Source organism: Fopius arisanus, unplaced genomic scaffold (genome assembly GCF_000806365.1).
Source record: "Fopius arisanus strain USDA-PBARC FA_bdor unplaced genomic scaffold, ASM80636v1 scaffold00013, whole genome shotgun sequence".
Lineage (NCBI taxonomy): Eukaryota > Metazoa > Arthropoda > Insecta > Hymenoptera > Braconidae > Fopius > Fopius arisanus.
In genome coordinates, this window is record NW_011887752.1 from 1,165,918 (window position 1) to 1,238,006 (window position 72,089).

A 72,089-nucleotide genomic window follows, 5' to 3' on the forward strand; every position below is an offset into this window, starting at 1 on the left:
GAATGAAAAATGTAAACGGTTGGATAGTTTCTGTGATATTTTCAAAAAACTTTTCAGAAACAATCATAGATATTTCAGAAACTACTCGACCGATCGGGCTGAAATTCAGCACAGATGAAGCCCATATTAGAACCTATGAACTGACCAAATTTCAGATTTTTGGGAATTAATTTACCCAATTATACTCCTTCTTTTGTAAAAATTGACCCTCAGCTGACCATAATCACATACACACACGGTCTACAAACGTGGTATTTTTACGTTTCAGATCATTCTACGTCATTTCCAGGCAAAATTAGAGAATCGAAAAATCGAACGATTGCAATGCTTCCGTTCGGAAGTAAAAACAATAGAAACCTAAAAAAATAAGTAGGACATTATTGTCTTCTATATTACTCAGGCAGTTTTTCTCCTGGTACGTCTGGGGTAGATCTTACCTTCTCGTGAGCCACCTTTGGCCTTGCTTGCTGTTTATATCAGTCTTTTCGGTGCATTAATTTTTGTAGCTTGCTCGTCAGCAAGTTGATTCTGATAACTTGGACGTGTTACGATCGTTGCATGACCTGGTGTTCGGGGTTTTCGAGACGTTCAAGGCTTACAATAATCCCAGCTCATCTCAGGTCGATTCGAATTTCACAGACTCTAGAAGATAAAAATTGTCTACATATTTTGTAAGGGTTAAGTCGTGTTTTCTGTACACTTCGTTTTTGTTTCCTCTATATCTAACAAATCGCCCACTTAATTAAAAAAATTTCACTGGTCCATCTTGCCCCACCCGCCCCTGAATAATAACAAGCAGTTGGCCGTTCCTGACGTTAGAAGACATATGATTGTGACTTTACATGTTATTTATGTTTTTTTTATTTTATTTTGCCATCAATTTCATTGATGGTTGGGTTGCGAATAGACATGAAAATTCAAATTTTTTCATATTTTTCTTCGAACGCGTACATCTTCTTGGTGCATCTAAATAGGGCACAATGTAGGGAACATTTTGAAAAACAGAAAAATTAAATCAGTTGAGTTGTTTTTCATCAATCAGAGAGGGCGTAGAACGCATTTCTTTGAAAAACCTGCAAATTGAAATATCTCGAAAACTTAACGGGAATATATATATATATATAGGTTCTGATTGATTCATATACAATACATTTCAAAGGAATAGAAAATGTAAACGGTTGGATTTCTGAGATATTTGCAAAAAACTTTTCCGACACACTGATATTTAAAAAACTGCTCAACCGCTCGGGCTGAAATCTAGCACAGATCAGGACCAATGGACCAATGATCGACCATTCGATTTGCCAATAGGACCATTGCTCAACCAATACTAAAACCCTACTTGAGAAAGAGGGAAGTGTAGTATGGTTTTTTTCTGTTTTAATATTTTCATTGTATTTTCTCTTACTCTGGAAGCTCGATGCTTGGTTTGTATGAAAATATGTGATTAATGATCAATAACTCTGAATTCCCCCATTTTCACATTTTAAATTTTTGGATCAACACGACACTCAGCTTTTTCTAGCGTGATCATTATCCTTTCTAGAGGGACCATTAATTACATATTTTCATACAGAAAATCAAATATCGGATTTTGAAAATGGAAGAACACACGATAAAAATATTGAAACTGGGAAAAAATATAAAAAATATAAAAATATATAATATATTGTTATAAAATATATAATATATTGTTTTCCCGTGATGAAAAAGATATCAAAATTCATGGAAAAAATCAACCTTTTTTGAGAATTAAAACGAAAGTGTTGGACAGGCCGAAAATTTCTGCTTTCTTCAATTTAAAAACTGAAAATAGTCATTTTAGAAATGATGTATATTCTTGCAGTTTTTTTCAATAAGAATATAGTTAAAAATTGAAATTAGCAAAAAAAAAACTTCATTTGGTCAATTTTTCGGGGAGTTATGAATTTGTTAACAAAAAATTTGAAAAAAACCGTGAATGCTTTTCCCATTACCTACTACTCCTAACAAAATCAGGGAAATCCAAATTTTGAAATTTTCTTCTTGTTTTTTTTGCAAAATGCTCCATATATAAGGTCTCCAATGAATAGTTTTGACATTCCTTTTTAATTTTTCTGAATTAATTAAAACTATCATGAAACAAGAAGGGGACACCAGATCATATTATGATGCTCTGGGCTTCATACCAATCGCTTTCCGTCTACCAATTCTGGGGACCAAATATAAAAAATTACTAATTTTATGTCTTGATGAGAACATATTATTTAATGTAACCGCAGATTTCAAGGTAATATCAGTCAACTTGTTAAAATTTGAGCGACAAAAAATTACACTGGTCTCAGTCTTCAGGATAAAAAAATGTCAATGTTGATTTGATATCGACGTTTTTTGGTTAATGTTTAGAGTTTTGAAATTAATGGCTATGCCACACCTATTTCACAGTACTTTATTCAATAGTCCAAGTTTCTTATAATAATTTACATTTTTTTGTGATTGTTCATTCACCTTGACACTCTCATTACCCTAAATAAAAGTAAATGCGCTTATAAAAATATTCAAGCACTCAATATCGTAGAGACAACGATAACAGTAATCAAAACGGAGACGTTTCATCTTCTCTCTTCAAAGTATTACAAATCGTACCTGAAACTAATAATTTCGATACTTTTGCTTTCATGTTATATAAATTTGTAATACTATATAATAAAATTTTTAACAGTTCTTTGTCCTCGAAACTAGTTCTTTCGATCGAACGACAAAACAAGGAATAATATAGAAACAGACAAACATGAATCAAATTATCACATATAAGTAATACGATTTCCTTTAGCGAAAGGTTTTTGTTCTTCAACCCAAATATTTTATCTCTAATTGTAACATATATACAATGATCAATCTTTTCACAGAGATGTTTCGAATTTATCATAGTATTTAACCTAAAGTTGTTAAGACGTTTGAACTCATTTCATGAATATTGTTATCGTGGCTGTCAATCTCGGATGACTCCCTCGGAAAAATGAGACACACAGCAAGAAAGCTGGAGTACTTAAAGGCTATTTCTCTAATAGATAATGAAAAAAAATCGGTCATAATTGATCAATTGATTTGTACGTGCGTTTGTTTTCTCAATCCCGAAAAAGTCACCGAAGCGGAAAATCCGTCTGCTATAATGATTTATACACAACGGCTTCTTAAAAGGCACGGGCAGAGAGTTCAGGTATAGAGGGAGATAACAAAAGCATTCCACCTTGTACGAAAGTACCTGTCGACCCTAGTCTCGGCCGCACCTGCCACTGTTTACGGCAGCAATGCTGTTTCCCAACCCTCATCATTACCTTTATTCTTTTTCTTTCCTTCCACTTCACTTATTTACCTGTTTATCCTTCATTTCCTTTTGTGTCCGCCAGAAAAATGTAAAATTCCAAAAAGAACCAGAACAACATTTCACAGACAAAAAAAAATTAGGGGAGCGTGGGGTAATACGGACAGTTTTTAAGGAATGTCAGAAGTGAAACATGGCTGTTGCCACAATTTCATAATATATGTGACAGCATCTAAATAGTATTAGGATAAAGAAGAAAAGGTGTAAAATAGGTCTTCTAATTTTTTATCCAACGGAGTTCAGCAGTGGAGTGGGAAATAGGAATAGCTAAATATATTTTTGTATCGCTCTTAAATTCAAAGAGCTTTGTGAAAAACTGAGCTCGGAGTCCAATTCATTTATCCTCCTTCAACATTCCACTACTGAATTGAATGTTCTCGTGTTACAAAGAAAAATTGAAGAAAGAGAAGTGTCCATTTTACCCCTTCTGTTTATATAATCCTAACCACCCTTATGTTTCTTCAAAAAAATTGGCACTAATTTCATCTCATGAGCTGCGTCATAATATGCACACCCATTATCATTAAGATTCCCATAATAATAAAAAGATTCCTCTACAATATATCACTGGTTTACTAAAGTACCGATAATTGCACTTTTTTGACAAGTAAAAATGTCACTCAGACGCATCAATCTGAAATTGTTTTAAACCTGTCGCTAGTACCGGAAATATTTCCAAGAATTCACTCACGCGATGATGTAAAAAAATATCCGTTATTTTGAAATGAAATAACCTCACAAAGAGGGTCATCTCCTTCGAATAATGAAGCCTGACGACCCACGATGATGGATGACTGGTCAATGGTCCACCTCTTCCCACTGCCGAATCATCCCTGTGAATCCGAGGTTTGGATTTAATCGAGGGTCAGTCCATTTACAATTCTTTTTGCCGTGTTATGACCATCATTTACCGACGCATGATGTCGGCAATGGTGAAACCTTGCCTAGCAGGCGCTGGTCTTGACGGTGGTGGTTGAGGCGTTGGGACTTGTGATGATCGTGCCTCTTCCTCGCCCTTGATCCTTTCCCTCTCACGCTGCCTTTCGAGCTCGCGCTCACACTCTCGTTCTCTTTGTCGCTCAAGCTCCCTCTCGCACTCCCGTTCTCGTTCCTGCAACTCTAGAAGCATTCTGGAGGGCCCTGGTGATCCCAATCGCCGCCTGTATGAAGTTAGGATGGGTGGAGGTGGCGCCAGGTTTGGTGGCGCTGAATTTTGTGGTGCAGTCATGGCATTGCTACTCGTTACAGTTTCCGGTTTCACTTGCAGAAGATCCCGCCGGATTTGTAGTTGCGGTCGGGAGGGGAGATTCTGGGAAGTGCCAGGATATGCTGTAGATGAGGAAGAATTTCTGGGGGCTGACGTGGTGGCGGATGTTGACGGACCTACGTCGGGACAGTCCTCTTCAGGGCTGTCGTCGTCCCGTAATGCCTCTTCGAGTGCCTCCGGAGGTACGTCGCCGACTGCGTGAGTCAGCGCATGCCTTCTCAAGTCGCAATTTCGCCGGAAGACTTTTCCGCAGGATGTGCACTCGTAAGGCTTGTGATCAGTGTGGGTTAGCAAGTGCGTCTTCAAATTGCTGCGCTGATTGAAGCTCCTCGAGCAGACCGGGCACTTGTGCGGTGACTCCTCCATATGAAGGATCTTGTGGACGGCTAAGGTTCGGCTTTGGCAGAAACCTTTGCCGCACTCGCCGCACTTGAATGGTTTTTCTTTACTGTGGATATACCTGTAAAAAAAACGTTGGGGATCAGTTATAACCGGGTGCTATCCGTGGATAGCAATGAGCCGTAACTTACCGATGATCTCGAAGGTGATCTTGTCGGCGAAATGCTTTCCCGCAGATATCGCATGAGTATGGCCGCTCATCCGTGTGCGTCCTCTCGTGGATGAGGAGATTGTACGATTTCGTGAACTGTCGATTGCAGAATTTACAAATGAATTGTTTCTTCGGACGAGAGGCTCTGCCGGGAGCCCGTAGCAGTCTTCTGTCCAAGTGTTGGTGAGTCAGCGGCCCACCTGGTGGGTAAAGCGCAGATGAGCCCGGAAAAGGTCCGGTGAAGACTGGATATCCTGGAGGTGGTTCTAAAAGCGGTGGCGGGGGAAGAAGGAGTGCTCTAGCTGCAGCTAGCTCCTTACGCTTGTCCGCCATCATTGCCATGATTTCATAGCTTGATGTCGTCTTTCTTGATGAGGATTCTGAGGCATCATGGTCTTGATTCGAAGAAGATGAAGATGAGGGACCTGTCAGGTGTGCGTGCATCTCGCCGGGGTACGGGGCCAGGTGAAGACGTGATGGAACGACCGGGACGAACGCCGAGGACTCTCGGTGGTGAGGGTGCCCCAGACCCGCGACGAATCCATGGTGATGGTGATGATATGCCGCTAGAGTTGACGGGTCAAAAGTCCGCGGCGAGGGTAGCCCAGTGCTGCTCGTCGAACAGGATGATGTTGACGACCTCGATGTCAACAACTCGCGCGTGGACCTTGTGCTCTCCTCCGTCGTCGACGCTGAAGTCACCACCAGATCGGTGGGCATTCTGATAATTTTTAATTATTACTCAGCGTCTGAAAAATCATAAGAAACATTTTATCCATTCGCAGAGTATTCTGTGCACGTCATAATCGGTCATAAATTTTATATGATTCTCATTAATTTCTTTATTATTTCTTCTTATGCTATTCGTGCTTTATGGTCACTGTATTCTCACGCTTAACTCCTTCATATTGTATGAGGATAATTGTACTTGTTACTCTGCCAATTCCGGAACTTTTCATTCGTAATTATTTGAACAGAAATTTATCCGCTTATTCTGGTACAAGAAAAAGGAGCAAAACAATTGCGAGGTTTCGATCAACTTCCGGTTTTGGTCATTTTGTTGCAAGAATGAGGCCCGTGCGTATGTGCCCTCTATCGGTAGTGATTACACATCACAATGATGCAGGCTAGTGAAAACATATGAGTGGCCATTCCACGAATCTAAGACTGGTTATCTCGAGCCACACACCTGCCAACATGGCTTCCGCGAGACCATCATGGCTGGTTCGATCGGCCATATTGGATCACAAAGGTAGTCGCCATGCAGCTTATCAACTCTTATCAATAACTTCATCCTCAAAACATCATATCAAAAATAAAAATACGGCTTTCATTCAGAACAGAGTAAGCTGAGAAAGATCTTTACCTTTTGTTAAAAATAGATCGGCAACCCGGGGCGATCAGTCTTTTATCCAGTCTCGCATGTCGAGGCCAATGTTCTATCTCTCTCTGATGTTCGCTGGACCACGCAGCCTCACACTAAGTAAAATCTCATCTTTCTCCAGTGATCATCACTCATAATACAACCAAGAACTCAAAATATAAAGAAAAAAATTGAAAACCGATTTTTAATTATTTATTCACTCCACTTCATCTCCACATAAATTAAAACCACGAGCGCACGTGATGAATGTCAGCGCTCCACGTCTCAAACTTTATGTTTCATTCTTTAATGCCACTCATCACAATATCAACAACATTTTGAAAACAGTAGTTGGATTGATAACACCTAGCTTAAGCGCGTTATAATGCTGGTTTTGCGTGGCTGATGGTGGTGCGCGGTTTACTGCGTGTTGGACGCCGTCAGGTAGGCTTCCACCCGTTCTCCACACAACCACACACTAGTCAGTTCCTTACAATTTTCACCAACACATCAGCATATAACCCGACCTGCACACACAGGAGGGTGAATGCCTGTGTAGCACAGCGGTTAGTCGACTCTTTCCGTTTGGCTGCCGCTAGTAGCGCTGCCGCTGCTGGATGCTGACTGCGTTTTGCCTCATGCGCGCTCACTTCCGCGCATTCCGCATCATGCTTGCCTGACAGAGACAAGTGGCCAGGTACACTGTCCTAAAAAAAACACAGTGTGGGGGTACGCGGAGTGCACCTGAAGTAGGAGAGGGAGAGAGAGGGAGAGTTCACCTGAATGCATGAAGCTGAGAGGAAGGAGACGGAGAGAATGAGAGATGGAAGATGGCAGGCGGCGATTGGGATAATGTTGGAAGGAGATGGCGAGATGTCGCCTAGTGGGATCTCACGTGGAGAGAGGGCCAGAATCATGTTGTTGTCGCTTGCGAGGACCACAGGTTGATCGTAGGAGGTGGTTTGGACCCGGGCATGGTATGAAGTCCAGGGATGTAGCGAGTATCAGGCCCCCATTGAAATCATTTGGAATGGGGCCCGTTGTCCGTTGATTGCAACTCCAATCATCGATGTGGCTGTAATTGCGGGAACAATCGTTTTATTCCTTTGGTGGGTGGAGCGGCCCGCACAGGGTTGAAGTTGGATTCAATGAAGAGTTATACGGGGGGCTCCCATGGGTTGCCAACCAGGCCTGCCGAGTGGATCGGTCGCCGATGGTGGACTATAACAGTAGAGACATGGAAGAGCCAGGATTTAGCCTGCAGCCAGAGGCATTCCTGGCTGCTCTTGAGAGATCGGAGGGGCCCCCTTGGCGGCACTCGACGACGCCCAGGCTCCCATACTGGGGATAAAAAAATACTTCGGCTCACTTCTTATGTCCCCTCGTGAGACATTACTACTGTCCTTCATTTCTTTTCGTTTGGAGGATTTTTTCTTTCTCTTTCTCTTTCTCCTTTGCATCAGGCCACGATGGGACTTCCAGGCTTTGGAAACACCTGTGCTCAGAACACGTATTCAAGTGGAAAATTGAGTGAATATTATTTTTTTCTCGTTAAAGTTTTGATGTGTGGGGAGGAACCGGTGGGGGAATTACTTTTTATTCCTCAGAAGTGCTGCATTATTAGTAGATAAAAAATTTTTCATGCTCCATTTGTGGGCCTTTCAGGAATATATGACAGAGGATTGTCTGGATTGTACGGTCTTCATGCTCTGATATCCAGATGTAAAGCAATGAAGTTTGCGGGAAATGTCGGATGCGTAGGGCGATTATGCAAATGCTCAGGGCAGGATAAAGTTTATTGCTCCTTTAGGTTTTCTGCAATCTGCTTCGAAACAACGTAGATTACTCTTCAATCCGTGGTTTAGGAATTGTTGAGGGATAATTTTGCGTATGGCCGAGTGGGAGTGTGAAATTTTAGCCGATCTTCTTCGACACATAAAACTATTTGGGAGTATTTAGTGTCGGAGTAGCATTCCAGAGCACATGGTTACTAAAGTGGCTATCTTCTTTCCTTTGAGTAGTCAGTACCGACACGAAGAAGATGAAGAAGGAGTCTTGACTTGAAAAGAAAATAAAAAAAAGGAGTATTGAAAAAGAAAATGAGAAGGCATCGTCTGATGCCCGAGAGCCTAAGTGTATATGCGAAGAGGTTGGCTGGCGTGCCTCTGCTGTCGTTTTGTTCACTGAACTAGTTCCCTCCCGTCTCACTCCACCGTCATTCCATCGCTTCTAACCCCCACAGGCTCATGGGTAAAATACGTATTGGTCAGAGGAAATCGGAGGAATCCAACGAACAAAGCATAGTCCCGTAGTTTTTGTTCAAGTTGGGCCACCTCGAGAAACTTTTTTTTTATTTTATCTCATGTTATTTAAAATTTTTTTGCAGGGTACAGGCATACCGACACGACACGTAATGAGAACGCAGCATCAATCCTCGGCTATCTCGGGGATATCGCAGAAGATGAGAGGTACAGGTAAGTCCCGGTTAAGTGCAACGAAGATCGAACTATCGAGAGGAGGATAAATACTGCTGCAGAGGCAGGATGAAGAGGCAACCGATCGGCACTTGAAGGATATCGGTGGTCAGCTATTGCAGGGACGCTGCCTCCGTTGGATGACCCGGAATGAATTCTTCGGAATGGATTATGCAGTCTAGGGTTTTATTATCCATTATGAGACATTGAGGTAAGTAACGGATAAGGAAGATAGGTATATGAGTAAGGTACCTGAATTCGTGAATAACATTTTTAATGAACAATAAATTTACGTACAAAAATGTTGTGTTTCATTTTTCCTGCATATGTAACGAAAAAAAGATGGGATGTCAAATTAGTTTTTTTTTAAGTGGTCGAGTAATGAAACATTCTTTCGTCTCGTTCACTCGCACTATTAGTGCGTGGAGTTTACGAAGGGAGATGAGGCATTTTTTTTTCTGCATAATTAGGTTGCGCCGCGGTCGCTCTAATAACACGTAGGGGTCCACTGAGTTCCTTTCCAACACACCAGCCGCTTCGGGCTGTAATTTAAATCGCAAAGAGCCCTGAAACGCTCGCTATCTTCTCCTTCTTACCTCTCCCTTTCTCCTTTCTGGGCTTTTTCGAACTTATTTTCCTTTTGGACCTTTTTTTCTTTGCCTTCCTTTCCCCATCACCGTGGACGGCCCCTCGACGTACACGAGAGCGAGATGAGAAAACATTCACACACGTCAAAGAGAGGGAAGTTACTTTTCATGCAGGGGGGTTATTTGAAGGGGACAAATGGGGGCTAAGTGAAACATTAAAATTCTTGGAAGGGAAAAAAAATATCATTAGCGCACAGGTTGGAAGAAGAGTGATGGAATAGGTTTCATTCTGTTTTATTCTAAAACACAGGAAATGTTTCAGGTAAACAATATCGCTTTGTTTACCAAATATTATTTTTCTTCGTCGTTATCTCAGGTGTTTGAAGATTGTTTTATCACACTTTACTTAATTATTTTATCATACGTCACCACATTTTCTTAATTATTTTTTTCTCCACTAAAGGGCATCTACCGCATAAACACAACGTTTTACCTCTAGGTTCTACAACAACAACGTTTCTTAACAAATTCTTTAAAAAATGAAAATGTAAGCGCTGGTTCTGTTTTTTGGATTTTTTTTCTCTCCTCGGTTTTGTTATCAAAACCGCATTATGAACGCGTTATAAAGTGAGCACACTGACCTCATATTTACATTAATTCACCTTTTTCATCTATTGTGAATTATTGTGGTCTTACGGTTTGAGTGGTTTACTTTACAAAAATTTTTTGGTTTTATGTTTTTACTGTCTTCAAATAATTGTTCGTGAGTCGATAATAAAGAGTCAGTGCTGACCGATGGTTGCCAGTACCAAAGGGAATTAATCTTACCGATAAGGACTACGATCGATAAACATTCTGATACACATGAAAAATGTCGATACAAAAAACCTAGTGGTGTTTTCCAAAAGAATTTCCATTAAATTTTTGATGGAAGTTTATATAAATTTTACTGAAGTTTTATTAGAATTGTAATTCTTAGGGGAGAAATTCGATTGGCGATTATGCAATTTTATCGTATAAGAGAGATATCCGATAGAAAACAGTCAACAGATTTATTTCCCACAGATATCTCATGATAATGTTGCAGATAAATTCAATAAATTCACATAAAATTTATAAAAATTGAAAAATCATGCCCTTAAATTTTCAAAGATAAAATCCTAAGAGGATATTAGGTAAACACATCAACTTCTATAGGTTTCTTTTCCTATAAAATGTTCATTCACACATGCGAGTCTTGTTGCATCATTTTTATAGCATTCTGATAGAACAATTAAAAATTTGAGAGAAATTCTTAAACAAAGCACAAAGATTTTTCATGGATTTTTTCCAGCGTGCAATTATTTGAAATTCCAATTGTTACGTTCCAGTTGAATTACTAGTCATGTTGAAACAATTTCCTGGGATCGATAATTCGTATTATGAAATTAAAAATGTACCATAGCTGAATTTTCCGTCGAATCTTGAAAAAATCATCAGCCAATTATTAAATGATGAACAAATGGGGTTGCTATCATACAATGACGCCATTGGCAGCTGTTATAATCTGGTATTAGTCTTGATTATTATCTTACATTTTGAGCGATTTTTGCATATCCGTTTAATTTCATGATTATCTCTTTCAAAATTTACATTCCATCTTTGTATTTTTATTAAATCATTCTTGTGGCTAAATGTGCCAGAACACATAAGATATTCGTTTTTATCACTAAAAGTGAAAATTTGAAAATTTATCGAATTAACACATCCATAAAACGTCGGATGTTTCATGCCAATAAAAAAGCCTATCACCGGCGAGAATTTCAATATAAATTTTCAAATATTTCCCTCTACATTTCACCCCGACGAAATTACAATCCAATAACTCTAAAACTTTGTTAATATCCCTAAATATTTCTTCCATAGCTCCATAAAATACATAAAATCCATATAATTCTCTGTTCTAAATCTCCACATGAAACTGAAAAAGTCGACGCACAATTCCCCCATTTACATCACGAATAACAAAATCAAAACACTCTCCATTCATCCGATAATTTCCTCCAATTTTCCTATCCCTAATTGTTCCATTACATCGTAATAATTATGCGATAATAAACCTATGAATAAACAACAACTATTGCTCCATTCGCTCGCTTATTAATCCACACATCACTCGGCGTCAACAAAATAATCATCTTGAATACTCGCTGTTAGAATTTCTCTATACAATATAATATATATAATGTATAATATCGATTTATGTTTTACTGCAATATTTTTAATCGATTATAACAACAATAATGACTCTAAAGCATTGGCAATTGTGCACGTGGCTAAATAAATACATAACGTACATATTATTTTTATAATAATCGATGGTAAGGGGCCGACAAATGAATATAAATAGTTCAAAACAGAATAGGGTCAAGCACAGGATATTTAGATAATCTTGTTATGTCGAGAAATAATGAGTTGGATGATTGGTTATTCTGGTGGACAATAGTCCATCTAGATAATCTAGTTTCGATTGATATTTTGTAACTTATGTTAGTGAGGATGCACAATCTGGGACGGCGGGAATTTAATTTGTTGATTTCTGTAGCGAACAGATAATGGCTATCTGAAAATTTTCAGAAGGAAATTTCCAGAAGGAAATTTCCAGAAGGAAATTTTCAGAAGTATATCGAAGTGTACAAGAAATAAGCCATTTTCTAACTTTTCTCACATTAAAGAGCCATTGGAGATATCTTCTCATTTTTCAATTATTTGTATTAAATTTTACGAAACGTTTAATAACATTGACGTGGAAAAAATCTACCATTTTCAAGTTTTACAATTATTTAATGTTTCACGAAGTTTCATCGTGGTAGAAGAATTTTCCTACATTTACAGTGAACTTTTGCAAAAATTCACAAAATTTTACCAAAAATTTCGAAAAATAGGGGCACGACTATGAACATCTGTGAGTCATTGAAATCCACAGAAAACATAAGAAAATTTGAAGATATCGGCTATAACTCTTTAAGACTCGCATATAATATTGATCGGACGTAATCTTTGGTTTGAATTTTATCTTGTTAGTGTAAAATATTTATAAATTTGGATTTCAAATTCTGTTGCGCAAACTACTTCAATGGTTATATAAAAATAATGATAAAAAAAGAGGAAAAATTGTTGACGGATGACACATTGAGGTATCGATTCCAAGGGATTTATCAAGCTTACAGAAAAATCATTAATAATACGCGATCCTTATGCAAAAAGTACCAACCATTGGAGTTGTTGCCGTCAAACAATTTGACACTAAAATTTAGAAATATTTTGCACTGGCAAAGTGAAACTGAAATAAAAAATTAGGCACGATAAATAGTTCCCCGTGAGGAAAAAATTAATTTTTTGAAATGCATGAAATTCTGAATAAACACATTCGAGGATGGGCTGAGACAAGAATAGTATATTTCCAGCCTGTTAGGGTGGGGTTTTTTTACTTATGTTTGCCGAAGGCGAGAACTGGCCAACCACACTAGTAAAAAATCCGATCCCAAAAACCCGTATATTATTTAGTATTTTAAGTTCGTAATGATTTTCAAGTTTTCGAGTTTGGGAAGTATATAGTACCAGACGAGAAATCGTGAGAGCCAGTACGGAAATAGTATTTTTCACGCCTAAGATGGAAAAAGTGACTCAGAATCACTTTTTTCGCTGTGGATATGATGCTATTTTATGTCATTGTGGCCGAAAACGCGTCTTACCGACTGCCACCACATAAAAGATTATACTGAAAGAACCATTCCATCTCTTCGCTACAGATTTCTATTTTATTATTTTTTTTTTTTCGATTAACTTCCGTTTTCGGAATCGGCTGATGTGGGCATCTCCGAATTTTTTTTATTTTTATTTTACATTCGATGAGCATTGAACATTGCGTTACTCTTGGGCGATTTGTTGGCAAACGCGTCAGCCGACCTTTATCCAACGGTCGATCGAGTACTCAAGCGCTGCTAACCACCTAAAGGAATTTATTGTTTATTAAGATCAATGGGGCTTTACACTGGATGACCTTGAGTGCATGGGAAAATAAATGAGAGCATTGGTTATAAATAATCAAGTAACGAAGTGATAAAGCAAGATAAGCCTCATTTGATAGTTTGTGAGATGATCATTAATGCAAGAAACTATGGGAAATTCCAGGCCAATTGAGGAAATCGTGTGATCTCGTATTCTTCAGTGTTTTTTTGGCATTCACAAAATATATAAGCCTTTTCAAATAAATCATTTTGGTTTTCGTCTCTAGCTCTTATGGTTCTAGAGTTATGGTGACTGGTAATTTTGAATGTTTTTACGATTTGGATTTGATTTACATAATCATATCTTTCGAGTAAACTATTTCCCTCGAGCAACTCAGCAGCACAAATTAATCGTCATGATGTGTTCTTTCGGAATAATTCGTGCAAAGAAATTTTTAAGTTGAAAAAATATTTTTTTTCGGAATGGAGAATGTTAAAAATTTAGAATTTTCCGGATATGCCCATTTCTTTCGAATGAAGAAAATAGACTATATTCGACCACCTATAATGATGATTTTGAGCCATTGGGCATCATGGGAACGTCATTAACAAGGTGATTAAGTGAGGTTCAAGACGACATTCTGCAATTAAATTGTAGAAAGATTTATTATTTTTTGTACATATGCTATGTGAGTGAACAATTAACTTGAGACTGTGAAGATGGATGAATTTGGAGCCCCCGATTCTTTTTCCACTTTCAATTTTTGGAGTTCTCAATCATGCAAAGTCAATTGGTCGGATCATGCATAGAAGTTTCTTCGTTCTAAGGATTAACTTTGCATTGGCCAAACGATCCTGGAGTTGAATCTTAGTGTCTTCATATTCAGCTTTAGACGAGTATTTTATCTCAAAATTCTGTAACATTCTTGACGTTTGACACCATTCAGCGTATTGTACTCGGGTTGTAATTTGTTATTCCGCTTGCTTTTGGAGACTTGCTCAAACAAGCGTACGTTTTATAGTACTAGTCGACCGTACGGACTCGTCCCGTGCGATATCTCAAAATAATGAAGCTCAATGTGTACTCGACGTAGTTTTCCCATATTTCTTGTGGTATAGACGTGGTATATACATGGTATATACATGGTATATACGAGGTATGCACATGATAGTTATGTGGTATATACACTGGTAAAGGACCGAAACGGTTTAGGATAAGGAAATAGTATTTTTCACGTCTAGGATGGAAGAAGTGAATTACTTTTTTTTGCCGTAGCTATGATGCTATTTTATGTCATTGTATCCGAAAACGCGTTTTTATTGGAGCGAAGCGAGGTTAGAAGCGCGTTTTACCGGGCGCAATGACATAAAAATGTTTATGTCGCTTCGCTCGGATAAAAACGCGTTTTCGACCACAATGACATAAAATAACATCATAGCCAGGGTAAAAAAAGTGATTCTGACTCATGCGCATTATAATTCCCGTCTTCGGCAAGGCATTCGTCAGATTCACTTTTTCCGTCCTAGACGTGAAAAATACTATTACTCGTCCTAACCTGAATACGAAGAAGTTACAATTCAGCACCAGGAATGCTTGGCTACTGCAAAGATAATCCCTTGGTCGAACAAATGTGGATACAGCATCACACAGTTTGACGGTATTATTCACACCAAAACTTTTTCCGAACTTCACTATTATTACTGAATTCACAATCTACCCAGTCTCAAATTAATTGTTAATATAAAAATAATAGATTTTTTTCCAACTTCATAGCCGACTTTGTCATTGAATCACTCTATTGATGACTTGCCCATAATATCCCTTATAGACGTTCGAGCACACTCAATTTTGCTCAATCGAAAAAAATGGGGATATTCGGAAAATTATGAATTTTCAAGTTTCTCCATCCCAGAAAAAAATATTTTTCCGTACTGGTTCTCATGATTTCTCGTCTGGGAATTGGCACTACATACTTCCCATACTCGAAAAATTTGAAAATCACTACGGAAATATATTATCCCGACTGTTGGGATTTTTGCAGAAATTAATTAAAAAAGTAGACATCATAACGATCAATTTTTGCTGTTGAGTTGCTCAGAAGTAATAGTTCACTCGAAAGATATGATGTTTTGAATGGAATCCAATTTGTAAAAATTCGAAATTTCAGATGGCCATAGCTATAATGGCCAGAACAGAAGAGTAAAAAGCAAAATGACTATTTTGAAAAGGCCTATACCAAGAAAAAAAAATTCTTTTGTCAAAAATATTTGTAGGAACCACAAGAAAATATATTTCGCATTAATAAGTACAGCTTATCGCTTCGCCCCTGTAATCAAGTAATTCAATTGGATATTGTTAATTTTCTCTCGATTTTTGTTGCTGAAGTCTTTGCAATGTGTTTAGAAGTTTTATTGATACACATCCCTCGGAAGACCCCTGGGGAATCCGAAAAACTGGGTATTGATCGTACACAACTTTCCACGCTATTACTCGAACACATTTCTGGACTTTTCAAACTTCCCCTGGCCTGGGAAATATTGAAAACTTTTAACATTGAAATATGGAGAAACGTGTATTCTAGGTCATTTCAACCATGCGTCTATATTTTGGTGTTAAAAAAATCAATGGAGTTGTGAATCAAGGCAATTTCCAGAGGTTATTTTCTAGGAAAAAGGAGAATGTCATCGGTGATTCCAGTAATGAACGAGTGGACAATTGCTCTTTTATTCCATATAGTATAGTTATTTTTGCAAATAAACTAGTAATACGCTTCCGAAATTTAGAAACTTATATCAACATTTATAGTTATGGTAATTATCTCCTGATAGTGATACTAGTAATGATGATAGTCTCCTGATAGAGGTACTAAGATCTAAGGTAGACTTTGAGAATTTTTTTACATATTTGTACTTTTGCACTTCTTGAATTACATTGGATGGATATATCACAACAAATGTGGAACTTAAATGTGACTGATTAGACTAATTCCATTTGGCAGCAAAAAAAGATAATTTATCCAGAAGCGAATATCTCACTTATTACTACCAACAATAGAGGTACTAATAACTCATTGTTGGTAGTAATGTAATAATGATGGTTATAATCCTCATTCATAAAAAATGCAGTTCCCCATTTGTTAACTATTACTTCCAAACCTCTTTTCCACAAAATGATGGATTCTACGTTCTTTCAAAAAGGTCTTTAGCTATTTTTTTTAGTAATTTGTTCCGTCGTCTTGAAGGGAGCATGGGGGACAGGCGCAGTTGAATGGAATGACCTCAATAGAATGAAAAAAAAAGAGGCAAGAATAATCTGACAAAGTACAAACCGTTTCTTTTCCATTTCGCTGTCACTAGCGAAAGTGTAGCTGCGTTGAGTGGGATCAGGTGGTTGTAGTTCAAACGCGTGTTTTCGTCCTCCAGAATTGGGCGCGGATCCATGAACTCTGAATCCATGAAGACAAGCAACACCAAATGCTTTTTCAGCATTGGCATCATCGTAAAAATAGAGAGCTGCATCTTTGAGGACACAATAGCGCCTTGACCAACCCGTCGGCGATGATGTTTTCCTAGCGCGATCCTGCTGTTTACTCAGATAACCAAAGCAATCGGGTCGCTGAATAGCGTTGGCCGGCATCTGCTGCATTCTCAACGATGCGTCCAGCCACGTATCAGCCTGATATGTATTAATAAATCATTCACACATGGTTTAATACTATTATCGAAAATAAATAGAACTCTAGACTGACATTATTGTCGCGAAATTTCTACTAATCCCGCTTTCTCTAGGATAACTAGCATTTAGGGCGCCCTTTGCCCACCTCGAATTATCATATAGGGGTACATACAAGAAATGTATTCGATTAAAAAAATCTATAACAGTATATTCAATATAGTCTTCATGTATGATTTTTCGTACCATAGGCAAGCCTCCAACTGTCAAAATGAAATTGTACCTGCACGATATACAATTCGTGATCTTATTTAAATTTGGTGTTCATTTTACCCCACCCTTCCATAATGCAAATAACTAACTGATGAATTGAGTTGAATTTTGAAATATACATATTGTTATCTATTTGTTCTCTTCCTCCCTTTCAATCGAATTTTATCTTCGTTTGCGTCTTTCTATCTTTGATCTTGTTTCTAATCCGCGGACATGCCACTTTGACTAGTATTACCTTTGTCTCAGTTCATTTTCCCAAGTAGGGTTTCCCAATAGTCAATCATTGGACCATTGCCTTGAACACCTATCTTTAACCATAGTATAACCATACTAACATTGACGAACCAATTATCGGTATGCCATCTCCAGGTCAATAATATACCAACAGTAAAAATGCCGACGATTGGCACTTCAATGTTTGGCCGATACCTGGCCAATTTTATATGCACCAAGCATTGGTGCTTGAATATTGGGCCAGTAGGTGGTCAATGATGAATTCACCAGAATTGGCCAACAGTAGAAGTGCCAATCATCGGCGTTTCACTCTTAGGTCAAGTTTGGGCAAGGGTGGGGGCCAATGCTTCAGTTGGAAGCATTCAATCAACATTTTTTCGAAGGCCCATGAACTATTCTTTCGAATTCGTTTCGAATTCGTTACAAGGAACTTTAATGCAACGTTTCCTGTTACTGATATATTCGAATCTCTGCGAACGGTCTTCGAGGGTTTGAGGGCCTGTGAGGGCCTTTAAGGATTTGTAAGGGTCTATAAGAGTCTGTAAAGATTTTTAAGAATTTATACGTGTCTGCATTCAATTGTTAGTAATGTCTGTCATATTTCGGATATTTTTCGGGATTTCTGTCGTCATTAATGAAATGCATTAATGACTTTTCCTTTCAATATAATTTTCAATAACTATTGGCAACTCGGGTGCCATCAGTTTGCTAATTATGAGTTATGATCCATCATTTTTCTTTTTGTTTCATTGAACCCACTTTATCACATAAAGTTATGCGTGCATTTAACCACTTCTCATTCCACGTGTCATATATAAAGAATTTAATTGAGTATGAAATATTTATTTATTATATTGTGACGATTTCGATCGTCAACCGAGTCTTACCGTTTTTGTTTTTTTTTTTGGTTAAAAGTCCTTTTCAAGGCAAATTAAATTTGAGTAAGGCGTCTGGGACACTCCTCTCAATCACGACTATTAGGAAGGAAATTTTACTGATCTTTCCGGCACTAATAATATCTTTAATGTTTCTAAATTTTGTCGTGGGAAAATTCACGACATCGACACCTATTGGGCAGACGAGAGGCCTTTCTTGAAATATTTTCGAGAGACCTAAAGAACCCCAAATGACCCCGATGGCAAAAATCAGAGAGAGGATCCGACGACAGCGTCCCTCTCCGAGCCCTCTCTAACTAAGGACACTTGGCTCAGGACACCTCGGTCTGAAGAACGACCTGGAGAGACAAACTTCCCACTGCCCAAGAAATTCCGAAAAAGCATATTCGACGTGGAGATTACTCCGAGATTGTCAAGGATTTCTACGAATTTTCAACATTATTGCTTGAATGCTGTTATTCCGGTGCAGCTTGACAGATTCATTTCCGCTAATCGTTTATTTTGAAAATTGTTTAAATTATCGGAAAACTTATTGAACATTTTAAGAGAATTATTTTTTTATTTATTTGGAATTTATAGGCGAAATTATTGAGAAATTTAGAGTCATGTGATCAATGTCGCAAATTATTATGGGTTGTGAATATTGTCAGGATTATGATGTACGAAGAAAAATTAAACCACTCCATTGTTAGATCGGGCCCATTTTCCCAATTCGGGGAAATGCCTCCCCCCTTTTTGAGGCGCAAGTATTGGAAGTGTATCGACTCAAGCTTGACTAGAGTTGCCTCCTGGTCAGCATGTAGTTAAGTTCAGTTTTGGAGAAGAGAACATTGTTATCATATTTTGTCTCTAATTTCAGTATTTTTGGCGTTCTGGTTGCTGTCTTACTTGGAGAAAAAGGCGGTGGAGCAACTGAACAGATGTGTAGGACCGAATATTAGTAACTCTGAGGATAATTTATAGTTTGTTAGGAGCTCCTTGTTGGTCGTGTAATGGCGTCCCTTACGGTATCCTTCTGAGTTGAAAAAATCAGACGATTCCCAATGGAGTATGAAGTCGAGCTTAGATTTAGTTTAATATTATAATATTACTATTTCGGTTATTTTGCTTAGTTTAGATATTTGAAATTTAGATATTTGAATATTGCCTTCACATATCAAGTAATTTTGTGTTACTGGTCGTCGATCGTAAAAATCATTCAATGTAGATTTCGTTGTCGTGTTAATTTCATGTCGTGATGGGAACGTGAAACCAGAAGTTAATATTCTGTATTCTTTTTCGTTCAATTTTTTATTCTGTGTGCATTATAATATTTTTTATGTTCAGTTGGAAGCCTATATCTTCTTTGCCGAGAAAGAGGAGAATCCTAGAAGAAGGTATCGCTTCCCCTCCCCCTTGTAGCAAATAAAGTCTACTCACATATAAGTGAGCTGCCAGCCATTTGGAGTTTTTGGGTTTATATTTTTGAGTTGAGCCGAGAGGAGTTAGTGCCTCTCGTAAAACTTTTCCGCAGACTGGCGCCCTGACAATATTTGAGTTATTGAGACAATTTTCTGGGTAAAGTTAAATTAAAAACTATTCTTTGGAGTAGTGGCGTGCGTCACAATATACTTGGCCAGTATTAGCAAACAAGTCTTGGTCGAACTATGATCCCAATGGTTGGCCTACTATTGTTTGCCATTGTTGGCCCAATGATATGATTCAAACGTTGAACCAATGATCGGTCATTCAATTTGCCAATAGTCCAATAGTCTAAACCCCTACTTGGGTTAATGAACTCATCATCTTTTTTTTTAAAAAAAAAGCTTTTCTCTTTTAATTTACCGCGGATGTGTAATAATATACCGAAATATATCAGGCAAAATGGGATACGAAGAGAAAAATATTTTTGACTCATTTCCAGTCGCTTTTTTTCCCCACCACATATTGGACACAATCTAAAAGTGTCACAGTATTTTTTGTACATCCAAGTTTTCTGCTTCCGAATGGAAGCATTGCAATTGTTTGATTTTTCGATTTCCTAATTGTGCCTGGAAATGACGCAGAAAGGTCTGAAACGTAAAAATACGAAGTTTGAAGGCCATGTATGAATGCGCAAATGGTCAACCGAGAGTCACTTTTTACAAAAAAGAATAAACGGGTAAGCTAATTCTCAAAAATCTGAAATTCTGTCAGTTCATAGGTTCTATTATGGACTTGATCTGTGCTAGATTTCAGTCCGATCGGTTGAGTAGTTTTTCAAATATCGGTGATTGCTTCTGAAACGATTTCGGAAAATATCTCAGAAACTATCCAACCGTCTGCATTTTTTATTCCTTTGAAATGTACGTCTCAATGTACTCTGTATGGGTCAGTCAGAATATATCTATATATGTTCCCACTAAGTTTTGGAGATGTTTCAATTTTTGTACGCCTTCTCTGATGTTTAAAAACCAATCTATCAACTTGAAATTCAGCACAAAGATTCAGCTTATAACTGCAATGTTTGATATTGCAGATGGGCTAGATCGGATGATTCGTTCAGGAGATATTCAACTCTCTATCTGGAACGATTTTCTCAAATATCTTAAAAACGATTCAACTGATTTAATTTTTATTTTTTTTCCAAAATATTCGTTACATTGTACCCTATTCAGATGAATAAAAGAGATGTACGCGTTCAAGGAAAAATATGAAAAAATTTCCATTTTTATGTCCATTCGGAAGCCAACCATCAATGAAATGAATGGCAAAATAAAATAAAGTAAATAGATAAATAAATAACATGTGCAGTAAGAATCATATATCTTCTACTGTTAGGAACTGCCCACAGCTCATTTTATTATACTTTTATTTCCTTACTTTTTTTGTTTTTCCCTAAAAACAATACGACGTCTACCTTCAATCGGTAATTTTTTGCTTCTGACTGTAAAATTCCTGTACACGAAAAAAACTCTAAAAATTGTAGAAGAAAACATTATAACTTATATAGCAACTTAACATTTTTTTGTCAGATAAGGGTGATCAAATTCTGGAAAAACGGAAAGCTTGAATAATGGCTTCTTACAATCGATCGCTTTCTCTCGCCATCTATTAAACCTCCTGATTCATCCCACTTTACCCGGATCTCCCTTATATGTTTAAAAAAATTATATTATGGATATATATTATATATTTTTAGAAATTGTTGACAACAATTTTTTAATTAACCAAACTTGTATATGCATCTAAAAATATTGAGTGACAGATTTCTAAAAAAGCAATCTTAATTTTTTTCTCTTGAAATTTTTTACAAATCACCTGAATCTTAAAGTAAAAAAGATTACTAAATTTTTCATATTAATGATTCTTTTTCATTGGAAGCTCCAATTTTCATGCTCACCGTAAAAATTTAACATCAGAAATACAATTGATTTTCTAGTACAATGAAAAGTCAGGGGAATCGCTGGTTCGTTTTTCCGAAAATTGAAAATGACCTGAATAATTAACAAATTGAATGATTCTTCATTGAAGGATAGTTAATAATTTCATGTTGTTTTACTGTAATTTCTCACCAGCGTACACTGATAAAAGAATTCTGTTGATGTTACCTAATGAATCGAACCTTTTTCTTCTATCCGATATCACCGAACGCAACAGTTTTGATAACGCAAATTATTCGGTAGTTGTTACCGAATCTCGATTGATGGAATACGCCATCTATTTTATATCGTCTGCTGACAATTATTGACCATATCCGTTTACATTAAATTCAATTATCACTTTTATCAGTATGAGATCTATTGCTCAACTGCCTCGTTCTGTAATTTTTAATAAATATTCAGTTTTTCCTAATTTAACTCCGCTATTCGCTAGTAATTGTCCACTCTTGATAACATCAAGCAAATTCTTCTATTAGTCCATCAACACTTCATATATTCCCACTTCCCCTCGAGGATTAATGGGTTGAGGGAACCCACCAATGGAATCATTTGGTTGGAATCGATATGGAATAAAGGATTATTTACCTGATTATTCCTCTGCACAGCGTCACGTATGACTGTTATCCATTTCTGCATCGAGTCCTCGTTATCCGCAGCTAGATGATGAGATGGTGCGCCTTGTTTCCTGATGACAAAACTGTGAGACTTGACATCCGGTGTTGTTTCAACCTCGTATTTTAAAAGCATTACTGCACCAACTGGTTGGGAGTCCTGCAGAAAAGCAAGAAGACCCGATTTGATTGAACTTTCACAGCAAGGTGGTGAGGTGGATTCAAGGAGGTATTAAAGAAGAACTATTACGTTTCTATTCCACCTTTATAAGTAATCTATTGGGATTATTTGTATTTTATTCAATCATTCGATTTTTTATCCGTCAATTGACTGTTTACGGATTACAGATTTGGTGTTTTAGATGATTAGTTAAATGCGCCCGTTGAGCGCGCTCGCTATTGCATCAAAGAAATTTAATATTAAACATTTTGCTGACAATTGATATTTTCTCTTTGCTAGGTTGAACCGTATATTCTATGGGGTTGTACATAAAAATAAAATACATGATTATTTGTGAGAATCAGAAAGATTAGTATAAAACAGTAAAACAGTAAAAGAGGTGTTTCAATTAATAAAAACGAGGGAATCAAGATAAAGATCTGAAATTTTCCCCAGAATTATATTTTTGGGTCATATAAATATGTGAAAAAATTGTCTTGAGTCTCGAAATTCGCTAGACCCTTTCAATAAAAAATTTCCGTATTCAATCGATGTTTTTTTTTCTCACTGCAATATATTACCTCAATACGAACGGAACCGAGGAAATATACCAAAATGCGCCGAAAAACATAATGGGCATTACGGAAACTGGTTATTTACTTGTGAATGAATTTCTGATGATAGCATTATTATGACTGCGTTTTTAGGAATATTTGCTCAAAGGCAATTTATTGAAGAACAAGCAATACGTCATTGCAGACTGCATAGTCAAGAGGCTGTGATACCCGATAAACGGTTAAGGTAAAGGTGCTCTTGTTGTCGAGAGACAATCACTGCAACATAATCCAAAGTAGTAAATTGGTTATGATCAAACGTACCGTATCTGTCTTGTAGTAATAAAGGCAGTTATCGGGCCGTAACGCGAACCATCTGCGCACCCACTTGTCTGAGCTAGACCCACTGGAATTAACAGTTGTTGCTTTTCTCCATAAATACCCAGAACACAGTGGTGTCTCGACTGTTTCCTTTGGTCCTCTGCTAACTCTTGGTGCCAGTACGTTGCACGTTCTGGCGACCTCTAACTCCAGTACATCAGGTCCTGAATGAGCGAGTCTCACAACTTCCGAGTGCGTTGCATCCATTACGCTTCTTCCATTAACAGACATTATTATATCACCCACTTCAAGACCAGACGACTCAGCAGGTGTGTCAGGCTCGATCGCTGATACAACCACCGGTTTTGAGCCATGAATTCTGAAGCCGAACTCACCACCAGCTTCTCGCTTCACTATCACCGTTTTGTCACTCTCTAGAAATACAATTTGGAGGAATCAGATTTTCTCTTTATGTTAAAGAACAATCTTCTTCATATTTTAATGACCTTAAGATATTTTCTATGTTATGCTGCTGGAATTCTTCAGACATCTTTCCACGCGGAAAAAGAATTTAGCAGGGAAGAGGTAACGGGTTGAAACCGAGGGGCTATTCATTGGTGAAATCACTGTGTCACACTGCATTAAAATCATATAAAATCGGTCCGGAAATCATGGGAAATCATCTGTAATCAATGAAGTCACTTGCACCCATTTTGATCCCTCATTGACTCTCGTCGTAAAAAGAGTCCCACATAGTTCTCATTCCATCATCCCGATTGATTCTCATAATTGGAATGAAATATTTAAAGTTATGTGAAATCATTCGAAATTATTTGAAATCACCTCGAAATCACTTCTTCGAATTTGCTGTTAAATTAACAATCATTATGTTACAATATTTAACAACGAATAGCCACTCAGTCACGACACTATTAGGAAATTATACGTGAAATTACACGATAAGAAGAAATTTACAACAATGATTTTCGAAGAATTTTGTAAATTGGCATGAAATTTCTGTGGAATTTCAATAGGATTCATACAAATTTCCTTACAAATTACTTTATAAAATTACTTATTAGGTACATCGACTTGTCTCCTCAAAAACGATTGAAATAAACGTAAAATAAATTAAATAAATAAAGCTAAATATTCAAGCTTGAGTCAATACATCTTTTTCAAAGGAAGCAGTAGATACATATACCATGAAATGTTTAAGTTCTATACAATTTCATTTCAAATCATATCAAGCGCTCTAGATTTGATGCAAGCATTTTTCTTTTGATAATTGAAATCCACAAAGAATCAATTCAAGCGATGAAGAATTTAGTTCCACATGAACAAGAAATTCATCACGGGAGTTCATTTTTTTGATACTATCATGGCGGTCAGCGACTTTGCACGATCGCAGCAGTTTTAGTGTTTACAATTTTTATTTCTGAGTGCATTGAATTTTGACCCAACTCTGGAGACTCTGCGAATTTGGTTACCTCTCCAGGAATGCGGTCTCGTGTTATTTCAGCTTCGAAGTTGCCAAATTCTCTGTATATTGCTTGGACGATTTTAGAGAGCTTCCGGCAACATTCCATGAGGCGCAGCTTCATTTAAGGGGAAGGGAAAATTCTTTTGGTGGAGATAATTTGTTTTTTTCTTCATTTTTTAGACTTTTCTTTTGACATATTATTCAATTATGTGAACACTTTTTTACGTAATTTTTTTCAGGGATTTTCGTCAGAAAATTGGTATTATATATTTCCGAAATTCGAAAACTTGACAATCATTACGGAAAGATTTGTGACGAGGCACATTTTTGCCCCCCCCCCCCTCCCCTGTTCCGTAATTCATTATCTATTTTATTTCTATTTTAGTTTAAGAAGGATTAACTATTTGCCACCGTTGGGCGACATATTCCCCTATAAGATCCGTCTCCTGTCCTCATTTCTCCTTTCCACAGGATAATGTGCCACAAAGGACATCACGTGATCTGCAGAGAGAGAGAAAGAGGGACCATCGTCAACGCGTCGACTCGTCCTGGACTACCGCGAGAGGACCCCGGAAAGCCCGAACAAGACGCAACAGTCGCCCGAGTGTCCTCGATTAGCTCTCAATTAGTCCCCGATAATTACCGAAAATCGGGGAAGAAACAGCGAGAGTGAATGATAGCCATTATTCGGATTTCGGCTACCCCGGTGAATAAACTAGACCAAGCCTGAGCAAGCAAGACAAAGTGAGCTCTCTGAGCTCACCGAACTGCCAACCCCAGTTCGGCCAACGACCACAAAAGAAGGGCTCCTATGGTATTGTGCAGCTAGTCGGAGTGGTGAGACCCAATGCATAGGTCAAAGTGGGAGTATCGTTATGTCAGTCAACGTGCAAAAACGTGAATCCCTATCCCTATTAAAAAAAAGCATGTAACGTTTTTTGTCAGCTTTTTTTGGCGCATAGCTAAGCTATGCATATCATATTAATATATTCATATAAATAATTAATATATATATATATTTATAATATATTATATATATATATATATAATATATACAATATATTATATATATATATATTTTAATTAAAAATTTATATATAATTTGTTTATATATTGAAAATTGATTAAAGAAAAAAACTTAAATTATGACTAATTTTTTTAGATACTTAAGATTCTTTTAATATTCAGATTTTATATGATAATACCCCATACATGTAAGCTTGGGTGCGCGTAGCGCGCCGTATACGCTAGTTTTTGAAAAAAAAGATATGAATTTTTTTCTTGATATTTTGCATTTTTTTCCGATGTATGAGCCAAATAGGACAACGATTTTACCACGAAAATTCTGCAAAGAAATTTCCCTCAGATGATTTGATGAACAAATTCATCTCTTCACCAGTATTTGTCAATTCATTTGCTGCCGAAATATTTAATTTTGAGTGATTTATCCAACGGAACTTTATGCGGAAGTTGATATAGAAAAAAATGAATCACTGTTATTTTTTAACGATGCAAAATATATCAAGAAAAATATTCATGTTTTTCTTTCAAAAAGTAAAATTTTTGCACGTTGACTGATATAACGATACTCCCACTGCCACCACTGGGAGTCGCCCCTTGACTAGCTGCACAGTACAACAGAATCTCTTTTCTTGTGGTCATTGGCTTTCATTGGGGTTGGGAGCTCGCTGATCTCAGAGAGCTGACTTGGCCCAGGCCTCGAGTAGAGAGTTGTTGAGACTTCCGTTCGACGGTTTCCGAAAAATTCTCAAACTCGCGTGTCATGGGTTTTGCTGTCGGGCCGAACGATTTAACCACTTCAGCCACCGTCGTCGTTGTAAGCGAAATTTTTTTTTTTTTAATTGTTCGTATGTCTACCGGTGGCTTTTCCATCACATAATAACTAATTTAAGATGAAATATTTATTATGTCATAGGTGGCCGTCATCATCATTACGCACTTGTTGCGTAATATACTATTTTCAACTTATTAGGTGATGAATTTATTTATTAGTTGAAACCAAATTTGGATACATTTTTTTATATCAATATTCATATTCGAAATGCTATGAAGTTAAATGGTACCTTTCAAGATAATTCATCTTCATTTATATTTTTTCCTACAATCAATGAATCCATTAAATATATATTTTATTATTATCAAATTGGTCCTTTAAATTCGTTAAGATCTGATTGATTCGTTTTAAGCATTGTTTAGGATTACGTTAGGAAGAGAAATATCGGAAGAAATTTTCAATCATCCAGTACATTGTGAAATACATTGTAGATAAAAAAAAAGTGTACCTGTTTCTTTTCAAATAAAAATGATCAGTCTGCATTTCAATACTGACGCAATGACTCCAAGTGATTTCACGGAATTTGAGCCCAGAATGGCCGTGATTTTACCATGAAATAGTCCTTGATGTTGAATAATTTATAATGATGGGAAAAAGAGCAACCCCACTAATTGAAATAGTAATAATGTAGGATGAAAAGAGGACAAACGGGCGCAGTTTTCAATTAATTAACAGATGGAAATGTCCGCGAAATGAGTAGGACAAAGCTGATTTACGAAATAATTTAATATTTTCCAGTCGAGAAGGTTAACGAGAGAAATTCGGAATGAACGAAACTTCCAGTAAGGTAGTTAATGAAAACGATCGTATAGTACTAGCACGGTTTTCTAAGCGTGTCGTGGTCGCATTGAACGGCTTTTACTCATCTACCTCAGTGAAGTAGTTCGATTTTTGATAGCTGGTCCGATAAAATCGTCCAAATATACCTCGATTGTATCAGCGGCGCCTACTAAATTGATAAGTGTCCTCAAAAAAGAGAGCGTCATCGAAAAATTCATCGGATCAATTATCGATTTTCATAATCGTCAAGTACTCTAATACCACGTGCAAATAATAGTTGGCAACCCTTGAAAGTCAGGGAAAAAAATCGGTCTCGTCTGCTGTCTGAAAGAAACAAGGTCGAGGCTCACTGGACCTGCCAAACAAGCAATCTGCCAAGCAATTTCAACCTCCGAAAAATTCACACGCGAAAATCTTCATATTTACCATGTGCTGTCGAGCCGAGTTTGGTCAGGGCCTGTTCCTCCCTGCACCACACCCTCAGCATGCACTTCAGAACCTCTTCGAGGGACTTTTTCAGGGAAATGTCTTCACCAAGACTAGGTGGACAATCGGCCCCGGCTGAATCGCACACCATTTTTGGGCCTAGTGCGCTCACTTTGAGCCCCCAATAATTGCCAAAACCACTTAAACTCTTTTCAATTGAAGATCGCCTGATCCAAACCAAAGCTTCAGCGCAATCAGTCACCGGGCTAAATTTTATAATAAAAATATTACCAAAAATAAGATCATTATGATAAATATTGTCAGAAAACAATGTTCTTCATGTTAGAAAAAATGTACAACTTGTACAATAAATAATACCATAAAAGGTTCAGGAGGGTGTGAAGCTCGAGTGATTTTTCCTGAAAAAGTTGACGCCTTGATTTATATACATGAAAGTTTAAGGGACATTTTTGATAAATTTGGAAACTCATATGGTATTTGGAGGATTATTTTTCCAACCCAAACGTTACTTAATAGAATTGCACCATGTAATGAAATTCGCGAATAATTGAAGCGCGACGGCAAAATTCAGGTTAATGGTATTCAAATAAACTTCTAATTCATATACGTAGATATCATCGAGATTTTATAGGAAAAAAATGAAATTTGACAGAAATTGAAAAAAGTATTATTGCTGTCACTTTCATCATCGAACTCGGTCAGGAGGATCGGAACAAATTTTCTCAGCCGTTATTTAATTGATTCGAATGATTTTTTTTAAGTTATCGTGAAAAAAATGCATTTTCGAAAAAAAAAAATAAAAAATGTAAATGAGCGAAATAATTTTTTGCTAACGACGATAGATAGAGCCCAATGAGACCTACATTTGAAGAAAAAAGATTCAATTAGGTCATGATGAAAGTGAGTAATCAAAGAAAATCAATGGGAAAAATACGACATACACACACACATGTGTGCATTTGGACACGCTCTAAAAACTGTATGTGCAGACTTCGTACGTTACACTGATATATGACAAAAAATGGGAAATTTAAATCTGGTCGATTACAAAGCTTCCATTCGCAAGCAAAAAGAGATTCGAAAAGATGAGGAAAGACTTTTCACTCGATGAATCAGGCAATAAAATTTAATAAGCGGTTAATGCAATCCAACACTTTTTTGTTTCATATCTGGGGCATTATCCGAAAGAATAAACACGAGTAACATTTTGAATTTTAGATTTTGCTGAGTTTTGAGACTGGGAGTGATAGTAGGTGATGAGAGAAGCATTCATGAATTTTTCCAAATTTTTCACTCTAACCGTTCTTGAAATATAAAATATCTTGAATTAAAAAAAAACAATCATAACTTCTCAAAAAATTGACAAATAAAGGTTTTTTCCTTTTCAAATTCCAATTTTTACCTATATTTTTATTTTAAAAATATTGCAAAAATATTAATCATTCCGAAAGTGACAAGTTTCAATTTTTGAGCAGAAACTACACAATTTCGAGCAGTCAGACACCGTCTTTTTTTTATTCTCGATAAATTTTTTTTTTTTTCATGAATTTTGACATTGTTTTCATGATGGGGAACCAATTTCTACAATATTTTATTTCAGTTTCAATATTTTCATTGTATTTCTTTCTATTCTGGAATATTGATACTCAATTTTTTGTACGAAAATATGTAATTAATGGTTCCTCCTAACTCCCTCATTTTAATATTTCAAATTTTGTGCCAGAAAGAGGCTCGTTGAACGGTGCAATTCAATTGACTGAAATTGCGACGGAAAAAATAATCAGTTAAAATACTACAAGTGCTTCGAAATTATCGTATATTTCCTGAAAGTTACGTTGCTTAGCAACATATGTATGGCAGTATCAAAATCCACAGTGCTTGCGCGAAATCCACAGTGCTTTTGTGCCAAAATGCATGTACATGCTGCCAAGCAGAGTAACTTAAGGCAAATATCCGATTAATTTTCAAGCATGAGGGGTATTCGCCAGATTATTCCCCAAAATCAAATTTCGATCAATGGGAGCTGGGATATAACATCTGTTCATCATCTTTTTTGAAACTCATTTCCACAAATGTCACGGTTTTTGGATGTTCTTTAAATTGTTTCATATTGAAATGCTTTGAAAAAAAACAAGTTATTGACTGCTTAGCAATAACTGTAGTATTTCCGAAAATTATCGCTGTAAGATCCACCACGTGATGTCAAATCCCATGTTTCTATTCGTCGATATTTGATTATGGAGAGTAATCAGTAGTAATACTCCAAGAACTTCGAAATGGTCGGGTATTCCCGATAGCTTTGTTGGAAACAAATGCGGGTGACAAGTTTTGCAGTGCTATTTAGTATTTTGAGGAACATTTTTGCAAATTTATTAATCAATAGTCTGTGCGGAATTCTCCCCAAATCAATTTATTACTTAGCAACTACCAGGGGAATATCTGAAAAATACCCAAAATAATTTACTTCTCTCAACTTACATTAATTGTGTCGTTTCTATTGGGCGGACTTCCGACAGGGAAAATAATCAAAGTAATACTCATGTGTAAGTGTCACGTGACGATGAATACTTCACGCCGATTGCCCAAAATCAGGATAGGGAAAATAATCAGTTACTAGTATTTTTCTCGTCTAGCATGTAAGAAGTGAATCTGATGAATGTGGCTTCATACTCCGAGTCGAAAGCGTTTATAACCAAACGAACCGATGTTAGAAACGCGTTTTATGGGCGGCGATGGCATAAAAACCATTATGGCCCCACCATGTAACATGAAGTTGTGCAATTGTATTGGCTGACATTCCTTATAATAGAACAAGAGCTTCAAAATTATCGGGCATTCCTCAATAGGATCGTCCAAACAAATGAAGGAGTCAAGTTTTTCAGGACGAAAAATCTTGATGACTTTATTTATTTGCAGCGATTGTTGAGGGAAATGCCAGATAATTTGGAAGCTCGTGTAGTATTTGAGGGATTATTTTTCCGACCGAAATGTCGGGCAATAGAATTGCACCATGGACCGAAGAAATTTACAGGTAAGGAATAAGAATTTCATATCTGTCAGTTTGTCGTGGGGGTGATTTGACCGGAGTGTGTTTTGTTTTTTATACATAACAACTACCAGAGGGAATTATGGAAAAATGATCAGTATAATACCATGTAGGTTGTGTAGGGAGTATAAATGCGCCTTTCTTGTGACGGTGGGCTAACTCATTAATGAGTCAAACAATGAAATTTAGAGTAGTCATTGATGGTGAACATTGCGGAGAATGACCGCCTTGCTGTTACACCTGTTGCCTTCCATAAATAGATAGATTTCAAAACATATTTTTATTGAAAATAGAATTTTTAATTTTTATAACCGCAATAGAATGCCATTCAGTGACAAAACCCCTTACAGTTGTACCACGTGACGTCGATGGTGCAATTCTATTGGTCGATATTTGGGTCAGAAAAATAATCACTTTTATCTGCATTTTCTAACTTTTTTGGTATCAAAATTTTTTTTATTCAAACAAGAAACTTTATTTCTGCGTGTTATTATATTCTGCAATGCTAGGATAAATTTAATTTTTGCGTGCAATAACTAGCGGATTACACCCGAGGAGCTTAGCTTGCCGCGTGTAATTGGCCGCTTCCTGCACTCTGAAATATAAAGCTTAACCGTTCCTTAGTTGAATCACTACTCCGGAATTTATTTTCCAGAGCATTCTATTACGTAGCAGTGATGTATTTTCATGGATTTTTTCTCATTCTCTGTTTGATTGACTGATTGCTTCACAAGTTTATCTTTTCCATTTAATAAATCCATGAATTAATGTTTAGTGAATTCCTTCATAATTTAATTTATTTTAGTTCTGACAATATTAATAGTTCATTATTATTTCATCATTTCATTTTTTGTATCAAATTCAAGTGAATATTTGTCAATACATGTATTTATTTGCATTTTGAAGTGTACCAATACGTATCATGATATTTGCTCATAATTCTCATCCCGGTTTCGTAAATATATGTGGTTAAGGGGTACAGAGAGATAAGTGAACTCAAATTTGAAGTGGCAAATTTTTTGTCACGATCTTCTTGAAGAGATGATCGAAAACTACGGAAAAAGTAATGACAAAATTGTTGCTACGTCAATTACTTTGGAAGATGTTTTACAAAAAATTGACAGGAGAGCTAGCACAGAAAAAAATCATTACTTTTGCCAGCTACATATACTAACTACAAGAAAATGCACAGATTACAAATTCCAGAATTGGCATTCGTTTATCAACGTCATGTAAATTTACTTGGCTATAGAATATTAATTTGAAACATATCATTTTTTTCCCCATCCAAGTTACCTCTATGGCAAAATATAGAGATAAAAAATCCATGTAACACCGGGCATTACTATTTATTTTTTGAGCTTATAAAAAAGGTGCAAAAATAGAAACCATATGATTGAAAAACAATATTCAATAAAAATTACGGAATTTAAATCTGCTTACCGATTACGGAAGAATTTTTTACAGAAAATTCATACAAAAATGGCAGAATGTTCTGAAAAAATGAATAATTCCGTAAAACTTTCCTTAATCACTTTTAACTTCGGCATTGCACAGAATATACCTAATTTCGATAAGAAATACTCTCTCTGTGTACTTTATATATTTCTCTCACAGAAATTTGCTTGGGCAAATTCGAAATATAAAAAAAAATTGCAAAATGTTAATTTTTTCGCATGGATGATGTACCTGATTTTACCACTTTACAGCAAATATACAGAGCAGTATAAGCATGGAATGCTCTCCACCGTGACCCACTGACTGCTGAAGCCAGAAGTCTCGAAGTTTGCTGGGTGCTGGCACTTGTGCCCCCACCGAATCACCGAAACTGTTATAGAGTACCACGACCCCAACCAACACGCACTCTCGAATACCAGTCCAAAAGATGTTGCCATCAGAGAAAGAGAAATGGTAACACCGGGCTACATTATATTTAGCTGTTACTAGGATGGCATTATGAGACCTATATTCAACGCCTAGATGATCAAATCCGCCCCGATATCTTTCATTCCACCAGTAGCTCCAGAGTCTGTGAAATATCACAGACCTATTCATTCCACTTTGACATGTTTGTATTCTTCAGACATTCAAATAACGAACGAGTGAAAAGTGGAGCGACCAGACCAGATTCACGGTGCCTGAGTCATCGACTCTTTACAGGTCTTGGGGCGGAATGAGAGGAAGAAATTCGTGATGGAGAAAACACTTTGTCCCAAGAAAACTTTGTTCACTGAGGAAAGCGATTTCTAGACAAACAAGAGACATATTTGGTTTCTCCTTTCGTCATCGACAAATTGATGAATTGTGTCATGATGATTTCTTTTCCCACCCCGAGGGCAACACAAATAGGGCTACCTTCCATTTTTCATGTTTCTCAATTATGGCAGATGCCTTCCGTAATGCGAAACGAGAAATTCCATCGGGGAAAAAGGAGAGAAAAGGAAAATATGGAACTAATAGCCCGGGGCGGACTATCTTTTCCGGTCTTCGTGTGGGCCACGAGTTGCCAGTTTTAGGGGAAAGAAGATACGTGTTACTCTGTCTTCTATTTTTACCCATATCAGCTTGAGATTTTTAAACAGATGCAGTTTGCTGATGTGCTTTCATGCTTCAGTGAATGGGTAGACGAAAAACTGGAGTAGCTTAACCCGATGGCTGAGAATACGCTAAGAACGCGTTCTGCTAGATGTGTCAGTTGTTGGGAGGGCAAGGGGGTTTGCTTAAAAATAAAATGACCTTCAACTTTTATTGATGAGGAAGGCGTGAAACGAATCGAACCGGAGGAATGTCGAGGTCTCGAAGCATCACTCGGCGCAGAATCGATCGACGCTCTCCAGTGGTGAACAATTGCACTCGTTAACAATCCCGGGATGATCAATGAAGGCAATTGTTTGCCAGTTATTGTGTTAATCCTTCATCGCTCAGTTTCACTGAAACACGGGGAAGTCTTCGATATAATTAATCTATTTAGGGTCTATAAAGATACATTCTGGGCGCAAACTACTTCAATTGTTGGCTGCATTCGTTGTAGAAGCTCCACTGCTTTATCGAATGTTTGCATTCCATTCTAATTCTCTTGGTGAAAATAAATAGATAACTAGAAAGATCGTGAAAATCGTTAGGTGAATAGGTGTTGGAATTTTAATTTCGTGGCAGCAGAAATTGATTGCATGTTTCTTCTCAGTTTTCACAATAACAAAAAGAGAAAAGATTTTTCTGGTCTGAAAACGGAGACCTTTTCAATTTCTTACATCTTTGTTTCTATACTGAGAAAGTGAAGAATATTTACTACACGTAAGTCAATTCGTAGTTTTTGTCAAGCAAATGTGAATATGAAATAAAATAAAATGTTTATTACAAAATAGAATTGCTTGAAGCCAATCAAGCCGCCGATTGCACCTATCTCCTTATATTGCCAGGAAGAGTTACTCCTGAAATATTGCCCTCAAAGGAATCGGTATTATATATCACATAACATCAAAGGTACGAAGTCGTCGGATTTGTTCAATGCCGATTCATCTAATGTTCTTCCCGCATAAATGTCAACTACAATCTATACCCTGCATACCTACGATAAATGATAAAATAAGAAATACCAATAAGTAACGCCGCACCAATGGTTGCAAGGAAAAAATCAATATATTCTTTATAGGAATGGCCAAGGTGCTAAGACTACAGAGGCAATTCCCCACCAGGCACACATCAGAAGACACCACTTCCTAACAACAGAAACATATTCTAACTAATACAGAAGAAATGACTTTTCAGTTACTTGAGATTCAAGCCAAATGAAATTAAATGACTTGTGACGCGTCAAACTGGCATTTGGTGTATCAGCATGCGGACAAATGCCAAAGTACCGAATTCTTCCATAAAATAATAAAATTTTAGAAAAACTGTAAGAATTTGTCAGAAATACTCTAATTAATATATAATTTTAAAGATGAACAACGCATACTCGTGTTGTTGAGAAAATTACTCTCCTCAATATATAGATACCTGTTCAATTATTCTACCTCTAGGAGAATCACTTTCCACAATCTCATTATATCTGAGCACAATACCATTTCGTTGACATTAAAAATTTTTTTTACGATGCAGATCTAGTTCTTCCGAAGAGTTTCCAACGTGTTCATAAAGTTAATAAGGAAACTGAGAATTTCCCGTTATTCGTGTTATTGCAATATTTTCATTTTTCACTTATTTAAGCATTTGATGAAGAGTAAGACTCACCGAAACTTTTGCTCTGTATGCGTTTGTACATTTCTCCGCTGCTCTTTCGGTGGACCATTCTGTGCGTGGCTGCTTGGTACTTCTTTTGGAAGCCCTTTTCGCTTTCGGTGGAACCTTGAGAACCTCGACGGTCCTTAATGGGACCCTCCGAAGACTCGTCGTCACCGTCTCGACTGTCCGGACGCTTCCATACATGACTTTCCTCCAGCTCTCCGATGTAAATCCACTCATTACCTGTGTACGGCTCAACATACGAGTCCTCGTCTTCCCGATCTGGAGCAAAGAATTAGAAATAATTCGGGGAAATATCATTGGGTGGTGGACATTTGGCCGAACACTAATTCGCCAATCAATTATTTGTCTAAAAAAGAATACCTCAAGTAAAATGTGTATCGAATATTTACATATAATGTCACAAAAGCTTCAAAATTAGCGGGCATTTTACGATACGTTTGTTGCAAATGAATGAAGGAGTCAAGATTATCAAGATTTTTTAATCTGATAAACTTGATGAGTTCATTTTTTTGCCGGGAAGTTTTACGGAAATGTCAGATAATTTTGAAGCTTGTGTGGTATTCGAGAGGTTATTCTTCCGACCAAAATGTCGACCAATAGAATCGCACCATGAGACGAAACTCACAGTTAAGAAATAACAATTTCATATCTGTCAGTTTGCTGTGGGGTTAATTTTACTGGATAATGTTTTGTTTTTTATATAGCAACTACCAGAGGGAATTATCAAAGAATTATCAGTATAGCACCAAGCAGGTTTTACTACGTAATGTCAAATGGTGCAATTCCATTGGTCGATATTTGTCAAAATTTTTTTTTTATTTTTTACAGTCACAATTAGTCGAGTGAAGTCAATCATGCGGAGAATTGACACTTTTCGAACCACATTGTTGATATTTCATTCAGAGCTTATTATGATCTATCCTACTCTGGAAAAATGAATGAAAATTTTTGGCAAAAATCACCGTCTGGTCACCCTGTAGACATAGTGAATCTGCCCCCAACAAATTTCAAGGCGCCGATTTTTTCACATATTTATGCCCCAAAAAGATAATTCTGTGGAAAATTTTAAATCTTCATCTTGATTCCGTGCTTTTTATGAATTAAAAAACGTGCTTTTTATTAAAAATCTGGAAAAATTCTAGAAAATTAAAAATACTTCAATGTTGTAGGAAATAATTTTTTCATATTTTGTCCTTGCTAAATTCGATTTGGTATTATTTAATCTTTTTTTAAAATGAATTTTGATGTGTACAGATTTTTTACTACTCTGAGAAAATTTCCGATGATTGTACTCGCAATTCTCTTCAAACAGAGGGAAAAAAAGTTTTAATGTTTTGCCATTTGACTATAGTAAAAACTGCAAATTTCCACGTTTTTTCTGAAGAATACCTACAGATATCAGTCCTAGAGATTAATTAACTACTAATTATAACTATGCATAGATATAGTTCATGGAATTTGAAATTCGCTGGAGGCACATTCACCAGGCCTATCCGGCTAGATCCTTAATGAAATCCTAGATGAAAAATCAGGAATTGCGTGATAAGGACCAAAATTTTAGCCTTTTTTATTCAAAATTAATTCAAGCTTAGAAATTTTCATTTCACTCCCACTAAAAACTACTGAAATGCCTAGAATTGTACGAAAGACTTGAATTGTCATCAGTAAGTGTAAAATTATTCCCTAAATGCAATTTTATGTCACCTATAAAAATTATGACCTTAATTTAATTTGTTTATTTTGTTTTTCTTTTTGTTATGGAAGTGATCGCAAGAGGTGCAGTACGTTAAGTATGAATTCAGTGGCAAGCAGCAAATCGTAACAAATTAATTTTTACTGTTGTTCAGCTAGTCGTGAAAATCTCGAAATATAAGAGAAATATCAAATTTTTTTCTCCGAATGGGAACATTGTAATCGATTAAATCAAAGTTGCTCATTTTTTATTCTATATGAACCCAATATGATTTAAAAAGTCCAATAATACTATGTGTGTGTATGTGTGTTAGTTAATTGCACAAGAAATGTTATGAAGAACTTCAATGGCTTGAAAGTTTTGTTTCGATCTTGTCGGCCGAGTTCGAAGATGGGAATAATAGCAATAACTGTTGTATCGAAATGAACGAAAGATTAGTGAAAATTCATCCTTTAGAAATATTTGAATTTTGCGCCTGTCACTAGATATTCTACTGCACTTGACTTCGATAAAAGCTAGGAAAGATAGCTTTGATGCTATCCAGTTGAAAGTAGAGGATACATACAAATAATACATTGAAGTGAAGTTATTGTCTTATTCTTAAACAGAATGGCTAAGTCGATGGCATTTTGTGAAGAACTCACATGCTAGGGTTTCCATGCTGACATCAGTGCTTCTAGCCTGGAGTCGTCGCCTGATGCCATCCTCAATAGATCCTCTGCTAGATGATCTGCCACCTCTCTCTTCTGATTTAGCTCTAGCATCAGACCGCCCGTTATTCCGATGATATCTTCTCTCCGCCCGATCCTCCGACCTGTATCTCTTATCGAATTTCTTGTACAACCTGTGACTCGCGTGTTTCGACACAGCAGTTCGCGGCCCTTCCGGTGAGTCAGCAAAACCCGCCGGTGGCTGAACTATCTCCTCCGTCACCTTAAATCGAATTCCATCAACATCCAATTGAAGTTATTAGTCGGAGATGAGATTGGGTGCAAACCTCTTTCCCGCAATTATGGCAATGATGGGAGTCGTGAGCAGTCAGGCAAGATTGATCGGCCCCCTCGCTGTAGAAGACGCTGTCGCTACCGGGAGATACGGACCGCAGGGACTCAGCTGATAGGGCTTTCAGTCTGGCTTCAGGACTTGGAGACTTGACAAGTACAGTTGTGTGCCCATTGTGACCTGAACCCCGCTGATATCTGCCACCAGGGCTTAAGCGACTTGAGCAGACGTCCTCCGGAGGACGAGTTCGTCTTCTCGGGAGGCTGCCTGTTATCGCCGCGTTCTTATCCTAATGCATTTTTGTTTTTTTTTATTTTTTGGTAACAATTTCAGATAAAAAATTTCGCGGTGAAGTACTTAAAGGAGGTGAGTTTATTTGCATGGAAATAGATGATTAACAAAATTCAGCCCTACGGTGGCAAAGTCTGTAGAGCAGCGGACTTATGATTCATCGATCCTGGGTCCGTATCCAAATGTCTACCGACTGAGAGTCGGTCACCAGAAACAGAACACAATCTTATTTGATTTGATTTTGATTTTTTGATTTTTGATTTGATTTTTTTGCCTCATATCACTCTAAATTTCCACGCCTTCAAGGTTTCGAGTATTTGCATTAACTGACAGTTACACGGCGCTTTAGAATAGCGAATAAAATTGAAAAAAGAAACAAGTAGAGCTATTGCGTTGTTTTTTTTTCATTTAATTGCTACAAATTCCAATGGATCCTGGGAGATTCCAAATCATTCTTTGCACAAGCTGGAGTGATTACCAGAATTTTAATGAAAAAATCGAAAAATCAGAATATCTCCAAATTTTCGGATGAGCAGGAATATATGCTTTGATTCTTCCAAATAGAAGTTATTGAAATGAATATTTTGGAAGGAAAAAATAAGACATTGGTTGACTGACTTCGAAGATATTAACGAAAAACTATTTAAGTTTTTTATGCCATCGGTGCCCGTAATCGCGCGATTCCAACCTCGCTTCGCTCGATTAAATCGCGGATTCCGGGCGCGATGACATAAAATATATTACGCACGTGTTGCATAATATACTAATAATCTGACAACATTTTAGATTCTTTTGAATGAGTTCAGTCAATTTATTAGTCCATTGGTACAAAAATAACGATCGGGAAGGTGGCACCAGATATTGGTACCGATAGACCAAACGTCGTATTTTTATATTTCAGACTATTCGTATCCTTATATAAAAAGGAGAGCTTAATGGCTACCGCTCAAAAATCGAATTGAAGAAAATCGAAATCAAGCGGAGGTAATAGAATACGATACATTTGTGATTTCATGCATATGAAGAATATTATTTTCGTGAAAAAAGGGATAAACTTAAAACTATCATGGCGAAAGGCATGCAGGAAAATATCACAGCGAAAACTGTCAATTTTCATGAAAAAAGTATTCTAAACATTGCAAGTATTTCAGTGACGATAAATCCCTCTAATTTTTGCCTTCAACTTAATTATTTGTTAAACGAAAAACGATTAATAAATTTGTTGGTCATTGTTTATCACTTTTCATCTGACAGATAGTTCACGTCAGGGAAAAAATGATGAGAAAGATTGTCCTTAGCCCATATTGAACTCTTGATGAAGGGGTTTTTCCAATAAAAATCGACTGATTAAGTCTGTTTCGCTACTTTTCCGCATTTGTTAGGAAATGTACTATTTGATCATTTTTTATTGAAATTTTCAATCTAGTGCTGAAAATATCAGGTGAAATACTTTAAGTACATAGTTATAACGATTATGTGGACAGCAGATTAATTGAATTATCACGTGTTTTTTTTCAATTAATCCGAAAAATTCATAACGGTATTGCCGTGTGTTTTCACCAAAGCAACAACAATCATTGAATTCTAAAAATTTACTTTGCATGTTACCTTTGACGAGAAATTGAATAGAAATTGAATATAATTGCATCTAAGCAAGTCGTTCATTGCAATATAAAAATTAACTGTTAATAACTCTAACATATCATTTACAGTAGTCAGAATGATAATTAAAAATTAATGCCAAAGCGAGTATTTAACAGGAAAAAGAGCATAATGAATGAGGCATTCACAACTCCATGGAAAAAAATGCTCGAGTTACTGGAATTTTCACTATCATTTTATTATACAAAATTAATTGAAATCAATCAGAATAAGAATAATTAAAAATTCTAAAAACCTTTGATATATTTTGTCTTAAGTATAGAAGAATGTGAATGCACCACAATGAAAACGATAATCGATTATTTCAGTTTAAAGAAATAATGATAAATTTTTTGGTTTTTATTTCGGCCCTTTCTGTCCTATTCTGACTAATTGGCCCTATCTCACCCTATGCATGCGGCTGTAGATCCTACACTGTACCGTATTCATTCTCCTATAGAACATAGTAGTGACATGGGAAACCACAGAAAAAAACATATCCGTACAGGCAGTTGCTGCAGTAGGCTCGCACCTAGCCACTGAGCTACCGACGTCGGTTAATGATAAGATTGAAACCGAAAAATTCGGATGGTACAGATCAAGACAGCTCTGACTCAAAATTAGAATTGTTGTAGGTATATATAATATAATATATAATCGAAGTAATTATAATTGTTCATATCATTTGTTAAAATGTTACATAACGTTTGTTCGAAACAAAGTCGATTAGAATCAAAATAGCTGAACTTATGCGATTTTTTAAATATTTTTGTTCTATTAAGTAAGCGGAGAATTGAATTTCTACATGGTGAAATTGATTATCATATGTGCACTTTAAAAAACTATTCTATTAAGAATAAAATTCCGAAACTTGATTATGCCTAAAGGGTTGTGTTTCACTACTTCCAAATATAGCATAAATTAAGAACGTTAATGTTCGTGCTCTATCTTTGAAATGATTAACGTCAATTTCAGATTCACAGAAGAAATCAAGTGGCGATTTTTTAAACAGACTATATATTGTTGATATATATTGATAAATTTTTGCTCTTTCGAATGAAATACGCACTGTATGTTGATAAATTCATGTCATTCTCCTCTGATGTACTATTATAAATGATGTTTGAGAAGCAGTTGCCTTCAAAGTATAATTAAAATCTCACTCGGTTTCCATAGAAATTAGCAGATGCACAATTCAATGCAATAAAAACATTTGATTGAACATTTTAGTTTCATCAGCTGAATTGCATTATCAAATGAAAATTATTTTAACTAATAGAAGCAAGAACTATTGAGTGTGATACGAAAAGTAGCATAGACAGAATCATTTATTATAGTTTCAAGTTTGTGGCATTTTCAAAGCAAACTATGAGAAAGATGATGAATAAATTCATTCTGATTTAGTAAAAGAGTATCAGAATCGACCATGCAATTTAAAAAAAAAACTGATTCCTTTCGTGAAGAAATGAAGGAAAATTACGAGGGTGTACGAAGACTCAAAAGTTCCGAGTTGTGAAAAATTTAATGCTGATTAGGCTAATGCGAATTTGATGATTGTGCACACAAAATAAAATTTTCATTATAATTATTGTTAAAATCTCATGCGGTGATCACGAGGTTGGTTAGTTACCTACTGAAATTAAAGTGGTACTGAATTGACAAGCATAATTTTTAATGACTTTACACTGTGTAGAATAAAACAATGATGAATCATTAGTTTTTGAACAACATAAGAAAACAATATGAGAAACGATATTGAGAACGGACACCGAGCCGGTGCGGGGGGTGCTAGGTGCTAGGGCGGTGCTAGTTTTACATAATTTTCGATAAAAATGAGAGAATGTAAAAACCAAAAGATTTCCTTCAGAAGAAAAAATTAATAAAATTGACCATCACGTTTTGTAATGGTGTAGTGTAGCGGAAATTCCGAAAATTTAACAAGAATTGGTGTAAGAATTACACAAAAATAGAAAAAAACCGAACTGATCGTGAATTGATACCCCTTTCACGCTAGGACGCAATCGAAAAATTCGCAATACGTGAAAAATGACTAAATGAACTTGGATTTCTCCGTGACTGTTACAGAAGTTTCCTGTAACGTCAAGTAAAAATTACACTACACAAAAGTAAAAATCGAGATTAGTTCCATAAGTTTTGACGAAACACGTCCTAATTTCACGGAACTTTCACACGATTTTACGTGAATTTTTTTCTCCATATACGTACCTCATTACTCTTCCGCCTTGATGCATTATGTCCTCCGGCTTTCCTTCTGGGACTTTCCCTAGTCCTTCGATGTCTGCCCTCCTGATTGTCTCGATGAAGATGATGCGGATGATGATAATGATGCAGATGATAGTGATGACTGCAGCTAGAGTCGTCGGACGTTGGAATCTGAAGCTCGCCAATGGGCTCCCGAGGCCAATCCTCTTTTTGTGGACTCCTAGAAAGTGTCGACAGCGTCGACTGGACGGAATCCCGTCTTCTATTGTTTCGGTATTGCCCTCGATTGGCGTTGTTCTTGCCCCTGGGTCTGTGTCGATGTGAAGGGGTTGGGCTGACATCAGCGCTATCAACGAATCCCTCAGGTTTGTCCTGATGACTATGATCCAGATCCAGGCTGTCCTGGAAATCAAGGGTGAAAGTTTTCCGTCGCTTTCGTCGCTCCTCTTCGGTCCACCCGGGCGGATCTGGTGGGGATTCAATGTAACCCCCTGATGACAAACGACGATGATCCAACAATCGTTTACAATATTCGTCTTGTTCAAGTTCGACGTCAGACGTGTGACCGCTCAGAGGGGCAGTTTGATAACTCTCATTTGGTGGCTCAGGCATGGCGTCCTCGAGGTCATAACTTCCTGAACTACTGCTGCTCGTAGATCTCGCCGGTGATGGTGGCACTATATCACTCAGATCGAGTGGAACCTCCAGCTCTTCGACAATCGCCTTGGGGCTCGCCGGCTCCTCCACTACGGCCTGTGATAATCGATATCTCACAATCGTAAATTGTGACGGGACTTTTTTCAATGTGGACTATTAGTTGGAGTGGGTAGAATTGGGTGAAAAACTATCGTGAATGGGGCTGGTTGGGGGCGGAAAATCCTCTTGAGCATGAATGAATGACAGGAGGCTCGTAGATCATGAGAGAGAGACCATTCAAGAAATATTTCAGAAGAATTTCTTTCAACTCTATCAACTCCTCCCACCAGTTATATCAACATGCTGTTATAAATGAAGTTTGAGCAAGTGGATGTTACTTGGCCCAAGAACCATCAGTCCAAGGACTTTTTGTGCAAAATTCGTTCTTTCCATCGATTCACAAGCCCCTAAATTTTCCGCCCATAGCTAGTATTCGTTACAATGAATGAAATTATTATTTTGGCGGGTAATTTCATTTTTTATTTATCCATTATCTACTTGATCAAACCTCAGATATTTTAGATTATAAATTATACAGAAAGTGGAATGTAAAATGCTATCCATCAAGTTTCAAAATCTGTATACGAGGGAAATAATTCAAATTCTGGAAAGTTACTCCCAAGGACCAAAAGTCTTGACTTTCCGACCACGATATAGTATATTGGGCACCAAGGAGAAAAACAGAGCATTCTAATCCGTGTGTGTATTAGCAACATGAAGCGAAGCCGAGGGTGGTAAGCACGCGGGTTTGAATGGCTTGTTACCCTTCCTCGGTGCACATTGTTCTTTCCATCATCACTGCACGGAAAAGTTCGATTCTTTTTCGTAAATGACGGGAGGAATGTGGGTTATGTCATCCCGAGGATCCTAAAAAACAATAGAAATCTGAGGGATAGAATAGGCCACTTTTTTCTCATCATTTGGAGAGTAAAATCGAACATTCCGTGTAGGTATGACAGAAGTATCTTTCTACCCGAGAATTCCACCCTAGGGCGGAAAATATTCACTTTCCTCCTGCTCTTCACACCGTAAAACATGAAGTTCTCTTTGCCGGCATATTGAAAAATAGCATGTGCGGGAAAACATGACTTTCTGCCCGTGATGCACAATATACTTTTTTCCAAGTAAATTGACTAACATTGTAAATGCAAATATTTATATACATTTGCTTGTACCTAGTGAATTACCTTGACAGAAGTAACTTAATTGAGCAGAAGTAATTTTTTCCCCAGCGTGGTCTATAAAACCTTCAGTACACTGTATTATATGTCTTATTTAACTTACATCAAACAGATAAAGAGAAATGGTAACTGTTGTCACATATTTCGACGTTAAGTCGTCCAAACCAACAACCATGATAGTCTGAATCGTGAGATTAACATCGAAAAAATGGAAGGAATTGAGAACGATATTTCTGGTGAACTCGTGACTTTTAAATTTTCGGTTTCGTGCTCCATTTTATTTTAAAATTAAAAATTGATATACTACACAATGGTTATTTATAAATAACTGCATTGGGAAATAAGTATGAAAAGATTTTTAAAGAAAAAAATTTTGGAAAAAAGAACTAAAAGATTCGCTGAATGAAGTTGAGATAGATGAAGAGTAATTGGACGTAAGCTTTGGAGCAGAAGTATCAGAGGGATTTGAACTTACCTCACTTCTTGCCAAACTGTAAATTGAACTAGCGCTTTCAAATGAGCTACCGTCGGCAGCTGTGGCAGTGGTGGAAGTGGGTCCAGAGGGCGCTGTACTAGATGAGTAATGGAGACCGGGTCTTGACCATGAGCTAGGGGTTGCTGATGTACCGGTTGTGTTTCCAGTGCCTGTCGACGTATTGGCGGTCACGTAGTCTTCAGTTGTCGAGGCTTCGGACAAATCGCCAGCGAGAGTTCTTCCAGAGTCCGTCCTTCCGAGGCTGAGGGCGATTTCGCTCGATGATTGAGATTGAGGTTGAGAGTATGGAGGACCAGGGCTACGACGAAGGAGGCCACTTCTGGGCCTGCCATTCGTCACGAGAAGTGGAGGATCGTTGGGTGTCAGGATTATGGGAGTTGCTGTTTGCAATCGAATCCTGGGGCTAGGTGGCGACAGCTCCAGCTCGTCCTCAACATCCAAAGCTTCCGTATCCATTGATGACCTCTGCTGATGTTGTAGCAGAAGCAAATGGCGCCTCCGCGAGGAAGGCGTTAGCAAGGCTAGGCAGTCGGCCTGGAGAACAGTTGCTTGGGATTCATTCCAGATGCCGTCACTGTGGTCCTTCGTAACGTCGTTCGTCAGTGAATCACTTGAAGCAAATGGCGACGACGCCGTACCAATTATTGGACACGTTCTCAAGAAATTAGGACGTTGAATTGCGTACCGCGGACTTTCCGCCACTCGGTGAGCTGCAAATATTCAGAAAGTTAGTCCTGTTAATGGGCATTAATCCACTGACTGGAATTTTGTTCACTGCCCATTATATTTCAAGAAAATATTATAATAGTGAATTAACTAAGAGAAGAATTAAAGCAAATTATTATAGGATTATACCAGTAGTGACCACGGGACAATTGATTACAGAAGAAAATGACAGAGGACGATTATATCACAATATCAAATTAAACCAATATCAAACGACAACTGAAATTGAGAAATAGGTAATCCCCAATATTTTCGACCTGTGATCAAAATAAGTGGTGATCTAATATTTTGTGAGTAATTGTCCTTATCATCCAATTCGTGATCATCCGAGTCGTAATCAGCCGTATCCCTTATAAATAGTGACAACGCCTACGCCTATCAGCAAAATTTAAGTATAAAATAGTAATTCTGATGGATCGATTGCTTGAAGATTATCAATTGCACATTATTTTGTAGGAAGTAGGTCGTAATCAAAAACCACACATAAGGAAAAAAACGGTATACCAAGCAGAGATTGTGAGCAGGTCCTTGAGTGATTTTTTCAATTATTCAGCGCCATCAATGAATTGATGGTATGCTTCCCAACTGCCGGAGAAAGTGCTCGAAAGTATGTACTCTCATTTCTTGAAATATCAATCGTTTAACTTGAAATTTTGCATTGACGATGGATCGCCTTGGCAAATTTAATAAAAATTCTTCAAAATTTCCTATGGTGAGGTATGTGACTTGAACTTAATGGAGATAGAGGTCAGCGAAACGAATATTTTGAGAAAAAAAATGCAATCGATTGAATAGTTTTTGAAATATTGAAAAACATGTTTTTAGATACAAAATTGAATATCTTCGCAACTCGTCATTCGAGTCAGCCCTTCTTCAACAATGAACATTTCATTCCTAAGCGGGAACTTTGTAACGTTACCGTGCTGACAGAATTTTTTAGAAAAAAAAAAGAAAAATTGAAATGTCTCGAAAACTTATTGGGGATAGGTCTACATATTTCGATCAATTGAGATGATCATTTTGAGAGATTGAAAATTGAAAAAGATTGGGTAACTTTCGAAATATTCAAGGAAATCAATTTTGATACAAAAGAGAATATATCATGAAGTGAGGATCCGATTCAACTGTTCCCCAATACCAAACATTTCATTACCAAGAGGATATTTGATGCCAAATTTTAAATTCATGAATGAATTTTTCACAAAGCTCTGCCCTAACAAATTTTTTTTTTTAACAGAAAAATTGGAATTTCGAGAAAACTAAATCCAAATAGGTATGCATATTTTGATTGATTGAGTACATCGAGACGAATATTTTTAGTCGTGAAAAATTGAAATCGTTTTGATAGTTTTCAAGATATTTGAGAAACCGTTCAGAACTAAATGGCAATTTATGAAAACCGACTGTACCGGACGAGGTGAATTTTGACACAGACTTGGGCCTTAGTAGTACCTATAATTTGACTAAATTTCATCTTTCTTGGGATAATTTCAACCATTTAGACCTTTAACTTTATAAAAAAGCGAGCAAAGTTGACCCTATGCACATACACATATACGGTTTAAATTTTGTATTTTTACGTTTCAGACGATTCTACATCGTTTCCAAGCAAAATTAGAAAATTGGAAAATGAGACGATTATAGGGCTTCTATTTGGAAGCAAAAATGAAATTACTATAAGTAAATTATGCATAATTACGCACAATGAATGGCCATAAAGCGAAAACCAAGTTGATACCGATGTAGATACAAGGAGCATGAGAAAATAGTATTACCTGGAGTGGCGGTAGGGGACGTTGGTGATGTTGGTAATGAGCGGGGAAGGCTAAAGTCACTGGAATGTAAATCCTGTACACCATCCTCCAGAGAGATACTACGCTTGCGGAATAAACCACGTCGGATAATGTTTTCGTGGAACTCCTGGAAAAATAAATCATCATTCAACAATTCCAAAGAAAAGTATTGATGATTCAATACCTCTTCGCGATGATCATTAAGCGGTGATGAGGTTCTCAGCAACGATAGATCATCAGGTGTCGATGAGAATTGGATGGGAGGTCTCGTTGACCTACTCCACGGATCATGATAATTCCTTCTACACGTGTGCGGATAACTGGGTGCACCAGCCTCGTCAATGAGTTCTCTTCTCTCCACCCTAATCTCGCCATCAGATAGCGTCTTAATGAGTCGAACGGGTCGTATGCAGATAACAGGCATTTGCTGGAGCATGGCACGAGCGTCTGGTGATACTGGGGCAGGTTTGAAGTCAATCAGTATCTCTTCATCATCCTCCCGGTACTTGTCCCTGACCCTCTCGATGTCACCATTCAATAGGTGCTCATTAAGTCGTTCAAGTCGTGGTGATGCCGGTGGTGTATCTACTAAAAATGGAGATCTCGGTGGCTCTTCACTCTGAGTCCTCTGGAGTGGCTCGTGCTCGGACTTCTCCTCGCCCAAGGGCCCGCCAAACTGGCCCGCCTCTGAGAAGCTCTTTGTCAGCTTGCGACCGTTGATGATGCCATTTGTTTGCGCACCCTGCGACACCATTTTCACCCGGTGAATTGTCCTGGGACTCAGAGTGAGGGGTGGTCTGCGAGAATTTGCAATGTCCGTTTGTGTTGCTTGTGTCTTCATGATTCCTCGTCTCCCCAGCACCAGAATCTTCGGCTCTGGTGGTGGATACAGTGCAGGTACTGGGGGCAGAGTTGCTTGAAGGGTCGGCTGAGAGTCAATTAATCGTTCAGGATTTTGTGCTCTCGGTGGACTTTTGCTTATTGGAGCGACATCGAACGATGTCAGTGTGTGAGAACGAGCGAAACTGACGTGCTTTGGTTTGTGGATACTGCCTCGGCGGGGTATGGTAGACTGCAGCAGTGATCTGGGTCCCTCAGGTCGCATCGAATCCTCGTCCTCTGGGAGCCATGTGTATCTGTGGGTCAAGTCAAAGAATCATGTGCTACAGTTTACGGCCTTGAAACTTCTCCGATACTGAAATATTTCACTTGCCGAGCTCATCCGCTGGGAAATCCCTACTCACATGACGAAAATAAAAACATACCATTTGTATTGGATTTTTTGTTTCTATTTATCAATCGACATCATCACATTTGCACTTTATTTTTTCGCTGAGTGAACTCGAAGTTTCTACGTAAATATCACCCTCGAATAACACCGCTTAGTCAAAACTCGCTTTTGCATATACGACGCATGACTATCATGTCGGTCTACCCTTAAAAACTGTAGTCGCATACATAGTACGAGGGGGTGGCTCGAGGCACTCGCGTCTGTATTTATGTGAAGATGGTCTCGAGTAGATGCGAGAGTGAACGCAATGAATGCCCGGATGCTCAGAAAAGATGGTGTCTTTGCAATACAGCTCTCAATCATTTGGATGAGTAAAATCAATTGCTCTCTAATGGGTCGGAAACTACATCTCAACTTCTATTACACCACATTTTTTATTAACAAGGTTTAATGGTTCCACTTTTGGTGAGACTTCAAGCGTTCAATATTACGTTTGATTCGAAAAAACGTTAAGTGGCACCTCAATTTGAGTGTATTAGATTTCAAATTACGACTTTCACTTGAGAGTTTTTAACTTTGACACTTGACTTTGAATCTTGCAAGTCTTAATTTGAGACTAATCGAAGCCGTAAGTGTTAATTTGAAGTTTTTCCTCGAGCTGTATTTTAAAAAATCGGCGAATTTGAATGAAAATGTAAGTTTAGTGAAAGAGTCTCAAGTTAAGTCTCAAAGTCATGAAGTTTCAGTCGGAAAGTTTTCTCGTAAGGTCCTAAAGTTGTAAGTCTGAAATTGAGGCTTTGAAAAGTCGTAGAATTCAAAAAAATCTGAAGCTGAGTACTAGAATACTCAAAATAACTGTTAACAATGGCTTCATTTGAAACGGGTCAAAATCTCAATTCTAGCCACAAAAGTTTCAGAGTAACACTGATCTAAAAATTTGATGTCTTGCTATACTCTCAATTAATCACATGAATGGACCAGTTGACCCCGAACAAGGTAGAAACTTCAATTAAACATCATCTTTAACGTACCGAGTTTAATGCATGTGCCTAGAGAAACCCTCAGCGTTATTAAAAATAGACCAGTGGGAGGGAAACGACAATTATTCACTCAAAAATTCAACGATCCCCTTAACCCCATTCTCACCGGGTCGTGCTTGCACAGAATACCCAAGATTACGGTGGAGTTAGTAAAATTTCACCTTTTGGGATCCTGAATAGAGCAGAAGGATGTGGGACGCCGTCGAAAGTAGGAGCTCTCGACCCACTCCTCATCATCAATATCGTATCTCGTTATATCACGGTGATAACTCGGATAAGGCTGTTGATATAGAATTTGAAATGGCTTTCTGGGATAAGGTGCATCACATATGTTCTCATCGCTCGATGCACTCCTGACGCATGCAGAAAGAATTGATACACGTGTCGCTGTGCATGGTGATGGTCCTTTCGTTGATAGACAACCAAATATACCGCCGGTCGATTTTTCAACGGCATCCAATTGTCTACTTGTTATGCAATACTGCTCTTTGATGTCCTCTCTGGAATAGAGAGGGGTGGCACGGCGATCCCAGTCATGGATACTCGTGCTGTGGAGATCAACCTGGGTCGAAACATCAACCTGTCAATTACGAGAATTTCATTTTTAGAATGACCATTCCATTCAGCTGCTGATACTCATGAGTGACAGCGATCGAGGTAATGAGAGTTATGATAATGTTTGGAAGGATTGGTTTTGGAGCTTTTAAAGGAGCACATCATCTTGTTGGACCTTACATCAACCCGAGCTTTGAAAATCTATCATCTAGGGGCCATCGAGCTTCAAGGATCAAACGGCGAGGTCGAAGCCTCTCAAGGAAGCTCATTCTCATCGTGCTAACACTACCACACCCTAGATTACTCTCATTAATGCACAAAGGCCGATAAGCGACAGATCTGTTAATGAAGGTTATCTTCGTCTGCAATGTCTATGAAATTTTTATCATTTTTCGCTGGTTTGCAAGCATACCAATGGTCAGGAAATCAATGTCATTTCAAAATTATAAAAGTCTTGGCTCGAAGATTCTCCTTTCTAAGATCTTATGTTAACGAAAAAAGTACTAAATTTCTCAAATGAAGACTTAATAAAACCTGAATTCAAGTCCTACAAATTGGTTATTCCATTCCTGAAAGTCTGAAATTAATAAAGACTTGGAATTGTCAATTGCAGTCTTGAAAGTTCCAAGCTGACACTTTTCAGTCGTAATTTAAAATTTTCATTTATCCTAAGGGTCCCGCAATGTGGAGCTTAAAACAAAATTCCATTAAGTTCTCAAGGCCTCAAGTTCATTTTCAACTATGTCAAATTGTAATTTATGAAAACCTAAACTGAAAAAGTAAAAGGTCGTCCTATGGATATGGCACACGTAAAGAGGTTTACTATAAATATTTGGACTAGTGACAGCTGACAGATTAAATCTACCATAAAAAACGCAAATTTCTTAGTGAAATCATCAGATAAAACAATTAATCAAAGTAATCTCACTGTCGAGTGATTCTATATCTTCCTATATGGAATATTCGCTGAGCTTGATGGTGCGGTCAATGAACCATAAAACGGGTCAAGGCTAGTCATGAAAGGAAGTGTATACAAGCAGCCGAGGTTTCTACGATTTCACTGGTGCTTGCACATCGGCTAATATCCATTTATACCGGAGAATTCACATCCATTGGAAAGCCAATGGCAGGCATTCGACTGTGATGCAATAACCGTAAATAATTGATTTTAAATTCATATCCCAACCTGAGGGTGCATCATGTGAACATTCATAACTGGCGTTGAATTGAGAGCTGCTGGATCCAAATTTCTAGGATCCATGGCTATTTCGGCACCAGGTGATCCAGCACCCCTGTAGCCTCGTGGTCTACCAACTGTCCTGGTCATTGGTATCATCGTACCAATTCTCAAGTCGTGGCCGCACCCCGTTCACTTCTCCCAACACCTCAACAGTCTTATCGATCGTCTAACTCACCAAGTCGAATAATTTCTTTGATTAATCCTCGCGCTTTCCGTTTAGCAGGGGGAGGGGGCTGATAAAACTAATTGATTGAGGGCATTAGGATTGGTTTACGCTGAAAGATCCTTGAGCTCCCACGATTTAACCCTATGGCTGGTGCCCTGTGGCGCACTGAGATTACACTCACGATCTCTATTATGCGGTGTTTACCGAGTAGTTTACTTGCCAGGGGGGTACGCGCCTCAGGATGACAGGTGGCCTCGACGGATATTCTTACGATCGAGCTAAGAAGAAAACATGGACGGATTGGAGATGCTGCAGAAATTGAACAGCAATTCCTCGTGTTGCAGCCCGATTTTCTCGATCAACGAGCGATACCTCTTCCTCACATACTTCGGGTTATTACAGTCAATGAAAAATATTAATCGGACCATCCGAAATGATAGGGAATGTGGGTGAAGACGGGCGGCGTCCTCATCACGCGCCGCGACGCCTGCTCTTACTGACGTGCGTTATCACAGATGGATTAAAGTAGGACGTGAGGGGAGATGTTTTGGTATCACGGGGTGGGGTTGGTACTGGTGACTGTGCGCCGTATCAACCCTGACAGGGATGTTTTTCGTAGAATTTTCCGGGACGAAGGGGGGCAAGATTGTCGATGGGAAAATGGGCGCTGCGCGCGTCTCCAGCCGCCAGACCAGCCGTTGCCACTGGTAACCAAGCACCATCCCCACCAAAGACAATGTCCTTTAAAAAATATTAATTAATTATTTTTAATTTGAATTATTAATAACAAAACATATGAATATGATATATGCAATATCAATAATTTTCAATACATCAGACTTTTCGTTCTCGCAAAAGTATTTTACAATTGCAATTAAAGCGTAAATTAAGGTAAAAATCGTTGAAAGGTGGGATTATATGAAGGTCAAATGACGACTTCATAATCGTAATTATGAATCCAATTATTGTAAATTGCTTTTATTTAATTGCAACTTATATTTGCATATTTCATCTTTTATTCATGCAAAAATGCATAAAAAATACGCAAAAAGTATATACTTAATTTTTTTTATAGATGCTCTGATTTCACTTTTTGTCCAATGCTTTTTCAAATAAATTACTTCATACGGATAAATGTAATATACTATACTCAAATATATTTTTTTATACGATGAATCCAATCCAATATCTTTATTGATCAAAAGATTCATAAACGATTGATCAATATTCGCAGCAACTCCCATTTTTTTTTTAATTAATTTCAGGCCCCTGTGATGACTAAGCAATTTTGTTCCTATCAGGTGTCTACAAAATTAATCAAATGTATATCTTGGCTGGAAAATAAAATTAGTTTTCGTCTTCAAAGTCGGTCTTGTTGATTTTACTCAGTTTTGGAGCTATTTATGTTTTACCGACTAATGGCAATTCGTTTGATTATCGTCTGAAGTTATCACGGATTTTTTATCCATTGCAATCCCTTGCTTTGCGAAATCTGATAACACCGTGAGATTTTCACTTCTCAGAGTCTTGATCGAAGTGGTGAATGTTGAGGCAAATCAGCCATCATACCGCACGTGTTGGAAAAGTAATGAGAGCGGACATTTGGACAGTCGTTTTACCGTTAAAACACAGGTTGACACGTGATCTCGACTAATTGCTTCCCTTAGGGAACTCAAGGTCCTTTGAACATCTGGATCAGTGGGTAAAATCAGGGAGAATGGGGTGAATCCTCGATGGATGGATAATTAACTCTCTCAACTCGGCACGTCAGGAAAATCGAAAAGCGTTCGTGGAAAGAAAATTATTAGAGGCTTTCTCGGGCTAATTCTGGGAGTCGACGCTCAATCTTTCATAGTCGCGAGGGAGGAAATGATTTATTGATCTTCTGGAGCCTCGATGGAGTTTTAATACGGCTGGACGTTCAGTTGATAAATAAATCAATGGCTATTGTGATTTTGCGGGGTTGGGAATTCGTGGGAAATTTGTGACCAGGATCAGTAATTCAAGAAATAGGTTACGAAACGGAGGTAAAGGATTCATTGTTTTGAGTAAAAGTTACTTGATTCTAGAATTTGACTGTTATGAACAGCTGATTCTTATTAATTTTAAAGATATTCTTCTGAAAATCAAGGAAAAAAATTAGTCATTCATTATTTCATTTCTGTTCTGCTTTATTCCACGAAACTTTTCCATTCGGTATTTTAGGATCTTTGATTATTACATCATATTAATTTGCAATAGCACAATTGTAAACCGATAAGATCTGTAGTATCTGCAATGAATAAAAAAGTATCGGAAACTTTAAACAACTAACGATCGGGACACGCTTTACTATATTCATCAAATGTTTTTATGTCATTGCGGCTGGTAAAACGCGTTTCTAACCTCTCTTCGCTCGGATAAAAACGCGTTTTCGGCCACAGTGACATAAAATAGCATCATAGCCACGGCGAAAAAAGTGATTCTGACTCATGCGCGTTATAATCCTCGTCTCAGATTCCCTTTTTCTGTCCTAGGCGTGAAAAATATTATTATACGTTCAAAAAAATGTATTCGATAAATTCAATCTACCACAATATATTCACTATAGTCGTTGTGTATCCTTTCTTATTTTATAATGAACATAAATAACACACGCTCCAAATTCAATTAATAAAATTGTCCTTTTAAGAAAATAAAATAAAAAAAAGAGAAATATGAAACAAAATGTCAATATTTTATTTTATATTTAGTTTTTTAATCTTACACACGTGTTGGATTGGGGTGAATTCGAGTGTACTTATCATAATAAATAAAATAGAATTCGACGGAACACTTTACGGAATTATTCTTGAACTTTTCCAGAATTTTGGGTCATTTTTATCTGAAGTTTCAGTGAACAACTATCACTACATAAATTTTCCTAGTCACTAGTCACTTCCGTAATTGCTAAGCATACTAAAGTTCCGTAATTTTTATATAATACGAGATCTACTGCGCACTCCGTGCGCCGAATTTGAATTTTGACTTCGGATTCGAGTTGACCAATAGGGAATCAGTCTTACGAGTTTCGACTCAGGCGAACTTTATTTACTTATCTCTGCTTTCATGATAAGGATAATCCATCAGTCGGTTCGCCGTTACGAGAAATTTTTCAGTCTATCAATTGGTTCAACAAACCGAATACTTCCAATTGTACTCGTTCACAATAATATTCACCCGGTACCAAAAATGCACTGAATTAAAAAAAAAAATAATGGGTCTAAGTCGGAAAAAGCGGGATTTTTTACTTTTTTATGATGAAATCTCATGGAACGTGATATATAAAAAATATATAGCCATGTTGATTGGATCAACGATAGCAAAGCGAAAATGTTGAAAAAAAAAAAACAAAATTTCCGAATTGTTTAATATTTACAGGAGTTACGCTCTTCAAAGCTGAAAAAATCATAGCGGGTGCCTGGTATCATCAAAAAATCTAAAAAAAAATTGAATAGTTATCAAATGATATGTACAATATGGGGAAAAATCGGCAATACAATTAAAGGGACTAAGTGTTTGAACGTTGAGTTCACTCAAAATACCCTATGTATAGCAACGAGGCAAAATAATAAAAAAATAGTCAGTATAATGCCGAGTAACCTCGTTGAATAGTGCAATTCTATTATTATATTATTAGCTGAAATTTGGACTGAAAAAATAATCAAATAAGTTCGACAATTAACACTGTCTCTAGATACACGATACATTTTATAGTGCTAGCACTGTACTCCTGTTTGGAAAAATGTATCGTGTAATTTTACAGCACGCCTGCGAAATTCGTCAAGAGTTAATTACAACGCGACTCGATCACTATATGAAGGCTTGGCATAATTTTGATCTATATTTTTCTCGATATAGTTGCTTCTCCAGCAAGTAAATAAATAATTTTCATGTTTAATTGAGGATTTTTGAAAATATTTGTATTAAACATATCTTATAGCTATTAAAAAAAAGAATTGTTTTCCAAAGCTAATATTAATATTAAAAGTCCATGTGAATAAACACGCTTCGAAATTCTGAATCTTGTGTCTGGAATAACTGCTAATCATATATAGGTTTTAGCCAAGATTATTTTAGGAGTAAGCATGTGATGCGCATTGGAATTGTCGGTCTCAATTGTAAGTAGGTACTCGAAAAAAAGAGGCAATTGTTAGTTAGAGGAATATGGGAAATTAATTGCGTCGTTGAATATTGTTATCACGTGAAGATCATGAACGATCTGATTCTCAATGCCGGGGGTGTTCGTGACGAGACGGGCAGATCGACCCTCCGAAAAATTCCCGCCACTGGGTTATCGAGACTGACAAAGGCTCGCAATAATTACGATTCAGTTTTCAACGAGTACTTCTTCTGTCGGCATCCAGGTGTTTTTTCCTAAGTCCTTAATTGCTATTGATCAGGTAAGCTTCATTATCCAAGTGATGTTTGCGGACCCCTGTTCGAAGAAGAGCTCGAATTTTAGGGGCTAGACTCCAATCAGGTCTGTTTGATAATTGCTTTGGAGCTCGTGCATTACCCCAGGGTATATTCAAAGATCTCGATATTCCATTAATGAATTAATTTGTCCCGCGTTGGGTGATATTTCTCCCATAAACTTGAATGAGAATTTTTAAAATTATCAAAGTAAATAATCTTCATATCGAGACTTTATTTTTTTTTAATCTAAAATTAAGATTTCAGAATTACCCTTTGGGATTTTATAGTTTAATTTGAAGGATTTTTCAAAGTATGGGTTGTTTAAACCTTGAGGGAAATAAAAGTCTCAAATTAAGACTTTCGCAAGGTTTTTACGCGGACACTTTTGCAAATATAAAAATTATTTTTTCAAGATTTTATGGCAAGTCTCTCGAGAATTTTAATTTAAGAGCTTTGGTTTTTAAGAGTCAGATTGAGATTTTCCGAAATTGTAGCTTGAAATTTCCAAAACTTATCTTCAGTTCTACATTAGAAGTTTGAAACTTGGATTGAAAGGAAATCTCAAATTCACATCCTACACCGTCCCATACAGATTCTGTCAATAGTTTCAATTTAAAATTATCAGGAATCGAAAAAAAACAATTTTTTTTTGGCAAATTAAGTTTGAGTTTTATGTATTTGCTGATTCTTTCTCTATTTTTGATGAATTGAATTTTTATTTTACGCACGTTTTTTTGTTATCAACCTTTTCTTCCTATGGGTGTACGGAATTATGATAATTAAAATGTTTGGTGACTCGGTGCAATGATGTCTTCAGTCCATTAATTACTGTCGGCAAAATAATTTACGTCACAAACTTTCTGACGCCTCAGCAACACCAATGAAATTGAAGACTCGAAACTTTCCGCAAAGGATTACTTCAACTTTCCGTAATAAATTAGGAGGAACGGGTCTGGAGAATGAGGCCGCAATTTTCATACTCGACCATTATTCACCGCAGCAATAATCTTTCCGAGAGCACTATCCAGGGGAATTCTTTTCAATATGAGCTGTTCTTCCAATCACCGGACCACGAACAATTGACAATTCAACATGACCACTTGTGAATGAAATTTACGATTGGACGGCTACTGAGTCCTGACATTTACTGTTCCATCATCGATATTTGATTTTATGACAATATGTGCCGTATGTATTCTTCAGATAAACCTTTTATGGGTGATTTTCCGTAATCATGAGTTTCATTGTTCAGTTCTCGACGATGCCGATGAATAGCCAATGAGAGTTATTACCCATTGCTCGTTCTCATTTCAGTTTCATTCCCGGAAAGAGAATGAAAACTTATTGCTACATATCGTTGCAACATCCAAATTAGGTAAATGTGAATAACGACCCCCCTAGTTTGGATTTTGCAAATTTTTTATGGACATGTTCTTTGGGACCCTAGACACAATTTCCCGCAATCCACGAGTGGCGGAAATGATCTTTGGGGGACTCATTCTCGAAACTACAAATGCGTTTTATCACCGCTCTCTGTGTTTTCCGGGCCTAATCACGTAGAGGTATAGCAGTGCTGGCTCTGGTCCCACACAATATATAATGTCAACACATTTTAGACTGTCGGACAGCAGAGAGATGAGTATAACTGAATGAACGACAATCGATTACAAATTCAAATCTAAAACTTGTTAGAATACTTTAGAAGCCACAGGAGTGTGAAGTTATGACGACGTTCAATCCAATAACCCCAGAGGCCATTAAACAATGGGGGCCGCTGCGAGTGTGAACGTTTCCTCACCACTGCCCCAGAATCAAATTAGAAATACCTTAATAGCATTTCGTAACCACGAGTTGTCAGAAATCTTAATGATAACGTAAACATTTTCAGTGCCCTCCCAAGACCATGAAAATGATTGTCAATCACTATCGTCTGATATTTCACACACGATCGGCTTTATTTTTGTGGTAAGTCGCACTTTCAGTATCTGGATTATTCTTCGGGTGAGTTTCAGCTATGGGAGGGAAGTATATCCGATATGACGTGTTACCTGTACTAGTTCATGGGGTTGGGGCGGTCAACTTGACAAACGTTGGTGACACGTTGGGCTCGGTATCAGCGCCTGTCGCGTCCTAACTTGTGTTTTGATTTGTTACGCCATCGAAATTCTGTTGTTCGGTTTTTTTTTTTCGTGTGACAAGCCTGTCCGTTCGAATTTGTACCACATTTATGAGAACATTATTATATACTATTTATTTCATTGAAAAACTAAATAATCTATCGTTGACGTTGCCGTTAAAAAATTGTATGAAAATGGCAGTGTCCACAAACATGGTGTATGGTTGAATACCATGGACGTATGGCATTTTTTTAACATGAGAAGAGAATAAAAACTACTCTCTACAAGTGATATAATATATTTATCCGCTTCATGAGAATACTGTCATGATTAAAGAATTAAAATACAGTAAACGTTAATTAAAAGAAACTCTAATAACAAGGTTTAGCAAAATATGTCAGAAGATATATAATGTGGAGCAATGTGATTTCATTCGGGTTGAGAGTCGAACTGCCCGATGGATTTTCCGTTTTGGGAACCTTAGGGCCTAAGGTTATAGGCCCAAGTTCTCTTTGTTTATGACTCAGGCTAAAGTCTGCATAGCCAATGTCCTAATTCCAGATGAAAAACCCCGAGGTGTCGGGTGCAGTAAAACAAGGCCCTCATTGTCCTTCACTGTTTATTTTCCAGTCCTAGTCGAACGCATTCAAATTTTTCTCTCATACAGGGATCTATGCCTTTTATCGATCATCTCCGCAAGTAAATCATGGTCTATGGTAAGTTTTGCGCACTGTACCATGGACACACGGATGACAACCATACACTAATGGTAAAAAATACCACACACTTAACGTTATGCGTTCAGGGCACAATGCCATGTGTATGGTGATTTCCACCATACACCCAACCGATTACTGGGCGTATGGCAATTTGAACTACGGCTTTACGTTTTTTTATTGGTACAAATAGCACATATGTATACCTCAGTTCAATTTTGGCTCTATTCTACCTCAAAGAGCAATTGAAATATTCAAGTCCCTTAATGAAGACACAAATAAATTGAAAAATGCCTATATAAACATTCACAGTGAAACGCCTCCAACTCCAACTATCCCCGGAAGATCGAAAACCTCTTGACTTTTCAGAAAAGGCGGTAAGTAAAATAAAACTCATACTCGTTATATTTTTCACTCTTCCCTGTGTCCGAGAACCAGAAAAGGATTCCCAAATAATTCATAAATAATTGAAGCTTTTTAATGAATTTAACTATTTTATTCAAAATATTTTTGCCAATATATGATAATAAATCATCTTAAACATCCTACTCGATAATGAGTACAAGATTGCCGTGCATGATCTGGACTGGGATCCCTATAGAGTCAGTGATTCTATTCCAAGTATTCATGTTAATATCCGACCCTTTTCATCTATCTTTTCAACAGCGGCGTTTTCAACATTCACAAATGTAATTATCGATAAGAGGAATAATATGAGAGCAAAAATATGTAGTTACTGTGGACGCATTTATACCCAAATATCACGTCAATAGGTAATTTGCTAGTCATGTTTGAGGTATGCACACGCCAATTGCGTTGAGGTTCAAAAAAAAAAATGTCCAAGGTATGGTTCTGCTCGCCATGCAGAGTTGCCAGATAGCGGTTTTTTTCAAAATGTGTTTTTGATTTGTTACAGTCACAGTTAATCGAGTGAAGTCAACCACGCGAAGAATTGACACTTTTCGATCCACATAGTTGATATTTCATTCAGAGCTTATTATGATGTACCCTCCTCTGGAAAAATCAATAGAAATGTTTGGCAAAAATCGCCGTCTGGTCACCCTGTCGCCATGTATCAAAAAAGGAGGATGGTTTCTTACCAATTATTCTTGAGATTCCTAACAGGATCAGAACACCAAGAGCACGACAACAAAAAGGAATCCTAGTGAAGAATAATGTAAAAGTCCGCGTTCTCACGACCACTGGTTTACCAGTTAGTCTTTGCTTTGAATAACGTATAGTTTTATTAAATTATTGTATTTTTCTTTCATGCACCTAAGATATAATTAAGGGATTTAAGTTCATGCAATTCCTGCAATTATTTGAAGAATGCTTCAATTTATTTCGAGAAGTGGAAAAACCAAAAGTGAAGCGTAACGTTTGTTAATTTTTCTTCTTCCTTTCAAGGTGCATTACTTGTGTGAATTTAGGATGTTTAATATAATTGGTAATAACCAATCATGTTAAGCAGCCTAAATTTATTATATATTGACAAAAGTGTTATGAATAAAATTGGATCATTCATTAAAAAACTTCAAGTCTTTATGTATTAGTTGGGAATCCTTTTATTGTTCTCGGAAACAGGGAGGAGTGAAAAATATAACTAGTATGAGTTTTCTTTTACTTACAGCATTTTCTGGCAAGTCAAAAGGTTTACGGTCTTCCGGAGATAATTGGAGTTGGAGGAATTTCACTGTGAATGTTTATACAGGAAGTACATTTTTCCATTTATTGGCGCCTCCATTAAGGGACTTGAATATTTCAATTGCTCTTTGAGAGAGAAAAGAGCCAAAATTCAAGTGAGGTGTACAATTTGATGCATATGTGCTATTTCTCCCAATAAAAAAAATGTAAAGCCATAGTTCTAATTGCTATATACACAGTAATCGGTTGGATGTATGGTGGAAATCACCATGCATATGGTATTGTGCCATGGATGCTTGACGACCGTTAGGTGCATGGTATTTTTTACCATACGTGTATGGTATTCAACCATACACCGTGTGTGTAGACACTGCCGATGAAAATCAATATAATACTTGTTTTTGAAGCTCAAATATACGTAATTAATAATTAATATCAATTTCTTTCTGAATATTAATACTTTCTTTGAAAATTCATGTCAGTCGGAGAATTATCTTCTTCCAACTACTGAGGAATTGCAAATTTAATGGAATATTCAGTGAAATCTTAATTCGAATTTAATCGCAAAAAGGTAATTTTCGATTATTTAAGAAAGTCATTTGTGACTAGGCTTGTAATGAAAATTTATAAGTCATGGAAATTTCATATATGGGGTATTCTGAATGAACTTAACGAGATTCAAACCCTTACCCTCTTCGATTGTATCGTACATTTTTTCCCATATTGTACATATTATTAGATGACTATTCAATTTTTTTAAGATTTTTTGATGACACCAGAACTCCACTATCACTTTTTTCAGTAAATAGAAACAGATTTAGAATTTTTTTTCAAAATTTTCGTTTACTTATTGCCGATAAATGCCTATGGTTATATATCTTTTGTATATTACATTCCATGAAATTTCACCATAAAAGAGTAAATGATCCGACTTCTTCTGACTTGGACCCACTCATTCGAAAAATCGTGGATATAATCGAAGGGGATAAGGGCTTGAACGTCGTTGAGGTCAGTTAGAATACCCCATATATTTTTTCAACTCCTAGAGAATTGGTAAAAAAATTTGATTAATTAAAAAATAATAAAAACATGTAAAACTCTTACACTTCTACATTTTTCTCTATAAATTGGACCACTTTAAAAAATTTCTGTCTATATTTTTTAAGATAAATTCTCGGCGTAGAGTTCCTAGAACAATAAAGTGATTTATTCCTGCGAGAAAGAAATCCTTTTACTTTGCAAACGACGTCATCATGCAAATCTCTACTTGAATTTTCCACCTCAAACAGTGCAGGAAATTATTGAATATCCCGCGGCTGAATTCCTCAGTAATTTTGCGTAACCACTGAAGAATTGATCCCTAACCAGATGACAAATCCGATTCCCCAATCGAACTGTGTCCCAAATTAGCCCGTAATCGTCGAACCCTTTCACTCCTTGTTGCATTTAAATTGAAGATCCCAATAGATAATCAATAATTGACAGGTGGAGCGATGCCGCTAGAGTCCGTGCAGTACTCGCCGCGACACAAAAGCAATCCTGGCTATTCTAGATAATCTGGACAGTGATGTTGAAAGATTAAACGACCAGGAGATAGCTCGTCTCTTCAATTACGAGCCCAATTCTACCTTGACAAAGTGGCAGAACATTCGTCCGAAGGTGTGGAAGGCCTTTGTCGAGCCATGCTCATCAATTACAGGTATATGCCGCATAGTCTGCCTATCAATTTTCAGTATCTGCCTCTCAGTCTTATCCTCCTACTTGAAGACGGACCAGATGCAACTGGAGGGCAAGGTCATAACGGAAACCAGGTTGAATTCCATCCGAGTACTTTATTATGCGGAGCGTTACCTGCAATGCGTGGTTCGCTGTCGAGATCATTTATTTTTTATTCTTCCCTGCGAATATATATTTCCAATGCATCAACTCCAACATGAAACGCATACTATTGATCATTAAAATTGAGTAAATTGAGTAAATCTGGTGAAAACATTCGGTGATTCATTAGAGCGGAAGTAAAAAATGAAAAAAAAACACTCTGATTCTGGGTGAAATTGAATTTATTTAGCACCGGATGATATGGCACTTTTCACATGATGTGATAACTAGATCGTGCACTTTTATTTTCACATTCGCTCCTCTTTTTTGACACGGAAAAAACTTGGAATTTTGCCACATGACCCATCATGCTTTACAAACTCATCAGTCCTATTTTAACCCTCACATCCTGAAAGAACTTAGGGAACAACAGTTAAACAGCTGATGAACAGTTGAAGTTGAAGTCGTGGTGCTTTTGTGAATTCACCAGTGCTGATGGAAAACTTTGCAGGTCAGTCCTAGCTGGAGGCGGTTTACCGCATCCCCGGTAAACATGATCGATATGGCAGCAACAGTCAGTTTCTATGTCGAGCTATTTCTCACTGGCGGGGGACTCTATCTTCAACTATTATCGATAGTTCGGATACTCAGGCTGTTCAAACTGCCTAGACACTCACCTGATTCAAGGATTCTCATGCATACCTTCACAGCATCTTCTAAGGAGTTGAGGTTACTTGTCTCCTTGCTTGTACTTGGCATTGTGGTTTTCGCTAGTCTCATTTATTGTGCCGAGACAGTTCAAGTGAGTCCACTTTTTTGATATAGCTACACTGGATATTAAATAATATAAAATTATACAAAGTTAAATATATACTTGCATCAAGTATATTTTATACTTGTTTTTAGGGTAACTTATTTTCAATGTGATTTCAATCAAAAATTCATTTTTAAACCAAGAAAATTATGTCCATTTTTATAATAATTTGGATAAACAAATTCATCAATTGTTATCAATAAAGGCCGCAAAGAATGTATGGGAATTCAATTTACAAAAAATGTTGACAAATACTTGAAAGCATGTACCACCTTGAAAATAGAAAATGGTAGAACGAAGGATAAAGTACACTTTAAATAATCAGTGTATTGATATTAGTATATTCGGCAACCAGTGCGGTATGGATTTTTTGGTTTCTATGAAGTATGCACATATAAAATACGAATCAAAAAACATGATAACGCACGTTATTCGTATTGGATTTGGTGTCATATGCTGGGGTGAACTTGAGGGAGAGGCATCAATTAATAGAGAATTAAATAGATACTATGCAGTTCAACAGAGACAGTGAGGTGAAAAAATTCATGCCAAGAGCATTGGTCTTCCTTCAATTATTTTTTTTTCATCATATTGGAGTTTTTATATGGTATTTGTGGTACCATGAGCCGATTTCCTCTCCAACCGTGTCGCATTTATCCCAGGAGTTGTACGGCACATACAGATTTTCCTGATGACCAAGGGAGACTATGGAAAATATCATCTATCAAGCTTCATCGGAGTATGTTTCTCTCAACAGTCTTCCATGATTTTTGGTGTCTAGACTTCCTTTCGACGGTTTCCCAAAGATAAAAATTCGAATGCTCTAAGCCGGCCTCAAACCTGCGTTTCTCAGGCCTCGTCATTCGACTAAGCGATTTAACCGATGCGACCACCATCGTCGGTTTTTTTCTGATTTCTATTTATTTTTCGAAAAATTTCAGGAGAAACCATGACACAAAATTTTTTCTTGGCCCTCTGGCGTATTAAGATTAAGCAATGCGTTGGATTTTCCAAGTAGGATATCTTTAAGACTGAAGACAATGGTGGATGATGAGAACGAAGAGAATGATCTCAGGTTCCTGCCATCCAGACATTGCATCAGCAGTTCCACATGGTTCTACGGATCTTGTAGTCAGCAGCCCCACGGTCAGATAGAAGTCCAGTTCTAAGTATGAGGAGCTGTTTGACTAACATGGCATTAGTGATACGATGCACATTACAATAGAAACTAGCCGTACTACTGCTCAGCTCAGCAAGTTCAGACTTTGAAAGGGCTTTAACGAAGTCGTAAGGATGTTGGAAACACCAGAATGCGATCGGAAGCAGACCAGAGCAGGCCTCTGAGCTGCAGGCTTTCTGCGACCCAAGACGAGAGTCGAAGTTCCAAGTCTCGACTTCAGTAATAACGCGTATATCGACCCAGTTAATTAATCACTACTGTGCAGCTCAAACAATTAGTGAATATATCATAATTTTACCGATACATTAGAGTGATTAATTAACCAAAGACTTCGTCCCAATTCTAGACCAACCTCCTTACGAGTGAGCGAATTCCCCGTGATCTTGGCGCAGGGCTAGCCAAAAAGCACCTTACAGGATAGAATATTATTTGAGTTTTACCTTTGGGTTAAACTCTTTAACGTCACAGCCCATTTTTTTACAAAAATTTATTTTTATCATTTCAGTAGGTTTCATAGATGTTTTTTAATAAAAAGAACATTTTTTATATTCCATGGACTTTGTTTTGCTCAATTAAATTCAGAATTCAATTAAATCGAGTTTAGTTCCTATTTGAATTCTTTGAATGTTCGCACCACATTCGAACGCACTGTTGACTTGTAACTTCAATTTCGTACGTATCTTCGCTCCTATTCGGATGGGGGACCGCTGCCAATACCACGAACTAATTCTGACCATTATATAGTGTGAAATCGTGAGAATGTAAAGATGAGATTGGTGTTATGCACGTATTTTCTTACCTAACGATCCAAAAAATATGAAAATTGCACCATTGAAAAGAGTATTCACGATTTATATAGTGTAACTAGGGGCGATATTCTAATTCATTCTCTCCTGCTCGAGATAATTATTAAATATCATTAAGAGGTAGTGGAGGAGGTTGTTGTGTCGTATGTGAAATACATTTCTGCCATTATTTTTTTATACCAGACAAAAAACCAATAAATTATGCTTTCGAGTGCTTTCCAAGTCATAAACCACTTGACCACACTATACACACCAGGTTTTGCTGGCTATTTTTAATGATGTACAAACTGTAAATAACGTTGTGTTGTAGTAAAATCATGGTGAAAGAAAAAAAAAAGTAGCGCTCAGTCCGAGTCGGTTAGAGATAGAGAGGGACATGCACAGTTAAAACTTTTTCTTGGCCGATGCTCTATCGAGCATTTCGATATACTTTTTATTGTTTTAAAAATACACTAGGGCGATATTCAAGTGCATACAAAACGCGCGCGATAGTGAGAACGATTGAATCATATCGACCTTTCTCATATAGACTGGTTTAATGTACAATCCAATTGTGACATTAAAATTTAGTAATCCTTTTAGTACTTTCTCGTTCAATTTGTTTTCGGCCTCTGCTTGTCACTCCTTTAACCGTTACCTGAAATGTTTTACTCGTTCTCTGCCTTGACAGCGTTCTCGAGTTTTAGTATCTTCCATTATTCCTATATTTTTCATGTTCTTTTGATTTTTTTTCATTTCTCTTTTTAATTATCATACTAAGCCGCTGTCTATCCCCTTCAGTTGTTTCCTTATCGAAATTATTTCTGGAACAAAACAAAAATGATATTTTAATTTAATTTCTAAATGAAAAAAAAAATTTCCAACTTCAACTTTGGCTAAAACTCTTTTATGATAATATCCACCGCTTTCACCATATCAATTATATAAATAGTCTATGCCATAGACTGGGTATCTAGATTGATTTCATGGCCATACAACTACCCCCGGAGAGGACGTCTCCCGCTGTCTCCGAAATAAACAATTAATTCAAAATTAAACATTTAACTCTCTCATAATTATATACATATTTTTTTTTTCTTGCAAATATGTTTGTGCGTTTTTTTTATAGTCCAAAGTGTTTGAATCATTATATTTTTTTTAGCACAAATACCCCTATAGTCATACAAAATGTCACCAATTAAATGACAATAAAAATTTCCATTTGATATAGATCTGTATTTAATAATATTAATATTATATAATATTATATTACATTACGAACTCGAGAGCCTCTACAGGCCTCATGATTCAGTAATATTCAACTCACTAAATACCACTTTTATTTTATGCTAGATTTTTAAGGTTGTATATAATGTATATCAAGATACGCGATAGCGTATCCGCCAAGCTGACGTCACAGGCAGAGGTGACGTCATAGGCAGAGAGCTGTCGTGTATTATATTACAGCTAACAACTCGCCCCTAACTCCTTAAGGTGGTTGTCGCGCGACAGTCTCTGTAAAAAGTTTATCCGCTGTAAAACGGGCCAGTTTAGAACACAATCTTTTAACGGTATATAGTTTCACTTGATTGATTGCATTGTGTATGGATAGCTAAAGCATAACTATATATTTTCCATATTAACTATTTTCAATTATATAAATTTATAAATTTCCGATAATTATATTCCGTAAACCAAACGGTCAATCAATTTGATTTTTTTTTCTGTATTTCCTCCCACGATGTATATTCCACGTTTTTTTTTATTTCTGAAACTGTCGAGCCGTTGATTTTTAAAAAATTCTAATCAGCAAAACTCCATTTAAACACGTGTTAAATCACTCGAATTTCAAAAATGTATATCTCAAGTTCAAAACGGTCAATTGCAAACGGAAAAGGCTCATTTTGTTGCTAATTTTTCAAACTATTCACCATAAAATTGTTAACGAAAACTGTCGAAAAAAAATTCTACGCGACAACAACCTTAAAAAAACTTCAATTGCTTTTTTCCCCTTTAAACGCAGGCTGTTTTGCAAAAGTATCCTTAGATACATTATATAAACCGCGGTTGATCTTTCTGATGAGATTTTTACTTTTTTCACTTATTACATTATTACAAAAATAACTCCATAGCAACGGACACGAATTCACTTTTTCAAGAAGTTTATTTCGAGAGCGTTACTATTCCCTAGCGCTGTTTGGGTGGGCTGTTCTAGGGAATAAAACTAGTAAGTTGGAGGAAATTGTCTGCGCTTACGGAATGCATCCGCACGGGTCCGTAGCGGTGGCGCATGAACTAGGATGGAGCCCGTGTTTGTAAGCCAATCAAAGAGCGTCAAGTCATTTAATATTTGTGACTTACCCTTTAACAATTGGAATCGATTGTTAATAATTTAATGATTTGAATATAACAACCAAATTAAAAATTTTAGTTCAGTTAAAATTAATTACCTAAATAACTTAATATTTGCGAATTACTCTTCAACAGTTGGAATCGATTGTTAATAATTTAATGATTTGAATATTACCTCCAAATTTAAATTTTTTATGTGATATTTTTCAATAATTAACTTGAATGACTGAATAAAAACTAAAACATGAATATTTAAATTATATTTCGTTGAGAAAAATTACTATGATGAAGTAACATATGTCAGAGAGGCTTAAATCAGGTACCAATACTTTTGATTGCATCATTTGTTCGGTAATTATTAACATAAAAAAAAAATCATAAAAAAATGTTGTGAACAAATGGCGCCAAGTCGACGCTAATTTAAACGCAAGATAGAAGTATGGGACAATAACTACATGGATGAAATCACAAAATTAAAAAAAAAATCATATAAATATTAAATTTAAAAAATCACAAAAAAATTTTGTGAAAAAATGGCGCCAAGTCGACGTGAATGTGATCGCCTCCAAGACAGAAACAAGGGACAATTACTGAATAGTTGAAATCACACAGTAGGCGAACTGATTATGATATAATCTTATTTTTAAAAAAACATGGAAATATTAAAAAATGCCAAGTTTATGCTGACAGCGTCAACTAGGACAATTTTCCGCAGTTTTAGTTCCGATTGGAAAACCGATTATTGTTAATAAAGGCTTTTGTCATTCCGGCTGTAAGACAGTGTTTTACGGCTGCGTTGCTTTGCTACGCGTCCACGAAACGCTGACTACGGCTGTTATGACAAAAAAAAGTGGGCGTCATACGGCCAAAAAAAATTTGTCGACCAATATGATTGTTGCAAACCTCATCTTCGCTAGAAAAGGTTTTTTCGGCCTAATGAAAAAATATACTGTTTCAAACCCCGTCCATAGGAAATTGATTCTGAAAAAAGTCAACTTGGCGCGCCTAATTTTTCCCCTTCAATTCACTGAGTATCACTACATTGCCGGGAACATAGTAAAAAATTACAAGTTTATTTTAGCATTTCCCTAGCAAGTCATAAATTCGTAAGTGGATTATTGATTGAATGCATCGATTGATAATTACGTAATTACTTCAGTCGTTACGGACATCTTATCATGTATAAGCACTACATCTCATTTTAAACTATTCACTGATGATCTTCGTCCCCCACTCTTTGCCGTTGTCTAAGAATGTGAGTGTGCCACCATGCGTCGCTTATGAACGCGCCATCACACTGACGGGTACCCACTCTCCTCATACCGATATGCTATTTGACGTTCATTGGTGAATAGGTTAAGTACACGTCAGGTATACGGAATCCAATCGTTGATATAATAAGCTGAAACAAATCTCAATAGTTTTGGCGTTTTGCCAATTAGCGTGCGAACTCTAGCTTTGTCAATCATTCACTTCCTACGAAGTATGTTCATTATCGAACAGCCCGGCTCGCCAAGTTGACTTTTTTCCAAATCAATTTCCTATGGACGGGGTTTGAAACAGTATATTTTGCCATTAAGCCGAAAAAAACTTTTCTAGCGAAGATGAGGTTTGCAACAATCATATTGGTCGACAATTTCTTTTTGGCCGTATGACGCCCACTATTTTCTGTCATAACAGCCGTAGTCAGCGTTTCGTGGAACCGAAGCAAAGCAACGCAGCCGTAAAACACTGTCTTACAGCCGGAATGACAAAAGCCTTTATTAACAATAATCAATTTTCCAATCGGAACTAAAACTGCGGAAAATTGTCCTAGTTGACGCTGTCAGCATAAACTTGGCATTTTTGAGTATTTCCATGTTTTTTTTTAAATAAGATTATATCATAATCAGTTCGCCTACTGTGTGATTTCAACTATTCAGTAATTGTCCCTTGTTTCTGTCTTGGAGGCGATCAGATTCACGTCGACTTGGCGCCATTTTTTCACAAAATTTTTGTGTGATTTTTTATGCAATGTCTAATAAAAAAAACCTGGTAAAGCAAAAAAAAATTTCATGGCCAGAGTCTACATACCTTTCACTAATTCAATAAATCTATGCAACACTCAAAACAATCAAATCTATTGTCAATTATGAAATTTTTATATATTTATGGTACCACTATTCACAATGTCTTGTCATGTATTCAGTTGATTTCAATTTTCTAGTTCATACATACATTAATTAGTATGTGTATCTATTTATATGATGTTTCACTTCTTTGTCATTTGTTTTTCTAATATCAGTTTTTTGAACTCCAACGAAACATTTGTTATGTGCGGAGGCCGACACACGGCATCCTTATGAGAGAAGCTGTTGAAGATTCGGCCTGAAGACCCCCCTCTTTACCCTTCCTTCCTCTTGTAGTCGGTCCTGGGGCATGCGCAGGGCGCCTGCTGAGCAGCGAGAGCTGTGGCTAATTTCATAGAGATTCTCAGCCAGCAAGAGACTTGCCACGATGCCGTGTGTTGGCCTCCGCACATAACAAGTGTTTTGTTGGAGTTCAAAACACTGATATTATGCGCTTTGGGCCGAGACACGGCATCCTTATGAGAGATGTGTTTGTTTTCTGCTGGCGCCGCGATTAACGTTATGTGATGATTCTTCTTCTTTTTTTTTTAACGGTCAGCGAAAAAAATGAGATTATAAGGAACAGTATTTAATTATCCAATTAGACAATCTTACTACTCTACAGATATGAAAAAGAACTTTGGTTTTCCAAACTGGTTTGAAATGCGAGGATAGTGTGCTCGTCTTTTCCTTGATGGCAACCTGGCGACAGTAGGGTTTTCGAAAAGTTTGAGCACACCTCCAGTTGCCTCGTGCTAGGATTTCCTCTACGGGAGCGTTATCCAGCCCGTTGCGTGAAGCTACTGCTGAGCGTATGCTACCTGGAGAAGCTGCTATGCCAGCCTCCCGGAGAGCTGAACGGATCCAACCGAAAATGATCGTCACAGATACAGGTTTTACAAGTCCTGTAACAGTGATAAAGAGCTCGTCGAAGCTCTGCGTGGCACGTCTCTCCTCTGACTTCTTTACCATGGCCTTGATTAATGTTACTGGGCCCAGACGAATGTTAGGGTGCTTGGACAGCCCCCAGCCTGATTGACGGAATCGATTACGATCAGTCTTGGATCCGAATGCAGGCCACAAAATGATTTCATCCCCCAGATAAGACAGGTTGTCGTTAGAAACCTTCAAAAAGGTCAAGTCATGGATTCGACGGCCTGAGATCAGAAGTAGCAGGGCTGCAGTTCTTCTGGATAATTTAAAAAGGTGATAAGTCAGGAATCCGAGTGCTGAGCCAGTTCAAGAGCAGCTGCGCGTCCCAAATGTGTGTCTTGATTTCCCTAGGTCTAGCTATAGATATAGCTTTTAGAACCTGTCGGACTAGGAAATCCGATGAGATCGATGACGATGACTTGCCAGAGAAAAAGGTGGCAACCGCAGACTTGTGGACTAAAATTTTGCTGTACGATAGATTCTTCTTGAGGAAGAGGTTTGCCGAGAATCTGGCCACGTTGTGACCCTGGGGTGAGCCTGGATCGATGTTGTTATCCTGGCGCCAGCCAAGCCAGCGACGAATTGGTACCTTATATGTTTCCAGAGTGGAAGCCTGTTATTAACTAAGCTCTTTTCCTCTGCTGTCCAGTTATGAAATAATTGGTTCCACATCCAACCCTCCACACCTGGAGACAGAGATGGTTCAGCTCCGGAGGAGGGAGGTGTGTTGTCAGGTCTACTAGCAGTTCCGCTAGATTCTCGATTGTCAGTGGTGGTTCCTTGCTGTGAGATACCAGGTCTGGCATCCAAAAAGTTTGATCGAATTTCGGCGCCATTAACAGTACCTGTCCCGTGCAATTGTTCATGCGAGCTAGTACTCGAGGAATGAGGCAGGGTGTCGGAAACACCCAGGCTAGATTGAAATGCCACGGGCGACTGAAGGCGTCTATAAATAAGGCGCAGGAGTCTCTGGAGTCCAAGGAGACGTACGGATGCACGACGGCGGATCTGTCTGAGGCGAACAGATCGACGTCTGGACGTCCCACAACAGGTCCGTTGTGGAGGGTAGAAGGTGCCACTCTGGGAGAGCTCCTTTTCGTGAGAGGCGATCCGCAACTCCATTGCATCTGCCTGGGAGATATGCAGCCGACAGTTCGATCTGGAGATCGTCGGCGAGCTCCAACAGTTTGTAGGTGAGGTTCAGGAGATCCACTGATCTTGTCCCGCCCTCTTTTCGGATGTACGCGACAAGAGTTTGATTGTCCCTTTGGATTTGGATGTGAGATCCTCGAAGTGAATGGGCTTCCTGCGTGATGGCAGCGTACAGCGCGAACATCTCCTTGCGGTTCGAATGCCACTTTATCTGGTCCCTGGACCAGTCCCCTGACATGAGCGTTGAATTTAGTTGGGCTCCCCACCCGGTGTCTGCTGCATCTGTCGTCAAAAAGTCTTTTGTGGAGGTCTGAACAGGACTTTACTGCGCTGAGCCACCAGCTTAGCGCTGAATCGACAGCCTTGTGGATTTGAGGTGTTTCCCTCTGTCGTTTCTGTCTGAATTCCGTCAAAAATCTCTGGGTATGAAGGCAATGGAGCCGTCCTCGGCGTATAGCGAAGATTGCGAAATTTAGGGAGCCC

At 37.4% G+C, this 72,089-nt stretch overlaps 2 protein-coding genes and 1 pseudogene across 2 annotated transcripts; 1 reads left to right on the forward strand and 2 right to left on the reverse strand.

Moving 5' to 3' along the window:
• Nucleotides 1-2,412: 2,412 nt before the first annotated feature.
• LOC105263168 (brother of odd with entrails limited) lies at nt 2,413-6,631 on the reverse strand. The gene is made up of 3 exons (XM_011299203.1): nt 6,548-6,631; nt 5,162-5,930; nt 2,413-5,091 (listed from the first exon to the last, which is right to left on the reverse strand). The coding sequence occupies exons 2-3, from the start codon at nt 5,899-5,901 to the stop codon at nt 4,272-4,274; spliced, it is 1,560 nt and encodes a 519-aa protein (XP_011297505.1). The 5' UTR covers nt 5,902-5,930; nt 6,548-6,631; the 3' UTR covers nt 2,413-4,271.
• Nucleotides 6,632-9,890: 3,259 nt separating this feature from the next.
• LOC105263194 (uncharacterized) lies at nt 9,891-48,640 on the reverse strand. The gene is made up of 13 exons (XM_011299239.1): nt 47,301-48,640; nt 44,779-45,509; nt 42,430-43,179; nt 38,267-38,560; nt 37,914-38,202; nt 35,562-35,834; nt 33,028-33,304; nt 28,640-28,696; nt 28,262-28,527; nt 23,721-24,151; nt 22,657-22,842; nt 16,924-17,270; nt 9,891-13,596 (listed from the first exon to the last, which is right to left on the reverse strand). Exons 1-13 carry the CDS (start codon nt 48,421-48,423, stop codon nt 13,545-13,547), a joined length of 5,076 nt encoding a protein of 1,691 aa, XP_011297541.1. The 5' UTR covers nt 48,424-48,640; the 3' UTR covers nt 9,891-13,544.
• A 6,673-nt stretch (nt 48,641-55,313) lies between these two features.
• LOC105263195 (potassium voltage-gated channel protein Shaw-like) lies at nt 55,314-64,265 on the forward strand (annotated as a pseudogene).
• Nucleotides 64,266-72,089: the final 7,824 nt, after the last annotated feature.

What these genes read in the sequence shown, in the direction of transcription:
- LOC105263168 (XM_011299203.1), bottom strand. Translation starts at nt 5,901, where the DNA reads ATGCCCACCGATCTGGTGGTGACTTCAGCGTCGACGACGGAGGAGAGC. An exon ending in GATCACCTTCGAGATCATCG is followed by an intron (nt 5,092 to 5,161) that starts GTAAGTTACGGC and finishes TTTTTTTTACAG; the next exon opens with GTATATCCACAGTAAAGAAA.
- LOC105263194 (XM_011299239.1), bottom strand. Translation starts at nt 48,423, where the DNA reads ATGCGACCTGAGGGACCCAGATCACTGCTGCAGTCTACCATACCCCGC. An exon ending in CAGCATGGAAACCCTAGCAT is followed by an intron (nt 35,835 to 37,913) that starts GTGAGTTCTTCA and finishes TCTTTGCTCCAG; the next exon opens with ATCGGGAAGACGAGGACTCG. An exon ending in AGCGAAATGGAAAAGAAACG is followed by an intron (nt 13,597 to 16,923) that starts GTTTGTACTTTG and finishes AAATTCCTTTAG; the next exon opens with GTGGTTAGCAGCGCTTGAGT.